This window comes from Lemur catta, chromosome 1 (genome assembly GCF_020740605.2).
Source record: "Lemur catta isolate mLemCat1 chromosome 1, mLemCat1.pri, whole genome shotgun sequence".
Classification (NCBI taxonomy): domain Eukaryota; kingdom Metazoa; phylum Chordata; class Mammalia; order Primates; family Lemuridae; genus Lemur; species Lemur catta.
Window position 1 is genome coordinate 24,870,393 of NC_059128.1, and position 71,304 is coordinate 24,941,696.

General features: G+C 49.4%; 1 protein-coding gene across 3 annotated transcripts; it reads right to left on the minus strand.

Annotated features, from left to right (window-relative positions):
* Positions 1-3,181: 3,181 nt before the first annotated feature.
* Positions 3,182-41,129, minus strand: JDP2 (Jun dimerization protein 2). 3 transcript variants are annotated; one of them, XM_045563594.1, is made up of 4 exons: positions 40,892-41,129; positions 31,543-31,766; positions 9,825-9,929; positions 3,182-4,315 (listed from the first exon to the last, which is right to left on the minus strand). In XM_045563594.1, the coding sequence occupies exons 2-4, from the start codon at positions 31,741-31,743 to the stop codon at positions 4,130-4,132; spliced, it is 492 nt and encodes a 163-aa protein (XP_045419550.1). In that variant the 5' UTR covers positions 31,744-31,766; positions 40,892-41,129; the 3' UTR covers positions 3,182-4,129. The 3 variants fall into 3 exon arrangements, with proteins under 3 accessions (XP_045419550.1, XP_045419541.1, XP_045419560.1); XM_045563585.1 differs by lacking the exon at positions 40,892-41,129 and adding an exon at positions 40,565-40,820; XM_045563604.1 differs by lacking the exon at positions 40,892-41,129 and adding an exon at positions 32,767-32,850.
* Between the last annotated feature and the right edge of the window lie 30,175 nt (positions 41,130-71,304).

The window sequence follows — 71,304 nt, forward strand, 5'->3', positions numbered from 1 at the left end:
TAGTTGAACTCCAGTGTTCTACTTACCCTCTCGGATGCTCTCCCTGTCCCTTCCTCTGCCAGAAGCACTCCCTATTACTGATTTTGATATTTCGAGCATTCCTGTGCATGCTCTTACACCTCTGTTACCCAGATGCATGAGTACCCATAAACAGCAAAGTAACAATTTACGTGTTTAGAAACATGACAGAAATGGTATCTTTCTGCAATTTGCTCCCCTACCCGCTGCCTCAACTGTGTGTGTTTGAGATCCATTCACATTGATACATGTAGCTCTGATTCATTCTTTTTAACCTGCTGAATAACATTTGATGTTATGAAAACACCAAAATTTGGTTATCTGTTCTCATGTTTATAGGAATTTAGTTTGTTTCTAATTTTTCTTTGATACAAACAAAGCATCAGTGAACATTTTTGTACATTTCCTCATGTCCTATGCCAGAGTTCCTCCCAAGTATATACTTAGGAGGGAAATTGCTAGGTCAAAGGATGTGTTTAGCTTTAGCATTACTGGTTACTTCCAAATTGCTTTACACACAGTAGTCACGCTGATTTCCTACTGACAGCATATGTAAGCTTACTTTAATCCGTATTCTGACCAACATGTATTAGTTTCTGCCCATCTGACTGCCAGCGGGTCTTGTCCTTCTCAACCTTGGTTGCATACAACAGCTCCACTGATTGTCACAGGAACCGCGGGCAGAGGTGACACTGGCCTTACTGATGGCCACCTGGCAGAAGGGCACACTGACACCCAGGGAGGGGATGGGGAGCCCAGCACAGCTGACTGTGGCCCATCAAGAGCCGCATGAACCCTTGGGTTCCAGGCATTCATCACACCATGGGGACCGGTGCATGGTCAGAACACAAGCTCTGCAGCCCACCTTTGGAGAACAAAAGATATTTAAACAATTTGTACTATGTGGTAAATGTCAACAGCTATGCACGCCAGCAGAGGGCACAATAATTACCATTTTTATGGAGGTTTATGTTTCACAAAACACTTTTATAGCCATTCCTTTTTTGATCCTGACAACAACTCCATAAAAAAGACTTGGATTATCACTGTTCCCACTTCACAGAAAAGCGCAATGAGGCTAATAGTCAATAGAAGATTCCATCTTGAACCTGTTTGCCTTTCAAGTATGTCTTCGGCACACACTTGGAGATGGCGTGTCTGGGAGCTGGGAATTCTTAATGTATACTGTGGGCACAGGTGGGTCTGTGCCACCTCTCCCGGCCTGCTGCACAAGTCCCCCTGGCAACTGAGGTCACACCACAAACACCTCCTCTCGTGGTGAGGCTCAGCCCCAGGTTCTACACAGCTGGAGTCAGACTGCAATAGCCTCCTGGCTCTGCCACCTGGCAGGTCTGTGACCTTGGGCGAGCTACTACCTCTCTGTGCCTCAGTTTTCTCATCTGAAACACGGGGGTGGTGGTACCTCCCTCCCAGCAAGGTTGTACGAAGCAGCGGAGGTAACGCATGTCCCGTGGCAGGTACACAGAGAACACGCGAACACTAGCTCTTATGAAGAAGACTGCACTTGTGACTTCTGACTACCCACAGGAAGGGGCGGTGGTCCTGGTGAGGAAGGAAACACCACGGGCAGGCTCAGCACAGCACGAGTCACCGGTTTGGTGCTTCAGAAGACAGGCCACCTGCGCAGGGTAAGGAGGGCTCTACCCTGGAGATGCTGGCTCGTGGCACCCGAGCGGGACCGGGGGAGCCATGGCCAGTGTCAGGCGGCCGTCCTGCAGGAACATCTGTCCGGTCACTGGAAGGGCCCTTGTAAGTCCAACATCTTCATTTTTCTCACGGCTTGAAAAATGTCGAAGGATCATAGCCGACGGCTCCCTGTGGGCTGCCGTGGCTGACCGTGAGCTCTTTCCAAGGTGGGACTCGGGGAGGCCAGGCCACGCATATTGGGTGGAGGAAACCTGAGATGAGTGAGCGGCCAAAGATGTGTTAATGACCTATTCTCGATTTCAGTCCATCTCAGAAGGCCTCATCCATGATTTGGGAAGTGACCCAAGGTCATTGTTGTTCTTGACACAAAGCTCATCATCAGCACCATGACAGAGGAGAAAGGACATTAGAAGGTAGGAGAGTTGGGGTCAGCTCCCAGTTCTGCGTGTGTTTAGCCAGGTAAACTTTAACCTTTGTAAGCCTTAGTATACAAAGGGGCTAAAACTCCCATCCCTCCCTCCTGCCCAGAGCACTGTAGTATCAAAGCAAACAACATGCACGAGAGTGCCCCGTGAACTGCAAGTGCAAGGTAAATGTGGCTACTGTGTGACTGGCACTGAGCTGTCCTGCTCTAGGCGGCAGGCATTCACCTGGGGTGGGGGGAGCCATCTGTACCCTCCCCTGGGTCAGCCGCACATTTTCCTGGGTAGCTGTTTGCCTCTGCGATCATGGGACAGCCTAGAACTCCACCCAGACTCCCCAGAAACAACATCTATGACTGTGGTGTCACAAGCTTCCTATTCTATTCAGGTGAGACATTCAACCACAGGGACAATCACGCAGTCAGCTGGTGACAGGAGGAGAGTCATGGGGGTTTAGAGGCAAAGTTCAGACACCAGCTCTGTCCCTTGGTAGCGGGGTGACTTTGGAGAAGTCACTTATCCTCTCTGAGCCTCAGTTAAGTCATTTGTCAAATGGGAGGAAGAGTATCTATTTTGTGCTCTTGTAAGATGTGAGACTACACATGCTTGTCACACAATAAGTCTTCTACAAATGGTGGCTACAAGTTTAATCTTCCTGGGCCTCTAATTCCCCATCTGTGAAATGGGGACAAGGGCTACTCCCTGGCCAGGCTGTGGTAGAGATGAAACGAGACAGTGCATGAAGCAGACACAAGATGGCCTCGTTGCTGTAGGCTCCGTGGGTGCAAGACCTGGGTTTGCTTCACCCTGTAGCGAATGCCCAGTGCCCTGTAGAATGCCTGGCACACGCCTGAGGCTCTTGGTAAACATTTGTGGAGTGAGTGAGTAAACTAAGTGCTACCAAAATGGCAACTGCAGATTGCTTTAACTTCTCTGAGTCTCAGCTTCCTCACCTGTAAGACGGGAGGGCTGTCGTGCAGACTACGGGCTTTCAGCTGGTGCTGCAAACACTCCCTGGCCCTGAGCAGTCCTGGCACCCCACTCCCTGGGCACACACCACGCGAGGCAGCTGCGTAAGTAAGAGCAATGTTTACTGAGCGATACAGGACTGAGTACTATGAAGGGTTTACAAGGATGGAAACGCCCCCACCCCCGCCCCGGCCACCCCGACACCCAGAGACTACAGTACTTAGGAGTTACACACAACGGCCATAACTGGTGGATATCTGTTCTTAACAAACAAACCATAGCATATTTATACTGTATCACATCGAGTGATTATAGAAATCCATATATATATTGCTTGTATAAAATCTTTTTTTTTTGTAAAAAATATTAAAAAAAAAAAAAAGTATAAAAAACATGTGCAGTTGAAAGCCCTGCTAGGACAGCCAGTCTGTAAACATTCAGTGAGTATGTGCTTTGGAAGGGCGCCCGCGCCTCAGTGCCCACAGCAAACTCCAGCAGGGCCGGCGAGGGTGCACCCAGCTGCCACGTCCCGGCCAGGGCCGCGCTGGACCGAGGCAGGCAGGTGTCAGGGCCCCAGCACGCCCCTCTCCAGCGTGGCATCAGGGGCGGGGCAGGCGGATTGCAGTTTCATTCTGAGTTCCATCCTCAGCCGCATTTTGGTTGCAACTCATGGCTTTTCCTGGCTGCTCGGAGGTCCCTCAGGTGGGTGTCCTGGCAGGGAGGCTGGAGATGTGCCCGAGGTTGGGCATCTCTCTGGCCCAGGCGCCTCTGTCCTGCCTCCCTCAAGCTGGGCCCCAGGCAGGACAGCCCTACCTGCGGGTCGACTTTGGTCTCAGCGCTTGGTCCCTCTGGGATTCTTCAGCCCGCTCTTCCCCTTGTGTGGCCGATCTGAGTTTCACAAAAAAGCCCGGCTGACGCTGGCTGTGCTGAACCTCATCACATAGTTTTTCATGCACCAAGGAAGGGGCCTCTGGGGCCCCCTCTTCTCCCCCCTCTTCGTCTCTTTTCTTCCTCCTCCTCCTCCTCGTCCTCTTCCTCCTCCCAGCCCATGGTCACTTCTTCTCGAGCTGCTCCAGCAGCGGGTTGCCTTCTGACTCGGGGGTCTTGACGCTGTCGGTCCGGACGATGCAGGTGGGGCGGTGCCGGTTCAGCATCAGGATGAGCTGCTGCCGCTCCTGCTTCAGCTCCTCGATCTGGGTCTTGAGCTCCGCGTTCATGAGTTCCAGCCGCTCGGATTCCTATGCACAAGGACAGAAACACGCTGTAAGCTTCCAGCACAGACCAGCTCTGGGGAGAGGCTCTGCCTGCAGGTAGGCACAGGGCACGCTGGCTGGCACTTGCGGGTTTTCTGCCTGCTGGTTCCCACTGAAGGAAGCACAGAGCCCGCTATTGAGCCCCTGGGCTAACTGACTTTCTGCAGGCAGTGCTCATCACACCTGTGACACTGGCCTGTGTCACAGTGGGATGAGTCCAGGTTATACTCTGGGGCCAGCCAGGCTCATGTCCCACTTCCCTTCTGTCCCCCAACCCATTCCAGCCACAGTGGCCTCTTCATTGTCACTCAAAAATGCTAAATACTCTCCCGCCTTAGGGCCTTTGCACAAGAAATAAAGGGTGGGAAAAGAATGGAGGCCAAGTGGCTCTCAAGCAGACCCATGGAGGGTCCATGAGGGTTCAAGGTGGTCCACAGATGGCAGTGCAATGGCAGAGGGCTTTGATGTGTGACAAATGCATGTTGGGGATATTTTGGCCTGTGGGATCAATGAGCCCAGTGTGATCATATCATTCCTCTTAAAACATGTGTTTTCTGGCTATTAGACTATAATTATTTAAACAATCTCTTCCTTATCCCCATAATCCGGACACTTTGTTCACAGAGAGGCAATCGACAGCCATCCTGCTGGGTCCAAAATGAGCTTTCAAACAGACCTCACGTGAGATTCCCAGTGAACGTCCAGCTTAGCGGGAAATGCTCCCGGGAAAGGAAGCATGTTGCTAATTTGATGGTGGGGGGGTCACATGTTCATAGCATGGATAGGGGGTGGGCATATCAATTCAAAGCTTGGGGGTGAAACAGTAAAACAGACATGTATCAGAATCGTTTTTCTGGGACTGTGTCTAAAAACTTATAACCAGTTTGACAACTGCAATTTATGCAGGGGCCAGCAAAGTTGTAGATCGGTTGTCCTCAGCTAGGAGTGACTTTGCCTCCCAGGAGACATTTGGCAATGTCTAGAGACATTTTCGGTTTGGTTGTCACAACTCAGAGGAAGGTGCTACTGGCATCTAGCGGGTAGAGGCCAGGGAAGCCCTAAAAATCCTACAAGGCACAGGATGGGCCTTACAACAAGAACTATCTGGTCCAAAATGTTGCTAGTGCAGAGACTGAGAAACCTGTCTCAGTCAAAGCAAGCCGTGGTTGCGGTTGCGTGCGTGATGCCTGGACAGCCTAGGAGCCACGGGCCCACCCACCATCTGGCAGGGCGCAGGGGGAGCAGCCTCCCTCTGGGGTCTCCGCGGCCCTCAATGGGGCCCACGCCCTCCCCCCACGATGCCGCCTTCCTCACACCAGCTGGTCTGACCAGATCATTCCATGTGCTCACCCCGAGGTGGCAGCATGGGCGCCCAGGGAACTCGGAACTGCTGAGATCTGCAGGCCTCGTGACCAGACGCGGAGAGAAAACAGCCTCACAAAAGGAAAAAAATGCTCAGGGGGAAAATATTGAAAACCAGCTATGGAGGTTTTTAGTTCAACAGGCTGAGACACGACTGCGAAGATGGCCTGGTCCTCTGTTCTCAGGATTCTGAAAGAAGTCCCTCTCAGAGGATAAGGATAGACCCCCCGTGAAACCGTGGAAGTCTGGGACCCCTCAGTCTGGGGCACTTACGTGCCAATTTTAGCCACCTGCTCTCTGGGTCTGACTCACCAGTGACCCTGGGAACCTCTCACAAACCTTCTGACTATCCAGGTTCCTCCAGCTCAAACTGAAGCTCCATCTTCAAATTCTCCTCTGCCTCTGCCTCTACGAATCTCAGAGCCACCCACCCACCCATGAGTATTTGCTGAGGACCTGCTGTACACAGTGAATGCTCTGGCAGTCCATACGCCATGAGCCCCCAACATGGCCTTGTGGAGCTTCCACCCTAAGGGGAAGAAGAAATTCATGTGGCCAGGCGGAGCTTACTGGGTGACTACCACCCAGGGTTCAGAAGACGGTCAGAGAGGGCTAAATAGCAGCATCGGACCTTGGGCTTGAAAGATGGGTTGACTCTGGTTGGTAGAGAAGGGTACAGAGGGACTTCCAGGTAGGGAGCCCAGAGTGAACCAGGACACAGACATGGGAAGGCTTAGGATGTGTTTAGAGGACAAAAATATTCCAGTGTGACCATAGCTCACTTTAGGACATAGCAGGGTATAAAGCCGCAATGGTGAGTTTAGAGCCAGCCTGCAGCTCTGGAACCCTTGTGGGTTTAGCACCAGAGTCTAGAGCCGGTTCCTTAACATCTCAGTTATCTTGTCTGTAAAAAGGCGAGGATTGTGGGGATTAAATGAGCCCATGGGGAAAAGCACTTTGTAAACCAAAGGGTTAGAGAGGCTTAAGGAATTTTTACTTTAACGTATGAGCAAGAGAACAGTATGAAGAAGAAAGAGAAGAAAAGAAGGAGGATGTTTCAAAGTAAAATCGGCAGGTCTTGGTGACTGCCTGGATTTGGAGAAGGAAGGAGACGGGGCAGAGAGCTGACTGTGAACCCGAGGAAGGGTCTGAGGAACAGAGCCTGGGACGGAGCTGTTCTGGAGAGCAGGGGAAAGGACAAGGAAGCAGTTTGGTGTGGGGCACAGTGAGTTGGAAGTTGAAACAGGACATGCAAAGGGAAGCATAGGACAGGCAGAATTCGATAGTGCCACCCACAGATCCACCTGCTGGGAACCACCGCGTGTCAAACCATCCCTATGTGTGTCACACAGAAAGACCAACGAGGTGTGGGGCAGACTGCCTCACACGTGCAGGTATCATAGGAGTGGCACTACATTCTGTTGGCTGGAAAATGTTAGAGATGGGATATCCTGAGTTCTGACTGTTTGGCTGTCAGAATGTCAATAGCTGCTTTTTAGTTTCTAGTTTTATTTCCTTCTGTATTCAAAGAGTTTTCGGTTGGTGCTGCATATTTACTTATTGTATAAGTTGAAGTTCAGAAGACTCTTTTTTAACCATGGTTGTAGATGTGGTTTGTGGCTTTATAATAGCAATTACCTGATTTGTTTTCCTAATTAATTAATGAATGAAGGAACTGGGCTATGTTAATTATGCAGTGAATAACTCTGTCTGCAGTGTTGCTTATTGTTTTGCCTTCTGGTAGATATTTATTGCCCTAGAGAAAATGAAACCATTTGTTGTTTTAGAATAGAATTAGTGCAAGTTAAGTTTCTGCCTCCTACACTGCAGTTGGCAAAGGCGGTAGGAAAATACCAGTGTGGGGCTGGGGGTCCTGGCTTTTCATCCTGGCTGTGTGACTTTGGCAAAGTGACGTTGCCTCTCTGGGGCTCAGTTTCCTCCCAGAAAATATGATGATTGGCCCAGGAGACTTTAGCATTAAGACTGTCTGAATGTATAAAAAGAAAAGTTATTCTAAAGCACATAAAATAGAATTTCACTTAGTTTTTGTAAGAGTTGGGAAGCCTGATGTGGCTTTCTGAGCCCCGAAACCCTGCCTAGATTGAAATCCTGACTCTGCTACCCATTAGCTGTGCCTCCGCAGACAAGTTTCCCGATGTCTCTGTCCACTGCGCAGCGGGAACTTGCTAAACACTTGCTGGCTGGAGGGGTGGATCAGCAAATGGGTGGATGAATCTGAGCCCACCGCTTGCTAGCACTGTGACCTTGGGCAGGCAACTTGACCTCTCTGAGCTACAGGTCAGTCCCTAAAATAGGGATAATTAATTAGTATTCACCTCACTGAAATGTTATAAGGATTAAATGAGATACGTGAAATGCCTGGCACATAGTAGGTGCTCAACAAGTGCTACCAGAATGTGATAAGCAGCGAGTGTTGTTTAGTTGACACGTTTATTGTGCTGGTGTGTTACTGGCGTGCTGTGCACTCGGCCTGCCTTGCCGCTAACTGGCTGGCCAGCCTTAAAGGCAGGGACATTATGTGAAGCTTCTCTGCTCCCTGCTGTACCTTGCCCAGATCTGCCATGGCAGGCACCTGGTGCTGGAAATGAGGTATGTAACACTCCATCCGTCTTGAAGCGTCTTAGAAACTTCCTGAAGACTTCCAGCCCAATGCTGCACCACTACCTCTTCCAAGGGGGCTCCGGGGGCCTATCTCCCGCCTGCAATAACCATTCCCCTGCCCTAGACCCTCGAAGCCTGGAGGTAAACACATGGCCCCACACCGTCCCCACCATGGCCTCAGGATAGCTCTCTGCTTGTTGCCAGCATGAGAAGAGATCCATAGACCACCCCCCCCAGTGTCCAAAAACACGAGGCCAACCCTGCCTTGTCTCCCCAGCAACCACAGGGGCCCATGTCTGCTCCTCCTGTGTGTCCCCCGGTGCACCCAGCACAGCGCAGGGCACTTAGCACATGCTCACAATACTTGCTGGATTGGCGAATAAACAAAAGAATGAATGAATGAATCAGAGCCAGTACAGCAAAGAACAGGCGCTTCGAGGTTGGCCACACGCTTGACTCTCAGTGCTCCCACTCGGTTGCTAAGAGGCAAGTTACTTAACCTCACTGTACCTCAGTTTCCTCTTCTGTAGAAAGGGAATAATGAAGCTACCCGCCTCATGGTTCTCATGCCAATGAAATGAGATAAGGCACACGCAGCACTCAGCACAGTGCCCAACTTTACAAATACTGGCAACGATTGTTAATTATTGCATACTTGTAGAATGGTGCCTGACCCGTTATGTTATTATCACACATGGTTATTATCATTATTCAGTGAGGAACCAGTGATCGGGGCTGGGGAGGCTGAGACTGCTGGTCTGGACCCATGAGCTTTCTGGCCACGCTCCCTCACTGCCACTGCCGTCCGGAGATGCAGGGAGGGTCTGAGAGACAGGACTCAGGGGAGAGAAAGAACAAACACCCTGCTTGGCACATTCCAGATGAAAGGGCAGATAGGGCCAGAAGGAAAAGCACCCCCTGCCCCGCCCATGGCTAACCTCTGCAGGCAGAGCTGACCTCTGACCCCTGGGGACAGCAGCAAAGAGCTCAGAGGTCATCTTCAGTGGGGCTGAGGGGCTGGCCAGACGGGATCCAGGGCTGGCTAAGCCACCTGCAGCTAAGGGAAGTAGCTTTTCTCTGCACAAAAGTAGCCGGCCCAGGTGCTGTGTTCTCTGCCACATGCAGGATGTTACCTCCTAGCTCCATTAGCACCCACCCTAGACACCCCTGGTAGCTACCAGGGGACCACAATGGGTAGTAGCAGTCCTGGGTCATCCTGGTCAGTTAGCACAAAGGGTCTAACCTCGTGGAGGGGAACTTGACCCCTCCTTCCTACCCTGAGCTTCCAGGGGGTGAATGCGGGCAGGAAACGCTGCAGGCTGCCCTGTCTTGGTTGGAGGGGCTGTTATTAGATGGGAGGCAGGGAAGACGAGAGGGGCCAAGGTTGCCTGGGCAGCTGCCAGCAGGTGCACATAGATTGCTCGGCATTTCACGGCCTCTGCTGGCCCTGAGTGCACGAGCCCACTCTGAGGAACACGCAGGCCCCCGCCTGGCCGGCTGCCCTGCTCACCCGCTGCAGAAACTCCGTGCGCTCCTTCTTCTTGTTCCGGCATCGGGCCGCTGCGACTTTGTTCTTCTCCCGGCGCCTTTTCCTCCGCTCCTCTTCCTCATCTAGCTGCGAGGGCACAGACCACCGATTAGACACGAGGCAGGCCTGGAGTGCAACTTCCCTCCCGACACACAGACAGGCAGGGGGATAATTCCTCCTTCCTAACCCCCTTCTTGGCAGGGAGGGAGCAGTCACTGTCTCCCAGCCAGTCCAGGGGTCCTCTCAGAGCATGTAGGCACCCCAGGGAGGAGTCAGTGTCCCAGAAGGGCAGGGACACTGCTGTGGTTTCAGTGTGTCCCCCAAGTTCCTGTGCTGGAAACTTAACCCCCAGTGCAACAGTGCTGAGCGGTGGGACCTTGGAGAGGTGGCAGGTCAGGAGCCCTCTGTCCTCATGAATGGATTAATGCTGACACAGAGACAGTGAGCTTGTTATAAGAGCAAGTTCGGCCTTCTTTTGCCCTCTTGCACTCTCTTGCCTTCCGCCTTCTGCCCTGGGATGACGCACCAGGAAGGCCCTCGCCAGGTGTCAGCACCTTGATATTGCACTTCCCGGCCTCCAGAACTGTGAGCCAATAAATTTCTGCTTATTATAAATTACTTCAGTCTGGGGTGTTCTGTTATAGAATAAAACACAAAATGGACCAAGACAGATACCTGGGTTCTGCCAGAGTTCAGGAGGCCAGGAGCCTGGCAAGTGCACTCACACAGAGGTGGCACCCAGCGGGTGGTGACAGCCTGTTCTCCTGCCCAGCCCAAGCCTTCTGGGCACGATTTACCAGGCCAGCGGTTCCCAGGCACTTCCTTTACAATGCCTCGGGCATGGACACAGGTCCCACGTTCCACTCCCACCCCATCTCCCCTCTGTGGCTGCCTTTGTCTCCCACCCCCTTACCCCCTGTTGGGATTTTCAACCTTCGCTGCTCCTCCATACCCAATATTCCTCTCTCTTGATCCGCCCAAATGCTGGGATCTATTTCTTTCTGCTACTAACCATCTCTTCACCTGGCTTTAACCCTTTTCCTTGCCTGTGCATGTTCCTGCCCAAGGATGCTCACCTGTGAGAGGGCTGGGGGCCCCAGGGGCACAAGCGATGGGCCCCCTGAGTCTCCAGGCTTGCTTCTCCCCCAGGACATGCTAGGAAGTTCACCGTGCATGAAACAGAGCCCATGAAATGGGAAGGAGGAAACTCGCTGCCCCCCAACTTTGAATCAAAGTTGTTGTTATTGTTCATTAGTAATAATAAGAGGTGGGATTCGTTGCCTACTTTGCTACATGCCTTAAACATATGTTATTTAATCTTCATAATCCAAGTCCTGTGAGGAAGTTGCTATTACTGTACCATTTTACAGACAGTGAGACCAAGGCTCAATAGTTCAATTTGCCCAGGGCCATACAACTAGCCATTCGACCAGGAAGCGGCAGAGCCAGGATTTGAGATCAGATTTCTCTGGCTTCAACCTTCCTGCTTGACCACTGGCCCTCGCAGCCCCAGTCCATCAGAAGCACTTTGACGTGGCACCTCTCGCCGTCCATTACCTACCAGGAAAATCTGAAGGACACACGGGACCAGCTGGGCTGGGGACAGCCCAGAGTCAGAGGCCACTAGAGGAGTCGCTGGATTGCCCTGGCCTTTCCAATTCTCTCACTTCTCCAGCTGCGGGGGGAGCAGGGGGTGGTGATTCTGGCAGCCCAAGGCCTGGAACAAGGTCTCAGCCCAAAGGGCCACAGGCCAGGAAAATAAACAGCCTCTCTCCGCACACTCCCGGCATGCCCTAGCAGCGCAGGACAGAGGGCCTGGGCCTGAGACCAGTACCACGGCCATCGGCACAGGCCCTGGCAGGGCAGCCCTCTTCCCCTGCCCCGCCACCCCCGAGCTTCCCCCTGCCCCATGCCCACCCCACCTGGGAGGCTGCTGGAGAGGCGCCTTGTCAACAGCACCACACCCAGCACCTCCCAGCCTGTGGCCTCCTTTGAAACCCAACCAGAAGTGACAGCTCCTCTGGCTGACCCGCATCTGGGAAAAGAGAAACCTGGCCCAAACTGATTCCGCCCAACCTCAACCTCACCCCCAAGGAGGCCGAGGTAACCGTGACGACAGGCAGGGGAAGGAACTGGAGGAAGTGGCAGGCAGTGCAATCTCCCCTCAGCCAAGAGGGTTTGCCCACAAACTGCCAAGGTGATGTGTGCAGGCCGGGCACGCAGGGCCTCCGGCCCTCCCCACCTCTGGCCTCCGAACCCCAGCTCCCTCCCCCATGTCGCAGGGGCCCTCCCTCCACAGAAAGTCGGAGCAGCAGCAGCTGGAGGGAAGTTTAAGAGATGGACTGGGCCAGGCTAATGCCCAGATTGGGGGCTGTTCCACCTCCCCTGTCCAGCCACATTAGTCCTCTCCCACCGTCACCCTCCCCCAAGCCAGCCTGTCCTTCTCCGTAAACCCTTACTCAGCCTGCAGGAGTAAATGTCACCTCCCATCACCTCCTCCAGGAAGTCTCTTTGACTGCCAGACAGAACTGACTGCTTTTTCTGTGCTGCTACAGCACTGTAGGAGTCTCCGTCACATCCCAACACAAGCCTTGGTTTGAGGAGGTCCCTGTTTTCCTCGCTGGTCTGGAGGACGGGGACAGAGAAGGGACCTGCACGTGCCCAGCACCTGGCGCAGTGCTGGCGCTCAGTAGGGGCTCAGACGAATGAAGGTAATAAAGGAGTCCAGAGAAAAATGCCACAGGCCTGGATTCTTTAGCTACAAAGTGACTTATTACCCCTGTGTGCATCTGCATAGCCTTTCCCCAGCGCTCACAGAGCCTTCTCTGCGGGGAAGGTCTCTGCTCTCTGTCCCAGCAAAGCTTGGGATTCGGTCTTGCCTTCCCAGAAGCACGTTGGCTGAAGGCAGAGTCTGCATTCATGGGGTGCAGGCCCCATTTGGCTGTGGCAAGTCTGCACGAATCCTAAGCAGGCCTGGAGGGAACGCAGGGTGTGCTTAGGCCCAAAGCCCCCAGTTCCACAGCCGCTACCAGCTTCCAAGCCTGTCCCCAGGCCTCTCCTGCGCCCAAGCCTCCCCTTGACTGACGTCTCCCAGTAAGGCAAGGTGTGGCCCAAAGCCCCATCCCCACACCTTCCCTGCCGACACTGTGCCCCGTCTCCCCTAAATCCTCCTACTGCTATTTAAGAGCTGCCCAGAGATGAAGAAAACAGCCGCTGAGGCCCAGCCAGAAACAAGCCCGGAGTTCAGCAGGCCCTGGCACCTTCTCCATCCCCCCAGCTAACTGGGACTGCGCTGAGATCCGCACCCCTCAACTGGGACCATCTGGAGACCCCCTGCCCTCTTCCAGGCTCTTCTTTCGTCCCCAGAGTCAAGGCTGCTGCCTCCTCCTTCCTGACGCCTCTTGAATTCTCTAAAGCATTTGGCCACGGTCGGGTGTAAGACAGCAGAGTGTTTTCACCACACACAACTCCGACATCTGAAACCGGAACCCCAAAATGGGAGCTGACTCCTTTTTCTGCAGATACAGCTGGAGGAACGAGGATGTCTGAGGAGGAGGCAGTGTGACACTCGATGCATTTAAAGAACCACGAGATGGGGCGAGGGGGTGGGAGGGAAACGTATCCCTCCCTGTTCTCGAACTTAGTTTCCCTCAATCCCCAGGCAGTCCCCAGGGCAAGGCTGTCTGTGTCCTGGCAGTGAGGGTGCTCCTGTGCCACGCTGCACATTGGGTGGAGGGACCAAGCAGGCCCTGGGTGGCCCAGCCCCTGGCCACAGCCGACTGCACGAGCTACGGGTAGCTGAGCCAAAGCTGGGCCATACTCCCTCTCCTGGGACTTAAAAGTGGACTCAGAGATGCTGCCTGCCGGACTGGGGAACATGCAGGGTGGCAGCCGACTTCAGCCGTGTGCCGGGAAGGCAAAAGGTCAGGCCACTGAAGTACAGAAATGAGCAGGGACCGGAGACCTTGTGGCAAGAGAGAAACAATCACTCAGCTCTACGAGGGCATCGGAGAGACAAAGAAATAGGGAGACAAAGAGACGGAACGGGTGACAGAGAGAAAAGCTGGGCCTGGACCAGGCTAAGGCAGGCGAGGTCTCCAGGGCACATGTTTGAGCGGGTGCAGGGTGGGTACCCGAGGGCGAGTGCCTCCTTCAATGGCATGCCCCGGGCACCTCACCCAGGCCCTGAGAAAGAGAGCTCCCGACAGAGAGGCAGAGACAGAGACAGAGAAACACACAGACCACAGAGAGACAAAGGCGGGTGGAGAGAGCCGGAGAGAGGCCGAGACACAGAGATAAACACACAGACAGGGACAGAGGCTGACGGCCTAGACAGGCAGAGGGACACACGGTGGACAGACAGAAGGTACACACAGAGAAAGAAACTGTCTTGGCCCTCTTGAACCCACCCCATGAGACCTGCCCATGCTCCCTGTCCTGAGGGTCCATGATGGACACCCCCAAATCTGCCCTGAAAATTCCTCCGTTGGCCTGGAGGGACTTTGAGAAGCTTCCTGACACTTGACACTGAAATGCCCGGGACACCAAGGTTCCACCTTTGTAAAGTCCAGTGGTGCCAGCGGATAATGAGGAGATGAAGATGGCCCCCAGTGATGCAGGGGAGAAATCCTACCCGGGGCCATGCTTCTAGAACCATGGTGGGGGGGAGTGCAAAGCCTGGATGCAGAAGGGCCCTTATGCGGCAGCCAACAAAATCAAACAGAGGTGAGCCGCCTCCGTAGGTGTCGGACTCCCTGGCTCGGGAGTCCTGGCAGGAAACAGATGGCTCACTCAAAGGGGTCCCTAAAGAGAGTTTAATGAGGGAACTATTTAGGGGTGTGGGGTTTAGGGAGCCCCTGACCAGCAGCGGTGAGGAGTCACGAGCACCCCAGGCCTAAAGGGGCCAGGGGCAGGGGTGATTATTGGAACCTGGGGACAGCTGTCGCTTGGCCGTGGGAGAGGGTCACCAGACAGGAGCGGTGGTCTTTGGTAGAGGAACACAAAGTGTGGTCCGCAGGCCGTGGTATCAGCCTCCCCTGGGCACTTGTTAGAAATGCAGGATCCTGAACCCCACCCCAGCCCGTCTGCGTCAGAATCTGCATGTTATGTGAGTCCGAGGGGATTGGTCGTGTGCACGGCGACGTTTGTGCTGGAGGCTGTGAAGGGCTCACACTGTCCGTTTAGCAACGGGCTGGGATGAGCCACTCACGTTTCTCCACCTCTGCCGCTGCCACTCTGGCCCAAGCCCTCGCCGCCTCGGCGCTGGACGACTGCAACAGCTCCTAGGGGCTCTCCCTTGCTAAAATGCAAGTCAGCTCCCCGGCTTAAATCCTTCCAACGGCTTCCATCACTTATGGAACAAACTCCGGGTTCCCTCACAGGGCCTGCAGGGCCGAGCAACTTGGCCCACCGGCCTCTCTGACCTTGACTGCTCTCCTCTACCTCCAACTCCAGTAACGGGCCCTCCTTCCTCTTCCTCAAAATGCCACATTCTTCCCTGTTTCCAGGCTTTACACTCACTGTTCCCTCTGATGGGACTTCTCGTGGACGCCTTCACTGGCAACCCCAATCTAAAATAAAGCCCCCCCTTATTTCTCCATTTATTTCCTTCAAGGTCCTTTCACTTGCCTTTGCCACGTGTGCGTCTGCCTCTCGTCAGTCTCCCCTGAGAACGTTAGTTCATCCACCCATAGTTAACCTATGTGTATCAGTATCTTAGTCTCTCTCCTTCACTGGTGTCACCGGGCCACTGGAGCTGGGCACGGCACAGAACAGGCCCTCGGTGCGTGTGGATTAATTACATCAACTATATTTATTCACCGTCTCAGTAGCCACCTAGGACAGCTCCATTGGCCTCCCCCACTTTTGCAGATGAGGAAACTAAGGCTACCGAGGCCACTAGGATGCTCAGTGACAGCTCAGAATTCGAACCCAGGTCTTTTGGCCCCAGGGCCTGAGTGCCTCTTGCTCTTCAAGGGGCAGGTGGTGTGCACGTGTACCCCACATGTGGTAGCAAGGCCCCCAGTCTTTTCAGCTACATCCTGGTGATGGGAACACAACAGAAGCTTCCAACTCTAAGGGCATCCACCATTTTGCTTTTCATTGCACAATGATCATGAACGTGTAGCATTCAAGCCGCACAGTTTATGGACGGGTCCCGCCTGCGGGCCACACAGCTTTCTCACACTGGTACTAGCAGCTCAGATCTGATTTTGAATTCTAACTTTTCACAAGCATTTTCAAAAATATGTCTTACAGGACTCATGAAGAGAAAGAATGAGAAAGAGAAATGACACTTTCAACCGAAGGCACTGAAAATAGAGAAACTCTCACGTGGACAAAGCAGTGAGGAAAAAGGGATAAAGCATGCGACGGCATAAATAGAGGAAAAACGCAAAACCCAGCACTAATCAGAGTAGCCAAAGTAAGAGGGGCTTCGTCTCACACCAAGAATAGTCACGTGGGCAGAGAGAAGCAGGCTAACCGAGTTCCCCAGAAGCTCTGCTACGGACCAGCTGTGTGCTCCTGGGCAAGTCACTTGGCCTCTCTGAGCCTCCACTCCTTACCTGTACAAGGAAGGCATGGAGCCCTGGTGCACAGGGCTGTAAGGAGCACTGCGTTCCAGCCCAGAGTGTGGAACACAAGAAGGTTCCGTAACCACCCTGCTGCCGCAGGCGGGAGGCAGCGCTGTGGATAGCAGCAGCACACCCAGCCTCCCTCCCCTCCCGGCAGGATGTGGCATGGGAAGGAGACCTGGAAGAGGGAGCAACTGGGTGAGGGTGCCTCAGGGCATGCTGAGTTGTCACTGAGCAGGCCTGAAGTAACAGCCCCAGAGCAGCCAGCCAGGCCCACCAGGGCCCCCCTTCGTGGAGGAGCCACATTTCAACACCAGGGGCCCAGAGCACCCTGGGAAGTAAACACCCAAATACCAAACATACCAGACATTCCCCCTCCTAAACAGGGCTACACTGAGCCAGGGGCTGCGGTCCCTCCCTATCCCCCAACCCCCATCAGTGAAGCAGGGCAGCCCAGGGGCAAGACCTCAGCCAGCTGGACCCACAACCTCCTCTGCCTCCTCCTGCTTCATGGGGGAGGAAGGAGGAAACCCCAGGGGCCCTCAGCCAACACCCTTGCTGCCCTCGAAGTCTGCAGGGGCCAGGCCTCCCGTCCAGCCTCTCCCCTGGGGCTGGGCTGCTGGAACCTCTGCCCTCCTGACTCTCCGGCCTCCTCACTCCATGGCCAAGGGCTGGACCTCGGCTGGGCCTTACTGAACTACGGGGCTGCTTCAGTGAACCGTGGGCAGGGACAAATGGTCAGTCACCTCCAGGGGGCCCAGCAAGCAACTAGCCATTAGAGGAGGAGGAGGGCTGGATGGGGCTGTGCCACCCCTGCCCACACAGGAGGGGATACCCCAACCACCCCCCATGTGATGCAGCCTCCCTGTTGCTGAATCTTCCAAGTTTTCAAGACGGGTTGAAAATGTGAAATTTTAAAGTAAAATCTCCCAAATTTTAACGTCAGCAACTAATTCCATTTTGAAAGGAACATCGGGGGAGCCAAACAAAACACATCTGCTCGTGCCCACGGGCTGCTGATTTATGACCTCTGGCGACAGACCCCAGCAGGGTTTGTCCTCAGAGGCCTGAGTTCCGGTCTGTGACCTTGATGACCTTGGGCGGGTCAGTTCACCCCTTGGCCCCTGTGGCTCATCTTTAATCAACACAACAGCTTCCACGCTCACTAACACATCTGCCAGGTGGCTCGCTGGGCCTCACTTTACAGGTGAGAAAACTGAGGCTCCACGAGGTGAAGTGCCTGCCGGAGGCTGCCAAGCTGGGAAAAGGCAGAGGTTTGACCCCATGACACCAGGCTGCCTCTCCAAAGTCCCTGCCGGCTCTGACTTCCCTGGTTTTCATTCATCCAGCCTTCAAGGGCAGTGTTGGCTTGATGGGGTGGGAGGGGAGAGATGTAGGAAGGACGCACCCCACCTCCTTTTAAGTCTCTGCTTTCACAGCTCTTAGTGCCAGAAAGGGGCTTTTGGAAAGCACCCAGGCCAATGCCTAGATTTTACAGGTGAGGAAACTGAGGCCCAGGGAAGGAAACGGCCTGCTGCAAGGCTCACACTTGAGGGCAGGGACTGGGTCCTCACGGACAAGTTGGAAAGACGCTGCTCAGTTCATGTTCCTGGGCCTCCTGGCTCTGCCTGCTTGTGCGTCACCCTCTTTCCTGAATTCTCTGCACCCTGGGCCCACTATCCCACACCTGTCTGTCCTCTGGCCTCGCCTTTGCAGTCTCTTGTCTCTGATCCTCTTCCCATCCCTTCTGGGCTGATGTCTTCCAGGTCCTACCTTGGCCTGCTACGCTTCTCACACTGCATGTACTCCCTACGGATCTTCATTGTTCTCTTTCCTATGGTTTCAGCCACTGTCTATACACTGGTGCCAACCAAATCTTGATTTTCAGGCCCAAGCAGCCAACCACCAGCTGGACACTCAATGTGGATGTTCCTCAGCCCCTCAAAGTCTTTACTCTCAATTGCTCACTTCATCTCCATTCTCCACCCCTTCCCTGGAGCTGGAGACTGAGGACATCCCCCACCCAGTCCCCCTCACTGTCTCCCAGTGTGATCACACAGGCGACCCAATTCTACACCCCAAGTCTCCCCGCTGTCCATGCCATGGCCACTCCCCAGGCCCTTCTTTCTCCTGGACCCCTGCCCCGGCCTCCCAGGAGGCCCCCGATCCTGCACAATCATCCCCCATCCCAGCCCCTGGAAGGACTTTTCCTAAAACACAGATTTGATCCAGTTACTGGACTCCTCACCCTCAGGATGAAGCCCAAGCTCCTTATGTCAAACAAGGCTGCTGTGACTTGGCCCCTCCTGCTGTGGCCCTACCTCCCTGCATCCCACCCTTCGCGCTGTGCTCCTGAAACACTGAGCTTCTATATAAACACTTCCCTGGCCTGCACGTCCTCATCCTGCTGCGCCCTTGGCTCACTTCTCATGTCTCCTCTACACTCAGCTGAGCGTCACCTCCTGCAGGAAGACCTCCCTGATTCTCATGCCCTCTAGGCTGAGGAGGTGTCCCTCCGCTCTGTGCTTCCATGGAACTCTGAGCTTTTCCTTGTCCCCACTGTGTTGTATTCTATCCTGAGTTTCTGACTCCTCCATTCAACCATAAGTCCCATGAGGGCACAGCCTGTGTCTTGTTGGCTTTTGTGTGCTCAGCACCTTGCAGGGTTTGTGGCAATCAGGAGAGTTCAAGAAACATTTGCTAAAGGGAGGAGGGGATGCCTGATGCACAGAGCTGGTGATCTGGATGAGAACCTGGGACTCCTGACTCCCTGTCCAGTGCTCTTTCCACTCTACTCCGGCTGCCCGCAATGCCAGGATGTAATTAAACACGTCCACCTATGGACAAACCCCACACACTGGACGCCACGCTCCCTCGAGGAAGCTCTGCCAACCACCAGGTGAAGGCTCTGAACAAGAGCTGGCAGAGGCACCTGCCAAGATGAGTCACCGGGCGCTCATGGCTGGGGGCGTGGGTGGATACGCAATTGCTCAGTGCGCTGAGCATCTGCAGGAAACTGCGCAGGGAGCAGGGCTGTTAACTGACAACCTGAGGTTCTGCACCCCAGAAGACCCCCAGAGACCCTAGATCCCCACTGCATCCTCAGGCTAGGAACTCAAGGTCATTGAAAGGGATGGAGTCTGCCAGAATCCCACTGCTTTCTGGGAAGAGAGGCAGGGACGCCTTCTTTATGAACTGGAAGCCTGACACCCTGCGGTCTTTGTGGGGCATCTGAGCCCACAGGTGGACCCATCCAAACTGACTTCTCTGGCTCCTCATATCTTGGTGAGATGAAGCATATCTCTGACCATGGCCCTTCCTACTGCCCTGGCTCATAGTAAAAACCTTCTTGTGCGTTAAAAGACCCACAAGCAATAGGCTGCTGGGGCGTGGGGCTGGTTTATACGAACAGGATAGGGAAGGGCCCTTCTCTAAAAAAGCAGTGAAGAATGGGTCCATTCCACTGCTGAGAAAAGACAGCATTGTGTTCAGAACAAAGCCTGAAAAATCCAGCTGGACAGGGTGACACCCATTTGCGGACAGTCCTGCAAAGGAAAGAGCAAACACTGTTACTAGAAAGGTGAGAAAGAGTCCGGAAGACACGGGAAAAATCACCTTGGCACAGGCAGAAAACCTAACATGGAAGAAAAAAACGACACGATGATTGCTGGGAAACCCTTTCGCCGGAGAAGAGCTATTTGGGGAATGATGGCCTTTGCTGAAATATGTCTATTTCAGAACCGTCTCATATTTATGGTTTAGTGGGATTTGGTTTCTCACTAGGCAATCAATCTGTTTTCTTGTCCAATTTACAGTCACTTCAAAAGATGAGAAAAGGGGAGAAAGAGTGGTCCTCACAAGACTCTTACCACCCCCCAAAGACTGGTAAGAAGCAGAATGCATCTGGCAGGGAAAAATCCATCTTCTTCTCAAAGAGTTAATAATACAGCTGAAACTGATTCTTCAACGACAACAAATGGCGTAATATGCCTTGATTACACTGGATCAAAAATGGAGACAAGAAAGAGCTCCTGCGAAATGACTCTATCTACAATTAAATGAAAATGCAGTAGTTGCACAGAATATTTATGAACAAGGCTGTTCTGAAAGTCCCGAGTTGGCCAAAGTCGAAGAACATTTCAAGAGCCATCTTATTAAAGCCTTTGGAAGTCATTTGTCTTTCATCATGAAGGTGAAAAACAAGGTCCTTGGTTTAATTATTCTCCACCAAGGCAGTTCCGTTTAATCTGTATGCAGGGTGTGTGGCTAAAACACGGATTTCAGCCAATTTCTTTCAGGCAGAAAGCACAGATAACAAGCAAATCGCCCCGCAGAACGGTGACCTCTATACAGAGGGTACTGCACGCCAGCTAATGTAAATCCCACCAAAGTGACAGGGCCAGAGCAGTTCCCAACCAGGGATACCTGGCCTGGAGGATGGAAGGGTGATTTCATTGTGATGTATGTAAGGAAAGGGATGTAATTACAGTCCAGAGAGGAGGTAAGGAGGGCTCCGCCACACCGTGGCAGGTGAAGTGGGGCAGAGTTCCCCTGGCCAGGGCTGCGGAGTGGCTCCCCTCTCTCAGACCGGAATTGCAGAGAACTCCGGGTCTGCAACAGCAAATGAGGGTTCCTTAGGCATCAGAGCAGCTTCTCTGATTCTGTCTTCTACAACAATAAAGGAGCCAGTGGACTGACAAGCTTCCCAGCTTAATTCATTGAGGAGTCCCTTAAGGCGTGAACACTAGTGACGCTGAGTATCTTAAGACATGGAAATAACTGGCAAGACATGGAAATAACTGGCTTGGAAACGCTAAGGTGTTTGCTGACTCAGAGAACAACCCCTGCCTTACACAGATTCAGGGACCACAGGCACTAATGAACACCCAAGGCAGGAGGACCTATCCCGGAAAAATGTGGTTGTAGATCCTTTAGCCATTCTCAAGATAGAATCATTGCCAGTCAGAGCTGGAAGGGGCGATCAGGTCATCCAAACATGAGTGGAGCAACAGAGTCCCCTGGAGGGCTTATTGCATCATGGATTTCTGGACCCCACCCTCTGGAGCGTGTGGTTCAGTAGGTTTAGGGCTAAACCCAAGAATATGCACTTCTAACAAGCTCCCAGATGCTGGTGTGCTGGTCTGCAGACACTGCTTTGTGTAGTGTTGACATAAACCAGTGGGTTTCAGGCTGGTTTCAGCAGCAGAAGCTTCTTGTTCAAATGATACCACAAAATACTAAATAGATAAAGGTGGTATGCATTTTATTCCAGGGCTTACAATTGCATCACACACTTATAGTCATTCAACCAGAACAGTAAGATGTGTTTTGGCTGATGAAAAACCTTTACTCAGAGCTTTTGTGGGACAGTAGAAGGTTTCTGACAGCCTCAGCATCCAAATTATTCCTGTCTTTTGTTTTCCTTGCATATGCAGATCAGTAGTTAGTTACAAAAGGTAGATAGGTAGGTAACAGATAGGTAGATAACGCTTGCCTTGCACTCTCAGGACACTCAGCAGTTAAAGAGAAGTAGCAGAAAGAGCTTTGTTCTGAAGTTCATGCAAAATAGATTAACCTGGCACCAGATGTCACCTTGGCAGTGCTCTCCAAGGTGTTAGATTTGATAAGTAATAGGTATGAACATGTGTGTGGATCTTGCTTTCTATAACAGAATAAATCAAATTATGCTTTAAAAATGAGACCTTGGCAAGTGACTGAATCTTATGAGCCTCAGTTTCCTAACAACTTATGGTACTAATAACACCTACCTCATAGGGTTGTTGGAACAAATCGGGTGAGGTGAAGCCTACAAAAGACATTTGCAAACCGTAAAGTACATTGCTCGTATAAGCCTCTGTCCTGAACTCAGATGTCCTCACTCCTTCAAATACCTGGGGTGGTGTCTGCTGTACCAAGGGTTTCAGCCAGTGGCTAAGGGTTAGAGCCACCTGCAACCACCACCACCCAGACCAATTAAATCAGAATTGGTATCTTTTCTTTTCTTTCTTTTTTTTTTTTCTTTGAGACAGAGTCTCAGTCTGTTGCCCAGGCTAGAGTGCAGTGGTGTCATCATAGCTCACTGCAACCTCAAACTCCTGGGCTCAAGTGATCCTCCTGCCACAGCCTCCCGAGTAGCTGGGACTACAGCTGCAAGCCACAACACCGGGCTAATTTTCCTTATTTTTTGTAGGGACAGAGTCTTGCTATTGCCCAGGCTGAGAATTGGTGTTTTTTGAAAAGCTTTCCAGGGAATTCTAATCAGTAGCCAGAGTCAGAAATCACTGTTCTATGACATGTTTCCTCCCAAGTTCTGTATGAAGTCCTGTCAGATGGCTCTCTCTGCTTCTGGATGGCAACTAGCAATAAAAAGGAAAGAGGAGAAAGTGCCCCTAACCAGATGCCGGCTTCTTCACTGCTGCTGCCCTGAAATGGGGTTTTAACAACCCTGGCTCCTAATTCTGGAGCGCTGCTACACGCCGAGTGATCTGCGTACAGGATCCCTTGGCATCCTCCCCGTACCTCTGTGAGGCAGATACTATTCTTCCCCATTTTTAAAACAGCTTCATCGAGATATAATTCACACGTAGAATTTGCCCACTGAAGTATACAATTCACCAGCTTTTAGTATATTCACAGAGTTGTGCAACTATCATCACAGTCCGTTTTGGAACATTTTCATCACCCCCAAAAGAAATCCTGTACCCCTTAGATATCATTCCCTACATTTCCCATCTCCCCACCCCTAGGCAATCAGGGTACGGGTTCTGCCTCCTGCCTCTGTAGATCTACCTCTTCTGGATATTTCAGATAAATGGAATCATGCAACATGTGGTCCTTCATGATGGCTTCTTTCACCCAGCATAATGTGTTCAAGGTTTGTCCATATTATAGCATGCATAATATCACTGCTTCATTCCATTTTATCGCTAAAGAATATTCCCATTGTATGGATATAACACATTTTATTTATCCATTCACCAATTGATGGACATTTGGATTATTTCACTTTAGGGCTATTATGAGTGATGCTGCTATAAACATTCATGTACAAGTTTTTGTGTGGACATGTTTTCCTTTCTGTTGGGTGTATATGTAGGAGTAAAATTGCTGGGTCATATGGTAAATCTATGTTTAACCTTTGAGGAACTGCCAAACTGTCTTCCAAAGTGGCTGCACCATTTTACATTCCTACCAGCAATTTGTGATTACTACTTCTCCATGTCCCCACCAATACGTTATTATCTTTTTTTTTTTTGAGACAGAGTCCCACTCTGTCACCCTGGGTAAAGTGCAGTGGCATCATAGCTCACTACAACCTCAAACTGCTGGGCTCAAGTGATCCTCTGCCTCGGGCTCCCAGAGTGCAAGGATTACAGGCGTGAGCCACCATGCCTGGCCTATCTCTCTTTTTAAATTATAGTCATCCTAGTGGCTGTAAAGTGGTATCTCATTGTGGTTTCAATTTGCATTTCCTTAATGGCTAATGATGTTGAGCATTTTTTCATGCACTTTTTAGCCATTTATATATTTACTTTGGAGAAATGTGCATTGAGATCCTTTGTCCACTTTTCAACTGGGTTATTTGTCTTTTTATTATTAATGGTTGTAATAGTTCTTTATATATCCTAGCTACAAGTCCCTCACCCAATCTATGACTTGCAAAAATGTTCTGTCATTCTGCAGGTTGTCTTTTTATTTTGTGTCCTTGGAAGCACAAAAGTTTTAAATTTCAATGACGTTCAATTTATCTGTTTTTTATTTTGTTGCTTGTTTTTTGTATCATATCTAAGAAATAACTGCCTATCCAAGGTCACAAAGATTTATCACTGTTTTCTTCTAAGTGTTTTATAGTTTCAGTTATGAAATTTAGGTCTTTGATCCATTTGAGTTAATTTTTATATATGGTGTGAGGTAGGGGTCTATTTCTCCTACTTTTACAAGGGAGGAAACTAAAGCTCAAACATCTAGCGATCTCTCCAGAGACAAACTATTCCTATGCAGCGGTTTTGCTTTGCTACATGGCTTCCAAAAAGCCAAGGGTTTTATTGGTGGAAGTTGAGGATTTGACAGGGGATAGGGAGAAGGGCTACAGAGGCAAACTGTGGAGGTGTTTGTCATCCAGAGCATACACATGCACTACTACGCTCAGTAAAAGGGGACCGTGCAGCCATGGAGCAGAGCACAGGCAATGAGCCCCAGCACATGGAACATTGTGCACAACCTCAAGGGGTGGCTAAACCCAGGGTAGGCCTGGACCTCCCTCCCAGCACCTTCATAGCATGCCTGAATCTGTCCACATGTCCTTCTAGGTCTCTGTGCTCCAACCTCAGACCAAGTTACCTTGTGCCTTTGGGCACAGTAGAGGGAAGAGAGACTTCAATGGCTCCACAGTTGTTCAGCCAGATGAGTCTCGCCCATGAGAGGACTTAGTTTCCCAACTCTGAGTTTATGTTGCCAGTGGATCTGGGGTCATCAAAGTAAGAAGCCCAGCATTGACTGAAGAGGCTACTTTTTGGGGCTGCAAAAAATACCTGATGGCTGATGGGAATGTAGCAATGACCTTAACACCATAGGAAGCAAGATAAGGGTGGAGGGGGTTCCTAGAAGGCAGCTCAGGGGAAAACAGAGGGTTGAAGAGCCTTCTCATTTATAATTTTTGATGATAACTAAAACTCCAGCTGCATCTAAACTGCATAAACAACCAGAAACAGGAAGGTCTGCTTGCTTCCCTGAAACCCAGGCCAAAGTTTCAACACATTGGAAAGGCCAGCGCTGTCAGAATAGATGATGCACTACAAATGGACTCAGGCCCTAATAAAGGTAATTTACACACATATTGCACTGCAGTCAAGGTCATCTTTCACACAGTGCCTCACTTAATCTTCAAGATAAGACTCAGCTGACTTAACCAAAGTCAACTGGGAATGAGCGGGACAGCAAGACTTTGAACCCAGAAGCTTGAACCTAAGTGCAGAGCTCTTCCCAGAAAGCAGCCACTCTGGTTAGGAAGCCAGGATGGTGCCCTGTTCCCATGACACCCAGGCACCTCCAAACACTGAGGCTACCCACCATTTCCAAAGGCAAAGTACCCTCAAGGAAACGAAAGCCCAAGAAACAAGTTTCTGATTCAATTATAAAAACTAATGTGTATGATCGACATATCTGAAAAGTGAATCGCAGCCCTACCCTACATATGTGCGTCTTATTAAGTTGCCAGGCATCATGTAAAACCTTTACCTGCATTAGTTCATTTAATTATCATAGAAACACTAAGGTAGGTGCCATTATTATCCCCATCCATGCTAAGATAGAAAATAGAAGAAGCAGCCATTGGGACTTCCTGAACCTTTCAGAGGTGTCTGGTTCCTGCTAAGAACATACAGATCCAGCCACATCCCTACCACCACCTCTCCAGGGGGCCCTGTGCTGGGACCACACTGGGTGTGACCAACCTCTGATTTTAAATAAAGGCTTCAGAACCCTTGTGAATGCTCAGGCTACGGTATCCAATAAGGCTCAATACCACAGGCCCAATGTTAAATTAAACACACTCATAGCTGTCTTTAACTATCACTCATTCGCCCTCAAATTTAATCATTTAAAAAAAAAAAAACCTAACAGCTTTTTAAAATGTGCTAACAAAGTAACGGAACTAAAGTGGAAATTAAGGATTTCAAAGATGAGTTAGGAGATTCTGTTCCAAGAAAGGACAGATTGGATCTCTCTGCCAAACAAGTATGAGACCAAAAAAGCATCTGAGTCAGGGGGAAGAAGGCCAATGCTATTCCAAAGAGCCACAAATTAAAAACCAATTATGCAAGGCTTGCTAAAAAATGTCAGTGGGCTGCCTTTGTGTTTCAAATCACTAAAAACACAAGCATGCTTAGGCCAACATTTATCCAGCACATCAGCTGCTTTGGGGCAACTTTTTATGCTCAGGCTAAACATGGATGAACGTCTTGGTCTGTTATGAACAAACTCTGGGAAGACCACCTGTGGCTGAGAGGGAATATGCCTTCCAAGTCCACCCTGTGGTCCGCAGATTCCAATTCGCACTTCACCCAAAGGTGAAAACCCTCTAATGTTCTCCAAGTGTCCTGGAGAAGGTAGAACATTACCAATGTGAAATCCACAGTTAAGTGTCCTCTCCTGAGCTGAAAATAACAAGGACATGGATCCGGTGACCAGGTGGAATATGTGCAGGAAACTGCACCACCTTGGAAAGGACGGTCCATGGTGGCATGCGATATTCACTGACTCCTCAAAGTGAAACCCTTGGAATGCTCCCTGACAAGGATCGGAAGAGCCTGAGGAGAGGTATAAACAGTTTAGAGTCACGTTCCCAAATGCAGCTGGGGAATCTCTGAGCCTAATAACTACACAGACTGCCTGGACTCTACCCTCGGAGATTCCGATTCCGTGAGCCTGGGGTAGGGTCCGAAAATCTAAATTTTTAAGAAGTTTCCCAAGCTGTCTTAATGATCAGCCAAGTCTGGGAATGGTTGGTTTGATTTTCATTGTGTTCTCTTTTTTTCTGCCTGAAGCCACTTAAATTCAGGAATAGAAAGCTAATGAACAACGGCTGGAGGTAGGAATTGAGAGATACAGCAATCGAGAGACAGAAAGTTTACGTGACTTGCCGAGTTGACACCATTAATAATGTTCAAACCGACTAGCAAGTATTAGACACGTACAATCCATATGAGGCACTGAACAGAGTCTGGTAGAAGTAAAAAGAAATGTATAATGTAGTCCATGCCCATGGGACCTAAACATGGGACACAAACTCACACACAGGCTGGTGACACAGACACTGTGAAGTGGGCTGGGTATAAGGCTGGGTATAAGGCTGAGTATAAGCAGTGGAGACTTTGGCCAACCAAAGACAGCATGCTAGTACAGATAGCATCTGCTCCTCAGCCTCAGCCTCTTGTTGCATATAAATGTGTGGCCTAGAGTGACTAGATATTCTGGTTTTTTGAAAGAAGTAAGAAAGTCTACAGCCTGAGCAAGAGTGACACCCCATCTCTACAAAAACTAGAAAAAGTAGCCAGGTGTGGTTGTGTGCACCTGTAGTCCTAGGTACTTGGGAGGCTGAGGCAGGAGGATCCCTTGAGCCCAGGAGTCTGACGTTGCAGTGAGCTATGATGACGTCACTGCACTCTAGCTGGGCAACAAAGAGAGACCCTGTCTCAAAAACAAACAAAAAAAATAAATAAATAAGAAAGAAAGTCTACATTTCACAGCTTTTAAATATAGCGATTCATTCAATTTAACAAAAACAAGAAAGGAAGAAAAAGAAAACCACACTCTGAGGGCCAAACAAGACTCATCTGTAGGCTGACTCCTTTCTTAACAGGTCATTCAGTCCAGCCTCCCTTGAATTCTTGAGTCCCCTCTAGGGCTTTGCAGAGTGGCCCAGAGGATGAGGGGTCCCATCTGGCAGGTTATTTGTTAAGTGAGAGTTCGGTGGGTGTCTGTGTGTGCAAGGGTGGGGCCCCTGGCCTCCCTCCCCTCCCAACTGAAAATGCATTCCAGGCCCACAGGCAGGGTGTGGCCACCATAGCCACAGCAGCCTGCCTGCGAGCCGGGAAGGGCCAAGATCTTCAGGCCAATAGGGACAGCAGGATGAAAAATGGAGGAAGGAAAGCTCTCGAGAAAGTTGGAGGACAAAGCTGTCTTGAAAAGGAATACTGGAAAGGAAAGAAGAAGAAAGAGGGAAGAAAGAAGCAACAGCTCTAACGTGACCCAGGAAATGATGTCCCCAGAGCCCCTGGCTGACCATCAAACTGAGCAGTCCTGCCACTGTCCACCCCCCCTTGCTCCACTTAATTTTTCTTCATGGTTCTGACACTACTTGCCCTTTTCTATCGCATATTAACTTGCTTATCTCTGGATGCCCTCACTACAACATATGGCTCCAAGAGATGTGGGACTTTGTCCACTTTGTCTGTAGTTCAGTTCCCAGTGCCTGGCACAGTGCTCAGCACATAGTAGGTGCTTAACAAATATCAGGAGAACAAATGGACTGCAGGCAAGCAGTTGGCACCAAACAGTTTAGCAATATGAGTCAGCTATATAATAACAATGACAGCAACACAAAGCACTTTATAGTTCACAAAACCTGTTGTTTAACTTAATTTCTCTAGTTTTCTTTTACTGAACTGCTTCGTGCCTTTGGACCCGGCCCAGGAGACTGCTGGCCTCTGCAGGGTGGACAGCCCCGAGCCAGCCCTGACACAGCTGCCTGCACAGTGGCTTGGCCCGCGCGCTCTCTGGGGCACGGGAGACGACGAGGCTGTAGAACTGCAGGGCTCAGCAAGGACTGGGCCATGTCGTCAAAATGATCAAGCGTCTGGGGCCAGGTTCAGGTCCATCTGGCCTCCCCAGCCCAACAGAACTCTGTCTAGATGCCTGGAAGGGGTCTAGTGGGGGAAGGAGACAGCACAGCACACGGTTAAAGCTTTGGCTCCGAAGTCAGACTGCCTGGGCTCATTTCCCAGCTGTGACCTTGGACCTCTCTAAGCCTTGTGGACCTCATCTGTAACGTGGGTATAACGACAAAAACAATTACTTCACAGGGTTCAAGTGAGGACCTTCACAAAGAGTGCCTCGTACCGTGCCTGGTGCTTAGCTCAGCACAAGTCGGAAACGGCTGTAAGAGCAGCGGCACCGTCATCGCCACCCAGGCCCCAGTCCTGCCACTGTCCAGCAGCGTGACCCTGAGTGCCTGAACCTCCTCCCTAGACCTTGAATTCCTCTTCTCTAATACGGGGGTAACCTGGTCACCAGGATTGAGTAAGGAATAAACAAGACCACGCATATTAAGCACTTAGCGCACGGCCTGGTACATATTAAATGTTTAATAAATGTGAGCTAGTATCTTATTATTTAAGAAACTGCTACTAGTCTAAAATGCTGACATGAAAATCCATTAAAGCAGTTTGCCCTATGCAAATACGTCTTTGCAACACAGGTTCTTCAGCTGCAAGTTTCTCTCCCCACCCCCTTGAGTTTTTAGACGCTCCAAAAATCAGGTCCCCCCTGCCCCTGGGTCTGACTTAGGAAGCATTTGGAGGTGGGTTCCCAGAGCAGGGCGGGCCTCCCGCTCCACCAGCCCGATCCTCCTCGTTCCTCGCCTCTCCATCTGCCTCTCCGCCCCCACAGCAACTGCAGTCTGACAGCGAGGGAGAGGACATGCAAATACGCCCTAAAAACGGCTTGTTATTTTCACGGCCGGGATGGTGCCCGTCTGTGGGTGCCTGTGAGGACAGCGCGTCACTGGCAGGTACAGGGCAGATGCCACCAATTTGGGGGTGGCTGTAAAATGTAAAAATACCCAACCCAAATAAAGGCCTTTTCCAAAGAAAAGGAAAGTTCCTTCAGTGTCTTTTGCAGAGAGCGGTGGTAACTCAGCGCCCCGGGCAAACCCCCGCCCAAGGCAGCTGGCTGTTTACACCCGGTGAAACTGCTTAGCTGCTGGCTCTCAATGGCAATTAACAGACGCTTTCAAGTCATGGACCTAGGAAGGTGACTTGCAGAGGACCAAAAGACCAGGGTCCTCCACAAAGAAAACACAACACTAAATAAGCCAGGAAATGCTATCAACCGCACGTTGATTTACAAGATCAATTCAGGAGAATATAATCACAGTCAACTCTCATCTTGTAATCAACAGTCCTTAGTGGGCACCTACGCTGTACCTAGCGCAGGTGTCTTGAGTACAGGTGGGCACAGCAGGGACCAGGCAGGGGAGGTAAAGGAAGGCAGCTGGTGGTAACAAAAGCAAAACCAACGGTGTAAGCAGGATTGAGACGACAGGGAGGTGTAGGCGCCTGTGGCAAACTGGAGACAAGAAAAAGTGAAGTGGCTCTGTCGTTCCATTTCGCCGCTGCCATGCCGGAACAGGCCAGTGTGGGACCAGATCTTCCAATTTTTTAATCAAAATTTTCAAGTGAAATGTGGGTTTGAGTTTCTTTTAAAACACGGTGCTGGCCAAACAAAACACATCTGAGAGCCAGATCCAGGCTGCAAACGGCCAGTATGCCACCCCGGCCAAGCCCCCAGCAGTCCTTCTCTGCAGCTTTTATGGTGCTTGTGGGGAGAAGGGGAGCTGAGAAGTAGTTGCATAATATCCCCAACTCTCCCCTCTCCCGTCGGTACCCAGACACCCTTCTCCATTCAAGAATCCCTCTCTCCAGCCCTCTGAGGTCCACCGAGGCACACCTTTGTGAATGCTCCCCCCAGGCAGGGCCACTAAGCACCTGATGCTCAGCTGCTTCCCACGCCCTGCCCACCCCAGCCTCCTCTCCGCCTCCCGCCACAGGATCCTTCTCCCTTCCTTCCTTCCAGGTGGCAGCTACTCCAGCAGGCCTGGCAGGCCTCCCTGGGGCAAGCCTTTGGACAAATGGCCAGCCCTGGGCAGGTGGCTGGGGACATGCCCTGCACTGATCCTCTGCCATGCTGGGGACTTCTGCTGCTCAGCAGTGCCCCAAGAAAAGGGCTTCAGGTGCAGGGGACTTGAGCAGGGGCTGCCCCACCTGTGGGTCCTTTGCAAACCACCATCTAAGGCAGATGATGCTGGCAGCTGCGTAGGAAGGGAAGCCACGCCACTCTTCTTCCAAGCTCCCTTGTTCAGCTGCAGACAGGGGCCAAGAGGGGTGGAGGCCGTGATGTGACCAATGACGACAATTTTTAAAGATAACCCAATATTGGCATTCCCTTGCATACTTTTCGAGACACGTGCGCATTTCCATTATCTGGCCTGATCTTCCGCCACCCCAGAGAAATTGCCAACACATTATCGTTCATTACTGTTATCATCATCACTCTTCCCTGCCCCTGGAAGACACAGGTTAAGCATCCTACCCGAGCCCCGTGCTTCTCAAACTGCGTCCATGAGTCCCTCGGGATCTTTTAAAATGCAGATTCTTATTCAGAAGGTTTAGGGTGAGGCCAAGATTGCCCGTTTCTAACAAGCCTTGGGATGGCACTGATGCTACCAGTCCTCAGACCACGCTTTGAACAGCAAGGCCAAGGTACCACGGCGGGTTTAGGGCCAGAGCTGGGACTCTAACCCAGGTCTCCTACCCCAGGACTCTGCTGGGGTAAGACGCTCTGCTCACCTCACTTTTCACGGGCTGGGGCCTCTTGCCCAGTTTCACCTCCAGGAAGTGCAAGGGTGCGATCATGGCCCCGAGGTTGCGGATGTCGGCGTATTTCAGCTCCTCTGCGGTCAGGGCAGAGCTGGGGAGTCCGGTCAAGGGGCCGAGCCCTGGCAGAGAGCCCGCTGTCACAGAAGGGTCTGGGATCTGCCCAGGCATCATAGCAGGAGGAGCAGCAGGCCAGCCTGGAGTGGGCGAAAGAAGAGGAGGACAGGAACAGTCAGCCAGGTAGGGGCTCCAGGAGGGCTTAACCCCCCGACCCTTGCCAGGACCTGGGGCTTCCTTCACCAACGTTCCCCTGAATCCCCTCCCCACCCAGTTGCTCTTCCTGCCCTTAAGTCCTTCCTATTACAGAGGAAAACTTGATCAATTCATCCACACCAAGGTCATCCTTGCTACTGCCAAAAGTGTTTTCCTTTTTTTTTTTAAACACAATACTTTGCAATCATAGGCAACATTGAATCAGCATTTGCTATGTACTGGGCACCAGGTAATCCTTCCACCTGCCCCATTAGACCAGACCAGAGGCCATTACACAGAGGTAGAAGCCACGGCTTAGAAAGATAACTCCCTCAAGGTTAAATGCGGTTAAAACTGGGGGAGCTGGGATTTATTTGGCAACAGACAGCCCCTAAAGAGAGAGAATGATAATGGTGGAATCTCAAGCACCTTTGCACCTGTTTGAGAGAGAGCTATTTTTGGTCTGGCATGGTGCCTCCCCTCAAATCAGACATCCTATTCTGCATACTTGTTAAGACACCCTGAATAGCAGATGAAGCAAATCTAAGTTAAAGAAAGAGAGAGTGTGTGTGCGTGCTCCCGTGCCTGGTATCTATGAGGAACAGGCTGAGGCAAAGGAGGTGAAATTAATTAGTGTGTGCTTTCCCAGTGGAACCCAGTACCAGAAAATTTCTTCATGGTCTCTTCATCCTCAGAGCAAACACATATTCTAGCTCTGCCAGACCTGAAAGGTCTACAAGGTAAGATGTCCATGAAAGGACATCAATTAGGTCAACACAGAGGGAGTTCTTATTTCTTCCTTCCCTTTACTGGGGGAAGCTCATGGGTGAAGAAATGGTCACCTCAAGGCTCAGATGGCAGTGAAGAGTGCTGGGCTGCCAATAAAGCCATCTAGTCCCTTAAAGGGCTCCTACCTATCCATCTCCCTTGTCACTGACCACCTACTATGAGCCAGCAGGTCCTAGGAACACAGAGGTCAGATGTGCACAGTCTTAGCTTCTAAGCAGCATTTAAGTAGCATTTTGGTACAAAACTCCTCCTGGATTCGAGTCCTGTAAAGAAAATCATTTCTCCCTCTTCTCACCTTTCTTCCCAGGACCATAAAATCAAAAGCCCCAGGGTCTTAGAAATCCTGAGAAAAAATCTTCAGCCTACTCTCTGCCCATGGAGGGAGATGCATTTGGCAAGATGGGAGATTGATCTGCTGTCCGTCAGACCACGCGTCTCTGTTGGGCCACGCTGTTCTTGGGCTATCTGCCTCCTGCAGGAGTGGCCCTGGAGGGTGACCCACAGCCACCTTCCCCCATTCAGGTTCTCAGGTCTAGATCATTCAAGAGAGGGGCATTTGTGAGCCCATGTTGGCCACAAGCGCAAGCCATGTTCTCCATCTCCATTCACTTTTGACAGTGAAATTCAGTTCCCTGTCTGAGTCCGGTGTCTACTTCTCAATAGGTTCTGCACTCCCAGGGGGAAAGCATGCAAGTAATTTGCACCCGCAGACCACAAAGGCTTCCACTGGACATCACTTTGTTTAAAGAAAGGTACATGGTAATGGGCGGTGGACCTGCCGTTTCATCCTCAGAACACCTGCTGCCTCTGCCCAGGAAGCCATCTGCCCACAGCTCCCGGCCTTGCACCCAAGTTCGTATTTGGTGTCCCCAGGCTCCTTTTTTTTTTTTTTTTAAGACAGGATCTTGCTCTGTCACTCCAGCTAGAGTGCAGTGGCATCATCATAGCTCACTGCAACCTCAAACTTCTGGGCTCAAGCGATCCTCCTGCCTCAGCCTCCTGAGGAGCTGGGACTACAGGCCCACGCCACCATGCTCGGCTAATTTTTCTATTTTTTGTAGAGACTGGGTCTCACTCTTGCTCAAGGCCTCAAGCGATCCTCCTGCCTCGGCCTCCCAGAGTGTCAGGATTACAGGCGTGAGCCACCTCGCCCGGCCCCCCGAGCTCTTTCATGTGTGTTCCACCTACTACATCTCTCACACCTGGTCCCCTCAGCTGCTCCTTCCCACCCCACATCCCTTCTCCCCCTCCTTAGCATCCAGTGTCCCCTGGGCCCTGTCAGAAAACGACCTGAGACTCAATCACATAGAGTTATAGTCTTAGAGCTAAAGGAGACCCTGTGCTCACCCAAACCATTTCCTTGTTTTGACATAAGAAAACTGAAGCTCAGAGAGGTTAAATGACCCACTCAACATCACACAGATAAAGAGGGACAGAGCCAGGGTGAGACTCCTGGTCCCCAGATGTTGGGACCAAAGCTTTATCACTGCCCTTTTTGCTTCCCCTCCTGGGTGGAAGCGGTGTTGATGCCTTTGGCAGAAGGAATAACCTTCCATGGTGGACTTTCAGACACGAGCCCACAGTAGAGGGTCATTCTCCTGCACAGAGGACCCTCTACCTCCCACAGAGATCCAGGTTTAAGAAGTTCCCTGAATAACCCATGGCAGCTTGAGCGGGAGCCCAGACATAGAAATGGCCCCTGAGACCTCTCACATATGAGTGATCCACGTGCTGTGATCCTCCCAGACCCTGAGCTAGACCGGAGTCCAGGGGCAGCAAGAGAGCCCCTCTCCACACCCTGGAACTGAGCCTGCAAGGCAGAGAGGGCTGCAGGCTGCCACGCTAGGAGGCTGCTCCAGAGCACCATGAAGGAGCTGCACGTTCCCCTCACCCTCCTCTAGGGAGAACAGGAAAGGGGGCAGTGCAAGAACCCATTCCTATGTGGCAAAACTGTGCCTGGGCCTAACTAACTGTGTGGCCGCCTGGCAAGCGAAGGGGTGACTTCCAGTGGCCAGCAGCAGTCATGGCTGGGTGCTGCCCAGGTGCCCCCAGTGCTTAGTACCATTTCTGGCTCAGAAAGCGTCATCAATAAATACTTGTTGAATCAATAAGTGAATGAATGAATGAACAAATGATAAATTCACGGCAGAGCAAAATCCCGCAAGTGGCATAAAAATCTGTCTCTGGAAGCTTAGATGTTCGTTGCCAGGCCATCATTCCACCTCCAGGGTATTCGTTCCCACAATAGACCCCAAGAAAAATACTCCCAAGGCTTCTGTGTGTTTCCCTGCCTAAGCCATCTCCAGGAGATGGAAGCCAGACCCCACTCCGTTCCAGGAATGATGGTGTCTGCGTGCAGCTTCTGTTTATCTTCACACAGATGGTATAAATGAGACACTAACAAATGATCCCCAAATATAATGAATTATCTGCTACTGTGGGACCCCCTGGAGGGGTGCCACCCCTGGGAGCAGTGGCCCCACAAATTCTTGCCATTCCTGCTCCCCCGTGAATCCATCCCAGTGACAAGCCTCACCCAGGGGACCAGGCGCCAGGCTTTCATTTGGAGAAGCAGAGATCTTCCTTTCTTTCCTTCTTCTGCAAGGGAGCCCCTAACAGCTCAGATACAAACCACAAAGTCCTTAACCCTGCCTTCCCTGGGAGACAACCCTACAACCACAGCAGCTGACACTCGCCTGCGAGAAGTCATCCTAAACATCTCTGGGGATGGGGTCAGGAGACCGAGGAGTCAGGGGGCGGGGGAGTGCCTTTCATAATTGGATCCTCATTAACGGCAAAGAGCTGGCTGACTATCTAAGGCTGAAAAGCAACTTTGGTGATTTGAAAAATAAAACAATTTGATGTGATTTAGGGATCTATTAAAAAAAGGGGTGGTGGTGGTGGTGGCAGTGGTGGCGGGGAACACATCAGAGCCAGGAGGAATTTACCCACTTCAAGAGAGACTTAGGAGAGATGACAAGAGGTGAAATCATCTCCCAGACTGGCTGTTCCATACGGAAACAATTTAGTAGGGAAAGGAGAACGATTCACTAAAAGCTTTAGGAGAAGAACCCGGAGTTTTTTCCCTTCAAAGCCCAGGAGGTCTGAAAGGCAGATAAACACCCTCCATGTCTCTGTTAGTGACCGCGGTGCGTAAATAGCAAGCTAGCGCCATAGGTTGGCAGAACATCCAAATTGGGAAACGGGGCTTGTGCCTCAAAACACAGGCCTGGAGTCCAAAAAGAATTTGGCAATTGGGGACACTGACTAGGAATCAGTTGGAAGCTAACCAACAAAGAGAAGCTGGGTCGTGTACAAGTCCGAGATGGGGACTGGCTAGCAAGGCATGAATGGGACAGAACGGGTTCAGAAGGTCACAGTCCACCCTAAGCCGTTGTTGAGCCTGAGATTACGGGTGATCTGATGCCGCTCACTAAAAGCCAGCTTGAGGAAAGCAGGGGCCAGATGGATCCACAGGGAAAGAACTTGAAGAAAGGATCTGCTATCTGTATCTCCCTACTCTGACTTCCTCGGGGATTTGTAGGTGCACAGTCTGGGCAAGGCAAAGCAGAAGAAAAGCCACAAAACAACTCAAGTCCAGAAAATGGGCTCTCCTGGGAGATATTCACATGAAGAGTCATTTCAGCTAAAAGAAAAAAGGTAGTGGTCACTTCCCTCTTAGCTTCTTCTCTTGTTTGCTGTACGTACATCTGCAGGATACCTTAAATCTTTTTTTCATGGGAGTGTCTATAAATAAATAATGGTCTTGCTTTGATGGGTCAAACTTATAAAGGGATAGTCTTATTAGAAAGTGGCCAGTAGTTGGTATCTTCATCCAGAATGGCAAAGACAGGTGAAGGAAAAAAATAAAAATAAAAAGGCAGGTTAAGAGAAACTTAGGATCGGCATGATGGACTTCATGTCCATAGAAACAACAGTTTAAGGGAGGCTATACAATCCCTGGGCCTCTTTGAGAAGGTTAGTTCCCCTCCAGGTAAGTAGTTGGCTTGGACTGGCATCAGGAACCAGGAATAAGTGTGCATGTGGGTGCAGATGAGGCTCAAGGCCTGGAGCTAAGAGAAAGTGTCAAGTCAAGGAGTGGGGAGGGTTACAGGCCAAGCCTCAGGAGCAACGGAGGGGCTGGAAGTCAAGGGCAGGGTGTGGCAACTGAGAGTCGGCAACAAGAGTGGGAGGTCTTGGGAGCTGGCACCCAGGAAGATTCCCAGGAGACAAGAGGATGCAGAGGCCAGGAGAGGAGGAGAATGGAGCTGGGCGAGTAATAATAGAGTGTAGTACCCACTATCACAAATCTTGGAGAATTAAACGCCAAACTTCTTCTTGGAGCTGCAGAGTCATCCAGGATGACCTCTCTCTTGGAAACTGAATGATGTAGGTCAACCAGCTTCCAAAAGACAAGGAGATCCAGGAGGCGAGGAGCAAGAGGATGGAGAAAGCCCTGAGACTGAGAATGTTGGCTGTCCCCAGCTCTGCAGGGAGGGGAGGGAGGTAGGGTAAAAGAGGGAGCTTTGGAGTCCAGTTGCCTGCGTGTGAGTCCGAGCTCTGCCCCTTACCAGCTGTGTGAGCTTGGGCCAGTTCCCTAATCTCTCTGAGCCTCACTCTCCTCAGCCATAAAGTGGGAATAACCGTGTTATTTGCCCTGGATGGCTGCTGAGAGGATTAAATGAGTTAATGCCTGGAAAGTACCTGGAACAGCGCCTGCACACAGTGAGTGTGAAGTCAGCGTAGCCACAGGGCCCTTCTTTCCTGGAGAGGCGCTGGTGCTGCATGGCCCCTCAAGGTCCCTTCTGGAGTATTCCCACTAACAGTGGTCTCCCTTTCCTACAGCCACTAGGAGGAGTCTCCTCAGAGGATTCTCTGTTCTCTCACTTTCCAGCTCTAAATCCCAAGCGGGTAGGGCCATCCTGCATCCTGACAGTTAACTGCAGAATAGAAACAAGGGGTGCCAGGTCAGGGCTGTGCACAAAGGTACAGAAATGGGGCCCAGCACCTGCCCTTTGTCTCAGTTTATTCTAAGATCTCCTCTACCCTGCAGGCCAGAACACAGCTGCATAGACCACTGGCAACAAGGCACCACCAACAGGCTGGGTTTCCGTTCCAGCCCCAGAAGCAGAGGACCAGCGCCTGCTGTGTCCTTCAATCTACTCCATCCCTGTGCTGCTTGGAAGGGGTCACTCCTCGGGTCTTCATAAGAAGACGATGAGGGATGGCTGGGCTCAGGAGAAGCCACTGCACACAGCAGGCATGACCCCTGCATAGCCATCCCAGCCAAAGAAGAACCTGCAACCTTCCCCTTGGGGACTCCTGCTCTTCCCTGGAGACCAGAGAAATGCTTCCAACAAGATCCTACCTATAGACACAGCTTTGTCCTTTGCCTAACGTAGGTGCTCAGTAAATACACATGAAGTCATTTCTGCCAGGAAAGTACTGCCACTGGACAAGCTTTCTATCCTCTCTTACTGCCTCAGCCCAGTTCTTGTCCTTGGTGACAGGGGTAAATAGTACCACACATGGCACAGACGTCCACACAGAGCGTGATAACTGCTTTGGTCCTTTGTAAACATGCCATTGGCCAGCTAAAGCTTTGGGAATGGAGTTCTACAACTGAATCCCACGGGCTGCAGCAAGAAAAGAGACTGAAACAACAAAAACAACAACTAAGTATGGTGGGCTCTGGCTGGGCCTCCCACAGCCAGCAGTAAGTGTAAAGAAACACATGCTGAAATTTCCGAGACTGGGTCGCTAAGGCATTTGTCTCTGCTGAGTTTTCAAAGGCCAAACCACGTACACACACACACACACAAGCGCGTGCACACACATGCACACACACACATACACACAGGCACACGGAGCTTGGCAGCCCCTAAGTTCCAGAGCTGGTAACACAAGCCACCAAACCGACTGCCAAGACAAGCAACAGAACGAGCCAGGCCCGGTTTCATTGGCCACCATACGCTGCATATGGCCCGGGACGCAGCCAAAACAGTGTTCTCACCCTCCTCAAAGGCATAGGAGACCCTCTGTTTTCAAACACACCTCCACAGAGCCTTAATTAAAGGAAAATGGAAAAATAATGTGCCTGCTGCTCTCGCCCTGCCTATGTAGGTATGCGCGCACACATACCCATACACACTCACTCCATTTTTCTCTTCCTTCCATTTCGGTTTCAAACATAATTCATTCGCATGGAAAAAAAGCAAACTGCATCCTGCAGCAGAAAAGCAGAAAAGAATGTAGCTTGCCCTCAACCCTGGCTCTGATTGCTCAAGTTGAGCTGGGCCTGAATGAATACAGAGCAGGCCAGCCTGGAGTCTGCAATTGGACCCTTCCTTTCCAGAGTGGAGCTAGAAACAGACACTAAGAGAGAGGCAGCCCATTGCAACACTAGTAACCCCCAGACAAACAGGGCCGGAGAGCCTAGCCCTGCCAAGGATCCTGCAGGTTGGAAAAGATGCCCACACATCGTGCAAACAGGTGGGAAAACAATAGCAGACGCACAGAGACAAAAGAGTTTTCCCTGACGGCTACAAAAGCTAGGCAGTGGGTGCAGGGGGAGACCCTTATTCAAACCCTTCCTAGGGGACACTGCTAGCACTTAGGGACACATTTCCTTGGAGGTGGCTGCAACCAAGCTAGGAGAAAAGTCAGAGGCCTACACACCCATGCTTTCCTGCAGCCCTTCAAATCATATAGCACCCAGCTCTTCAGGAAGATTCTGGAGCTGCCTGCAGCTCTGAACCAAAGCCAAAGTAGAAGGGGAACAGAAGAGTCTTTGAGAAATCCATCCTCCCTGTTTTAAACAAGGCAAAACCTTAACCGCCCAGAGGCATGAGAATAGATCTTGCTTCTCTTCCCTGGTCCTCAGGTTTATATAAAATCGGAGCCATGCTCACACCTGATACCTGGTTAAACTCTCGCCTAGAAACCTGCAGAGGAAGATAAGACATCCATCCAAGCTGCAACTAGATTTGCTGGAAAGGTAAAAGCAATGGGAGGTGTTTTTTAAAACCCTCAGGGAAGGGAGATTAGGGGGAAGGGAAATGATATGTGAACACAGCTCCTAGCAAGGACTTAAAGGACATTTTAGTACAAAGGTACCCAAACATGGTTCAAAGCTTCACAGTTCCTGATGCTCCTCAGACTAAGACCCTGGGGAGAGCCCACCAAGATTGAAACCTGGGTATACAAACCCACACAGTCTGCAAGCCCTTTCTGAGACACAGATGTGAGCACATCTGCCCTGAGCACATGTGCTGGGGCCATAGCCCCATGCTCTGGATGCCATTAGGGAGGGCAGCACATGGGCAAGGGTCAGGCAATCTTGCAACTGGAGATGCCCCAAAGGGCTGGTTGATTTCCCCTTCCACCAGCCTCTCCATCTCTAGCCTCACCAATGGCCCATCCATCCCTGCAAAAGAGCCAGGGCCTCCCCGTTTTCCCCGCTCCTCCCACTGACTCAGGCAAAGCCTGGCTCTGCCACCCCAGGGTCCAGGGGTCCAGGGGTCCAGGGGGAAGGGCCAATCCCCCCAGCCTCCTTTGAGGGGAAGGGCAGAAGAGAGCCTTCTAAACTGGGATGGGCAGGGGAGAGGCTGGATACCTAGAAGAGCCGGAATGCCTCCTTATGTAACCTGGCGTGGGAGACAGGGAAGACCAAAGGGGACCCTGAGCACCCCTAGGCCCCCTCCCAGCCCAGAATCCCAGAGCAATAGCCCTGAGAGAAGCTCCTTTCATTGGATCAAAACCCGGAGCCTTTCTCAGTACCCTCCTCCCGGCCCGGGTCCTCCAGGGGCCGTGCTTCCTCCCTGCGAGGAAGGCAGAGGGGGCACGAGTTGCCAGCAGGTCATCCCTCCACCACCGTCCCCCGCATCTCCCTGGCCTTTCACCCTCCATCTCTACCCCCCGGCCCGTCTCCCCGGGCAGTTGTCTCCCCACTCACCCCGCCTTCCCCGTCGCCCGAGGAGAGCACCTCCCTGCACACGGACGGGGGAGGCGAGCGCGGGAGGGAGAAGGGAGCGCCCGGCTGCCTAAGGAGCGGACGGAGCCTCCCGTCCCGGGGCGGGAACCAAAGGGAAGCCACCGGCCGCCCCGCGGGAGGGGCCCAGGCTGCGGCGCCCGGTGCAGAGAAAGCGCAGGGTCCCGGGGCTGCGGGAGCTCCCAGCGGGGCCGGGCTCCGGGGCTCGGCGGGGGCGGCTGTCCCAGGTGCCCACGGCCGGCGCGCCCCGCCCCGCCCCGCCCGGCGCCCCCCGCGCGCCCTGGCACCCACCGTGCAGAAGCCGCGGGCGGAGGCGGCGCCCCCGGGGCCGGGGCCCGGCTGCAGGCGCCGTGCCCACTCCGCGCCGCTGCCGCCCGGCCGCGGAGCTCCGCCCGGTGCCCAGGCCCGTCCCGGCCTGGGAGCCGCCGCGGCGCCAGCCCCGCCGCCGCTGCAGCGACCGCCGCCGCCAGCGCCCCCCGTCGCGGCCGCCGAGCGTCCCTCCCGCAGGCTGTGGCGGGCGGCGGGACCGGTTGCATCAGCCCCGGCTATATAGCGGCCCCTGGGCGGCGGGGAGGGGTCGGGAATGCGGAACCGGCCGAGCTGCCAGCTCCAGACGTCAGAGGGGGACGGAGAGGAAGGGAAGGAGGGGACAGGGAGGAGGGGGTGTGGATCCGGCGCTTCACACCCACTGACCTTCACCTCCCCCGCCGCCTTCGGCGCCCTCCTCCCGCCGCCGCGCGTGCTCCTCTCCCCGCAGGGGCGGCCCCGGCCCCGCAGCGCCCGCGCGGGCTCCATCCAGTCCCCCGGCTGTGCCGCCCCGCGGCTCAGGAGCGCGCGAGGAAGCGGGACGCGGCGAGCGGTTATGTAAGAGCACCCCCCGCGCACGGCCGCCCGGCTCGCACCCGCCAGGCACAGCCGCAGCCCTGGGAGACAGATGCGAGGGGGAGGCTGTGGGACAGTCCAAAGCCCCTTAGCGCATGGCCTGTGGTGACCACCTTCCTCAGTCCGGGGCGCTTTTCCCCAGACAGAGAGAGAATTTCAGCACAATTTCGTCCTTGGACTCTACAGGACCGAGTGGGTGAGGGGCCGATCTCGCCAGCTTGTGTTATTTTTCCGTGGAGAAAAGGATGGGCAGAGGATTAAGGCATTTGGGGACCTCTGCCCCTACCTATAGGCCGGCCACCGCAAGCGCCCGTGAGCCCCGAGGCGCAGCCGCACCAGCCTCCCTGCTTCTAGGGCTGCAGCCTGAGACCACAGCTTTCTCTGCGGCTGCCACAGTTTGACCCCTGGGCCTGTGCCCTGCCCCAGCAGGCTTCTCCTTTCCACCCAGGACACACCATCGAGCATACCAAGTCCTCAGCAGACCCCAGATGGCCTTCTTCCCCACTGCGACTGCCATCCTCCCAGAGAGGCGATAGTGAAGGGGACTCCAGAGGAAATGTGACATCCACGATGCCCTCCAGTATGTAAAGGCACAGAGTGACAGAGCCCTCAGGCAGCGGTGTGGCTCAGGGTTAGCATCTCCTACCTTCACTTGGGTGCCCAGCCAACCCCCTACGTTTTGCCTAAGCCAGATAGAGGTGGTGATGTTTACACTCTGTGAGCTTTGGCCTCCTTCTTAGAGTGATGTCAGGTCATCACCCATAGAAGAAAGGAAGTGAAAGAAAAAGTTCATGCCTTCTTGGAGTGCAGATGCTCAGAGTGAAAGAAACAACAAGACTTGAGACAGAAGGGAGCGAATGAGCAAACCCCAACATGCATGTCTCCCCCTGCACTCTGTGAGTGCAGAGGCTTTATCATCTGTGTTTCCCCAGTGCTGCGAAATCTTCCCGCCTGAAAAGGAGACACAGACCAAGTCCCGAGACGTTGCCTGACCATTTTCACCTTCACCATCAGCAGCCTCCCTCTCACAATCGGTGTTGGCAAGTAAGAAAAAAGGAAGACCCCGAAAGAATATACATTCAAAAACGAGTAGTAATTTGATAGTCTTGTGGAAGAACATGACTCTCAGCCCCAGAAAGGCCAACTACACCTTTACCACAGCATAAAGATCAAAGTTGAGCACCGTGAAACTGCCTGATGACATTTCTCCCACGAGACTAGGGTCTGGATGTTTATATGGAACAAAACACTGAACAGGGGCAATGTTCCTTTATGCGTCTTCGGCTGGGACTTTGAATAAACTAAACTGATCTTTGTACAGGGACCAATAATTAGCGTGTGTGGTTAGAGCGGGTCCTCTCCAGGGCCTACTATGGACTGTGGCTGAGCCACCAGCAGTCTTACTGGGCCTTTGCTTCCCCCACAGATTAAATGTGCTACAGGGGTGGCACCAAGAGGTGACTTGGGGGGTCTTTAGCCCACTTCACCTCTCTATAATATTCATTAGCCTTCCCTGTTATTTGAAATGAATGTTTTTCAATTTTATGTAGGATGCTATGGGAACATGGCTTCAAGACCTCCCTTCCAGCCACATTACCCCCTACCAGGCCCCTTTACGTAGTCACTGCCTTTGGAAGTGGCTGGAAGGAGAGGCCATAAACTGGCTCCTTTATGCGGACGTTGGCCTGCTTCTCCCTGCAGTTGCTGGATGGGGCTGATCTACCAGTGGCTCTTAGGGACAGACAAGTGATCAGTCTAAGGCAGTTTAAATGTAGGTTTCCCATTACTTGCAATTCGAAAATTCCTGATTAATACATTTGGTTTTGCATCTCTAATTTATTTGGACTATTTTGTTTTAAAGCTTAATGGACATCAATGAATTCCAAGTGCTTTGCAAAGAGGAAAAAGGGAAATGGTGAGGTAAAATAATTTGCTCCCCAGAACTGTTCCTCCAACAACAAAGCAGAAAGTGATAGTTCTGAGTAATCAATCAACTAGTCTTTATACTAGTATTTACTGACAGTCTATTATGTGCCTTGGTACACAAAGTTTAAGACATGATTTATTACCTGTCCCCACTTCCCATCTAGTTAGAGAGAATGACTTACAAACTAATGAACAGCAAGACTGTTAAGAGTAGCTAAGAGCTAATTAAGTGACCCAGACTGTACACACTATAGGGGTTCAGATAGGATTACTGCTCCACTCTCTACTCAAACTGTGTAGACCAAAATTGCAAACCAGTAGCTGGCAGGCTGAGTTAGGCTTTTCTGGCTCAATATTACATTGTTATTTTTTTAAGATATCTAAGATTTTACATAATGATCTAGATTTACAACTTCTCTTAAAAAAAATCAAAGTCAGGCAACATTGGGCGTATGTGATAGTCAAGATTGGCTAGGTTTTGCTGCAGTAGCAAGTATCCCCAAAAACTCAGTGGCTTGACTCGAGAAAGGCTTACTTCTCACCCACACAAGACAGTTGTGGATCTAGTTGATTCCCAGGGCAGCTGTCCTATAGGTAATGGCTCAGTATTGCATCTCCATATCAACAAGTGCATTCATGGTCACTATGGCAGAGAAAGAGAGAGAAGTAGAGAGGGCCAAGCACTAGCAGTTAAATCTTTCCTCCTGGAGTGACACACATCACTTTAGGTTACATTTCATTGGCCAAGGCAAGTCACGTGGCCGTTCTTAATTTCAAAGAGGCAAGGAAGCTCAGTCCTCCCATGCACCATGGAGAAGAAGGGAGCTAGAAATTAGTGAACAATTAATATCTACCACAGCATGCATTCCCTATGGCAACAGTGGGATGGAGCCCTCTATAAGGTGCCCCTTGAGATGGGACTTAAACACCTCATTTTGACACAGTCTCCACCCAGCCTACATGACCCCTGGGGGCATTTGATTTTGCAAGTCCGTGCCTCTCAATATCTGTCAACAAAAACATATGCCATGCAGATTTCTTAGGATGAAGGGCAGGATGGTATCATGAAGTCAAACAAGAAATTGAGACTAGCTATTGTATAGTCTGGAAATTACAGAGACCTGTTTATGGTGATTTCTTCCTGCTGCTCTTCCTTTGATCAATCAAACACCCACCAGGAGAGACCAGCAGAAACCAGCCTCCCACACTCTTCCCTAGGGTAGAAGGGGAAGTTACATGGTAGTGATTTGGGGGGGGGGGGGAGTGAAAGGGTTAGGTGTGTGGTTTAAAGTTTTAAAAAATTCATATATATGTGAATATATATACATATAGATGTGTATATACATATATTCAAGGCTGAAATATTTGAGAAGAAAATCTGTGAGCTAGGAATGGGCAGCTTCTGTTCCAATAACCACTAACAAGAATTTTATAAAACATGTCTAAAGGTTTAAGAATAAATCAGCACCCATAGAAATACAGCCATCTCTGGGAAAGCCCAGCATCTTCTCTTTTAATTTCCCAACACAAGAAGGCTTGGAGGGAGAAGGAATGGTAACTTCTCTCGTTAAAATTCTGAGGCAGGTGCAGTTAGGGAGCAGAGGAGTATAGTGGATGTATGCTGTTCTCCTCAGCACTCTTTTCTTTAGAGAACCACTCCTCTCCCTCCTTCCTGTAGCCCTGGGGGAGGGGGGGTGTCAGTCCTAGTGCCTTATCATCCCCACATAGGTGTGGATGTGAGCCCTGTGTTGGCTAATTAGAGTAGTCCATGTCCAAAGCCACAGTGATTGGTTCAGGGATGAGCACATGATCCAAACAGGGCCAATCAGAGTCTTCTCTGAGATTTGATATGTAAATGCCAAGGAAGAGGAGAGTTCCTTTCCTTTAAAACATCAGTTCCAAGATGTAGTTTGGGCTGTCAATGGCCATTTTTCCTGTCATGTGACAAGAGCCCAGCTGAGAAAGAAACCAACACAGAGAAAAAGACAGCCGAGACACGTAAAAAGAGAAATAGCCAGGAAATCATTTGAGTCCCTGAATCTAACAAGCCATGAGAACATGCTGAATTGGTGTTTGGACTTAACAGTGTTTGAGTCAATACATCCCCTTTCTCTTTCTTGCTTAAATAGTTTCAGTGAGGTTTTCTGACACTTCCCACCAAAAGAATGCTGACAAATATGTGAACAAAATGAGCCAAAGTCAAGCTTATAAAGGACTGCTGAATTAACACCATGGAATTTTACCTGTTTGCTATTCTTGCTTCATCCATCAAATGCCACTCAATCTCTGAGAGACTAAATACAGAACTGCACTGAGCTGCCTTCTCACCTCTCAGGGTTCAGTTAGGCATTTGAATAATTTCGTCAGACAGCCTTGTTTGAAGTTTGCTATGAGTCATGCACCATGTACCACCCTATTTGAGGAGGCAAAGCAAAGAGAAGATATCATCCCTTCCCATAAGGAATGATAGACTAGAGGCCCAGGAAGATGAATGATATTCATAAGAATGGGGAAATGAGGACATGAGTGATTTAGGGAAAAGCTGATGCATTCTTCTCCTAGAATATTATATTTCAAAATATGTCCTGAAAACACATGGCAAGAGGATAAAACACCCATGTAGGAAATGTCATTGTGCAAGTCATCCATATATAGGTGGTTCCTGAAGTTGACGCCAGAATTGTAAATCCTGATCAAACTCCTTTAAATCAAAGATGATGTTTTAGTCATATGAAATTTTAAATCATAGGTGATTAGCACAGGAGTGTTGAATTAATAAATGAATGAGCGAACAGAAGCTGGTCTAGGAGTCAGTCTTAGGAGATGCTGATAATGAATGAACTAGGGACATAAAAGGAAGCAGAGAAGTTAGGAGACAAAGGGCACCCCAGAAGATGGAAGAAAGGAAGGCACAGTCACAAAATCTCAAGGCTCCTCAAATCCTCACCCCCTTAACTCAGGCTTCCCCATTGTCATGGAAGTCAAACTGGGTTGCCAGTACAGTCAAGTATAACACAGAAGTGAGGTCTGAGGTGAGTGTGTTGTATTGGCTCAGATCTGGAAGGTACATTATAATTTTAGAGATGTATAGTCCAGGGGCCTCAAGTTATTTTTAAAAGAGGGAGTTGAATCTGAAAATGTAGACATTAGCCATTATATTAATACTGCAAAGATGTTTCCACCTAGCATTCACACAATGCTGCTTCTAGAGGGATTGAAGACCCTTCTCTACTTTTTCCTTTCTTTTTAATTCCTGTCCCTCCACTCCCAGAACGTGTGATTATAGATTGATCAGATTCCTCCATAAAACACTTGTACCTCAGTTTCCTCACTAGTTGAATGGGGACAATAATGGTGCCTACCCTAGGGGGTTAATGTAAGGATTAAATATGATACTTCTGAAGTGCCATATTAACCTGCCACATGCTAAAAAGCCCAATAAATTTGGCTATATTCATCACCATCATCATCATCATAACCATCAACATTGTGTTTCAGCCAACCCAAGCCCCACTGCTGTGTCACCTAATTAGATCTGTCAAACCCATAGTGATTTCTCCCTCTTTTGATCTTCCCTTCTGACATCTAATTATATGCCATTTTAAATTGTTCTCCTTATTTTACATGTGTATTGTCATTCCAAAGGACTTGAAGTTACCTTATAAGTGGGGATGATATCTTAAATTTTTAAAACTCTTATAGCACCTACCATGTGCTTGGCACTCAATGGACACTAATAAATAAATCATGGGCAGGGGCCAGAAATAATTTCTTTTGTACCCCTGATAATTTTCTTTAAGTGCTGTTGGCACTTAAAGAATATATGTTGAACAGATGCTGAGTAGAGATGTAATTATCGCTCACATCTTCTGCAGCACAAACTTGTAGAAGATGAAAGTGAGCAAGGAGCCGTGTTTTATAGATGAGGAAATTGAGGCCCACATTGATGACACAGATCTAGCTGAACAAAAGTTATGGTGGGAATAATTCTCAGGACTCTTTCTCTGCTATGTGTTTTAAAACAACCACCAATAAAAAGTTATTTCAGCAAATGTTTATTGAAGGGGAAAAAAAAGTCCCCTAGGTTTTCTGTGGGAGGTGGCGTTTCCTCTTACACTCAACAATCTTGGTGGTGTGGCAGAGAGAGCTGTGGAAAGGAGCCAAGGGGGCCGATGCGACTGGACATTTGTGTGGGTGGGGGTGGGGGTGGGGGTGGGGGGTTCAGGGGGCAGAGGAGGAAGGGGCGGGACTGTCACTTCTAGGAAGGCTCTTCCAGCTCCAGGAGATCCACGCCAGGTTTTGACGCCTGCATTTCTGAGCACACTGCCCTAAGTCAGCCAAAGTGTGCCTTCCTGAGAGCACCTCTCCCAGCCTGGTAGTTGGGTTCATGCAAACTCACCCACAGACACCCCCAGAGAATAGGTCCCCACGCTCGGAACCGGGAGAATCTGCTGTCCTCCAAAAGTGAGGCTAGAATGTTTACAATTAGAACACACTCCTGTAAGAGGGGACATCTGGAGGCTGGCCTCAGGGGTGGGATGGCGGCTGGGAGGGGGTGCTGAGGGAGGCCACAGGCCCTCCTGCGGGAGGCATCGGGACAAGGGCTCTTTGGTAGCCCTGGCCGGGTTCACAGCCTCCCTTTCAGGTTTTGTGCCCACAATTCCCCTACCCTCCGCCTCCAGCCAGTGTTTCTTTCTCTCTTAAATACACCTCCCTAATCCTCTCCTTCCTCCTTTTTAAAGCCTGCCTTTCCTTTCAAATACTTCCTCAAATGCCAACTTGTTATGTTTGTGCTCTCCCCTTTGAGGTCCTTCCCCAAGAGCTCTGGGTATATTTCAGACCACAGGGTTTGATTTTTATTCATCCCTTCATTCAATCATTGATTGATTCAACAAATATTTTATTATCTCTATGTGCAGGGCTCATATCACAAAATGATGAACAATGCTGGCCTAGTTGTTAGGTGAATGAAAAATTAGCTAATTAACTAAATAATTACAAGTGTGCAAAGGAGTATTAAGAGACATGTAGAAAAACCATTGGAACCAACCTTCTTCTATTTGTCAAAAACTCATCCAAATCAGCTTTGTGCCCCAGGGCTATCCACTCACGGGTACAGGGGCAGGTAGCCTTTAAAAAGCCTCCCTTGGGACTTGTTTTGGGGCGGAGAAACTCCTTCCACATTTCCTTCCTCCCACAGGTCAAAGTTTCAGTGCTACAGGGCTTCTCTTCAGACTCCAGCGCCCAGCCATAATTCTTCCAAACCCTCTGGTGTCTCGGGTTGTCATCCATGGCCATATACGCAGTTTTCACTGGGTCACCTGGTCTTTAAGCTTAATGCATCATACAGGGCAGTAGAGCACAGTGGTAGAGTGTGGTCTCTGGAACCAGACTGCCTCTGTTTGCATTCTGTCTCTGATGCATACTAGCTGTGTGGCCTTGGGCAAGTTACTGAACCTCTCTGTGCTCAATTTCATCATCATTAAAATGGGGTATGTGTGATAATATCCAACCCATAGAGTGTTATAAAGATTTAATGAGTTACTGCCCACTTGGAACAGTACTTACCGCATAGTAAGGGCTCAGGGAGGCAGCTGTTAGACGCTATGGTTTAGATCTCGCCCCGCAAGATGTCCAGCCTGGGTCAGAGTCTCAGGCTGCTGCTTGCCTGGGAGGAGAGGCTGGAATTTTTTTACAGGGACGAGCTGCTCGCAGCAATAAAGACTGCCTGGATGCTAAATAGACAAAGGCGCCGAAACCAATTGGATGTGCTGTGTTAATCTGTGATTCTCTAGTACCAGAAGCCACTCCAATTGTCCCTTGCTCAAACAGTGAGAAGGGGCCCAGGGATCTGATTTTAAGCAGGGCTCACCTACCTTGACTTCAATTCCATTTTTTAATGGTAAAGGATAATATTCATAGAATCATGAAGTTTGACCCAAAATTGACCTTAGACCTATTACAACTCTTTAATTTTCCATCTAGGAAACTGAGACCCAGAAAAGTCATGCGACACAGGCAGCCTGGAGTGGTGGAAACAGTGCTGGATTCAAATCCCAGGGTCACAAAGATAGTAATGCCTACTGCATAGGGTCATCATGAGGACTAAGTGGGACCACAAATGGATGCACCTAATCCCAGGCCTGCATGTGATTGGGTAGGTGCAGAATCAAGGCATTTCCCAGTGTCGCTTGGCAGGTTGGTAATCCTTCCCTTACCTTCCTCGCTGGGTTGCCAAAAGAATAAAGCGAAACAAAGAAGAAAGGCTTTGAAAATAGAAATGCTATGTAATCGTCCTGTGCTGTTGATGTTAACCATTCAATTAAGCCTTAACCCATTTGGGAAGCTGGCCACAGTACTAGGAGCTAAGGGGTTAATGTCCAGGTGTAAAAACTTGGTTTCTGGTCACTGTAGGTTACTCCTTGGGACTGGACCTCTCAAAGAAGAAAGGGTTTTTGCAAGCCCCAGTGCCTGATAAGCTCCCTTACAGAGGTTTCATCTGCCGATCACCCTTCCTCCCACTGTTACTGAAGCATCAAAGCACACGGGTGGCCCAGGGCTTGGCTCTCAGCCTTGTCTGAGAGCAGCTGGGGGTCTGAGTCCACATACTGGGCCACCACTGGGCCAGCCACTCAGGCACATCCAGCCGGGACAGCTGCACCCTCTCCCTGGGCGGAGGCTCCCTGCCTCGGGCCGGTGTGACCTGTAGACAAGGGCCATCAAACCACAGATCCAGCCTTGGTGCCATCCAGACATGAGCCAAGGCCCACAGGCCCAGAGTCAAGGAAGCTGGCCAGGGTGCTCTTCTAAGGACTGCCATGAGCAGTAATGTAGCCTCAACACAACATGAGCCCAGTGGAAATTCAGAATAACTGTCCACAAAAGAAGACAGTGTCTTCTTTACTCAGTTTTAAGATCAGGAGAACCTCTTCCTTAGACCTCCCCTCCTCTCCTATCACACGCCCAACTCTAGACCAATCTTTGTCCAGGGCGCTGGGATGATCATGACCGGTTTAAATGTGAGTCACTTGGAGAGGACATGGGGACCTGAACTAAATAAATCGAGGCTCTGCCACCAGGGAGTGGGAAGGGGCCGCAAGAGATGTAACCAGTGATACCTACTGCAGCAACGCGCTCACATCCAGCAAAGGGAGAAAGCGTTAAGACTTAATAGAGCAGACATGGCTTTGAGGCCAAAGAGCTGGATCCAAATTGTGCTTCTTGCCGACTGAAAAACCTTGAGTGGGACTGCTATGGTTTGAATGTGAGCCCTTCCTAATTTACAAATGAGGAAACCGAGGCAAAGAATGTTTAGCTTACTTGTTGACTGTCACAGCTAGTTAGGAGTCAGAGCCAGGACTCAAGCACAAAGAGTCTGGCTCCAAAGCCTGTGCTCTTAACCACACATGATACAGCATTTTTGTTGTTTGTTTTGTTTTAAGCAGACTTTGTTTTTTAGAGCAATTTTAGGTTCGCAGCAAAATTGAGTGGAAGGTACAGAGATTTCTCACATCCCCCCTGCCTTCCCCACTGTCAACATCCCCCACCACAGTGGTACATTTGTTACGATGGACGACCCTACGTAGACACATCATTATCGCTCAAAGTCCGTAATTTCCCTGAAGGTTCATTCTTGGGGTTACATTCTATGGATCTGGACAAATATATTATGACATGTTCCACCATTGCAGCATCACGCAGAATAGTTTCACTGCCCTGAAAATCCTCTGTCCTCTGCCCATTCGTTCCCTCCTGCCTCCTAATTGTGGCAAATGCTGATTCTTTTACTGTCTCTGTAATTTTGCCTTTTCTAGAATGTCATACAGTTGGAATCATATAGTATATAGCCATTTCAGATTGGCTTTTGTCACTTGGTAGTATGAATAAGTTTCATGGCTTGATAGCTCCTTTCTTTTTAGTGCTGAATAATAGTCCATTGTCTGGATGTACCACAGTTTATTTCCTCGTTTACTGAAGGGCATCCTAGTTGCTTGCGAGTTTTGGCAATTATAAACAAAACTGCTATAAACATCCATGTGCAGGTTTTTGTGTGGATATAAATTTTCAACTCCTTTGGGTAAATACCAAGGAGCATGATTGCCAGATCATATGTTTGGTTTTGCAAAAGACTCCAAACTATCTTCCAGAGTATCTGTACCACTTTGCATTCCCACCAGCAATGCATGAGAATTCCTGTTGCTCCACATCCTCACCAGCATTTGGTGTTGTCAGCGTTCTGTGTGTTGTTCGTTCTAATAGGAGTATATTGGTATCTCATTGTTTTAATTTTCATTTTCATAGGAGGTATAATGTTGAGCATCTTCTCATATGTTTCTTTGCCATTTGTATGTCTTCTTTGGTGAGATGTCTATTCAGGCCTTTTGCCCATTTTTTAATTGGGTTGTTTGTTTTCTAATTGTTGAATTTTACAGGACAGTGTTTTTAGGGGCACACTTATGGATTCAAAGAATGTCGGGGATGGGAGGACTTCAGAAATCATCCAGGTGATCCCCCTCATTTTACATATGTGAAAAATAAGCCCCAGAGACACAGGGACAAGGCTGAAACCAAAGCCCAGGAGTTCTGTGCCCCTTCACAACAGTGCATGTCATCGGGCCATTCCTTTGTGAGCAGTTAGCTCCCAAGGATAGGAGTCACATTCTGACCTCAGCTGTAATTTGTGAGAGAGGGAGAGAAGAGAATTAACCTTCTAGATCTTCCATGGTGCAGTAGTGGGAGCGGAGGCCAGGTCAGAGTGTAATTCTTGACCTTGGCTGTACATCAGCATCACCTCTGGACCTTGTTAAGAACTGCATGCCTCATGCCCAGGCATTCTGATTTCATACGTTATTTTTATGTTTGCTGTGTACCAGGCTCTGGGCTAAGTCCTTTACATATGTTCTCCTATTTAGTCACTCTGCATGAAGTTCTATGATGTGGGCTTTGTTATCATCTTCACTCTGCAAACGAGGAAACAGATTCAGAAAGATTAAGGAACTCTCCCAGGATCACGCAGCTAGGATGTGCTGGAGCCAAGATACAAATAAAAACAACCTAACTGCTGTCAGACTTGTTGGCTGGCCTCTGCCTTGCACACGTGCACACACACACACACACACACACACACACACACACACGGTCTTTACATTCAACGCTGTGCACACCACTACATTATGACCCCTGGGTGCTAAATGTCAGGGAGCACCAGACCCCCTGGGAAAGCCCTTCACAGGGGTGTGGCTGCAGGGGCAGCCCCTGTAGGGGCCCTGATAGCTCTGCCTGAGAGCCAGGATCAGGGACCATTGGCTCCACCAAAAAACAGTGATCAGGAACACCAGCACCCTAATTTGCACACCATTCAGAGAGAGCGCTCATTCTTCCATTTTTAAAAAATATTTAAGTGAATTGTTATTGAACTATAACATACAAACAAAAAAGCATACAAATCTTAAGTGTACAGCTCAATGAATTTTCGAAAAGTGAATACACCTGGTGTCTTAGTCTGTTCGGGCTGCAGTGACAGAATCCATTGGTAGGGCCCTCGTGAACCAATCACCTGCCAAAGACCCCACCTCCTAGTATCATCACACCGGGGCTTAGGACTTCAACCTGGGAATCTGGGGGGCGGTGCAGATAGCCGATAGCACCAGGTGACCTGCCCCACTTACTTTTGGTAGTGATGTTATCACTGTGATTGTGAAACATCTTTAAGCATCTCCACTTATCTTACGAGGTTCTGTTGAAGACTTCGAACATTTTTTAAATTAAATGTAATATCACAGATAAATGTTCTTTTACAGAAGGGATATTACAAAGCCAAAAGAAAGAACAAACAGCAATAACAACAAAAAGCAACAGAGCATCACAAGCCTAAAAAGACTGCATATCATTGCATTGCAGTTTTAAATAAAATGTACTTTCTAGAAGGCAGGTTGCTATTTATTCCAGATAATTAAATCGTGGAAGGGTAGATATATTCACATGTAGACGTATTCGTTTTCTCCCCGGGGCACTCAGTGCAGAAGTGGCAGTGAAGGGAACGGCCCTCCATCTTGGGCCATGCTTGTATTTCCTCTGGCTACGTTTACACATGTCACCATATTGGCTCTACTGAAGGTCAGACTGAAAGGCAGTGTGCTAATGGCTCGATGACCAGGCAACCTGGGCTAAGATCCAGGTCCTACCACACAGCCCAGCTCGGTGACCCCGGGCAAGCCACTGACTTCCACGAACGCCGGTGCCCTCATGTGCACGGGAAATCCTCGCCTGTACCTCACGCGACTGTGGTGAGAGCAAATGAGGCGTGTAAAGTGTTTATCACAATGCCCGGTGGGGGGATGGACTACTCCTTAGATGTTACTATCATTTCTGCTCCTGTGTCCTGGAAGACATGCAGGAAAGGGGAGCAGTCGACGTGGATCCCGCACCGAGGCAGGGTGGGAGAGAGACGGTGGCAGGGAGTCCATGGAATAGTCCTGTGTACAGGGGATGTTTGTCACCTGTCTTCAGGCCCTGACTCAGGCATCACTGATGCTCAGAGAATATCGAGTTTATTCCTGCAGGTCAGCAAAGAGACCTCTGTGCTAAGTCAGAAAGAAAAATATCAGTTCTTGAAGTTGAAGCCTGGAAAGCTAAGGTGTCAAAGCCAGAAATGTGGTGGCCCCTTCACAGTAGTCCCCAACCTTTTTGGCACCAGGGACCAGTTTCATGAAAGCTAGTTTTTCCACAGAATGGGGGTGGGGGGGTGGGGAGTCGTGGGGAGGTGGGTGCAGAGCTCGGGCAGTGATGCATGCAGCCTGTTTCCTAACAGGCCACAGACCCGTTCTGGGCTGTAGCTCAAGGGCTGGGGACCACAGGTATTCTAGAGGGTCCCTCAATCCAGTCTAAATCAACGCTGTCAGCCAGGAACTTACAGCTCGTCTCCAGAAACACCCAGAGCAACATAAGATTGGCTCAAGGAGAGGTTGCCATGACAACCAGGGGCCAGTTCAGCTGGTAGAATTTGAACCCCTCCCCTGACCACCCACCCACACCCCCACACCCCCCACACTCAGACCCATCTTGCAAGGAGCCCAGCCCTCTGAGCTGCAGAAGTCAGGGTCCTGCGGGGAGGAAAGGGCATGTGGCCCTGCCCGCTCGGCATCTCCAGGCAGCACGAGCAGCTGCTGGATCCGGGAGGCTTACTAGACAGCTCTCCAGGGAGATGAAGGCACCCTCAGGATAATTGCGCTCCCAAAATAGCTCGCTGGAAATTACCAGCCTTAAGGCCCCCGGGAATCAGGTGAGAAGCTAACAATGGGCTGATCAAAGCACCAGGGAAAGGGGTCCTCAGAGAATTAGTCATTTCATTCTGTCCCTCTCTCTCCTGCCCCCAGGTCCTCCCCAAGGGTGTCCTTAGAGCTGGTCTGCTAAATCCTCCTTACTCTAGGGTTATAAAACAAAGGTTTAGGGGATTATATGTCCCGGGGGGTTTGCATTCTAATGGAGACTCCTGAAAATTGAAATTCTTTCAGGCTGGAGGAATCAATCTCTTAATAGGGAGTGGTGATGGAGGGAGACGATTCAGGGACACAGTGAGAAACACCCTTACTAAGTGACTACCATTCAGTTTGAAAGTCCAAAAGCCTGGGTTTGAGTGCTTCCTGTGTGACCCTAACTAGAGGCCTCAATGCCCCTGTCTGTAAAATGGGGACATAATGCTTAACTCATATGGCTGTTAGCACAAAGTCTGGCACAGTGTCTCGAGGCCTCAAAGTAGGACTAGCTGAAAAGACTGCTGTGGACCCTTAGCCAAGGCCCAGCATTGGTTCTGATGGTCTGAGCCTAGGTTGGAGTGTTTGTCTGTAGAACTATGTCCAGCAGCCAGGGGCTGACAATGGTGGAGGGAGAGGCCCGAAAGAAGGAACAAATGAAACAGCCAAGGCTTTGATGCAATTGTGTTTATATGTCAGTGTTTTGTTTTGTTTTGTTTTGTTTTGTTTTGTTTTTTTCCTCCTAATAGAGGAGACTGAGAAAACATGACAGCATTGAGTACTTAAGAGTAGAAAGAAAGAGAGACAGGGGCCGGGCGTGGTGGCTCACACCTGCAATCCTAGCGCTCTGGGAGGCCAAAGCAGGAGGATCACCTGAGGTCAGGAGTTCGAGACCAGCCTGAGCAAGAGTGAGACCCCATCTGTACTAAAAATATAAAAATCAGCTAGGCATCATGGCACATGCCTAGAGTCCCAGCAGTGGAACAACCATGCCTTTGACCACATGCCCCTAAAATGCTTTCTTGCTTTTTAACCACTTATTGCTGCAAATCTACATTCTTCTACCTGACCCAAATCACCCTTTTTTTTTTTTAATTAATTAATTTATTTTTGCAGAGTCTCACTCTGTTGCCCAGGCTAGACTGAGTGCTGTGGCGAAGGCCTAGCTCACAGCAACCTCAAACTCCTGGGCTTAAGCGATCCTACTGCCTCAGCCTCCCAAGTAGCTGGGACTACAGACATGCGCCACCATGCCCGGCTAATTTTTTGTATATATATTTTTAGTTGGCCAGATAATTTATTTCTATTTTTAGTAGAGACGGGGTCTCACTCTTGCTCAGGCTGGTCTCGAACTCCTGACCTCAAGCGATCCACCCGCCTCGGCCTCCCAGAGTGCTAGGATTACAGGCGTGAGCCACCGCGCCCGGCCCCAAATCACCCTTAAGGTCACAAATAACTGATACCCTTCTAGAGGATCAACTGAAACTGCGACCTCCATGCTGCAACCAAATATTCAAATGCTTTCCAACAAAAAGCAGACAGGACAAAGTCATTAAAAGGTTAATTTTAAAATTAACAAACAGTTTTAATTTTTTGAAATTATTAAGTACACAGTAGTTAGATTTTTACAAAACAATGTACCTTTTTAGGTATATCTAATTGAAGTTTCTTGAATGCAGCCTTATTTGATTATAGCTAAATTAATGTGGGCTTCCAGCATGAAAACTTTCCCCATCCCTGCCCTAAACAATGTATTAATAATTAGTTTTGCCTGCCCTTGAATTTTATGTAAATTAAATCCTATGTATATATTTTTTGAGAATAGTTCCTTTTGCTGAACATTGTGTTTTTAGATTCATCTGTGTTGCCACATGTAGATTTCATATGTTCATTTTTCTCTGCTGTATAATATTCCATTGTAGATGCTACCACAATGCATTCATTCATCTGATGGATATTTGAGGAATTTTGAATACTGTTATAAACCGCACTTCCATGAATTTTCTGGTACATGTTTCCTATAACCAGTGCAAGAATTTCTCTCTGCACATGCTTAGGGATGGAACTCCTGGATCCAGGACTCTGCACAGGCTTAGCTCTCCAAGGTGCTGCCAAACTAGTTTTCTAAGTGATTATTCTCCCACCAGCGATGGAGGGGCTCCCCATTGTGTTCGCCAACACCAGATACTGTCCCACTGTTTAATTTTTCCTAACTTTTCATGAGGCCTGGGGTTTTCAGGACACCCTCCCCCATTCCTGTACTGCGCTGTGACACGGAGTGGTTACTGTTACACTAAACGGGCTCCCATGCTGGGCTTCTCCATCTGCTTGTTATTCTGGTTTTGTCTCTGACTTTAACACAAACTCACACCCGTCTTCTTGTTTCTGGCAGAGTGGCAGTGTCTCCCCTCCTAGGGTGCTGCAGAACGGGACATTCCTCATCCAAATTGTTCCCTGTATTGCGTCTGTCTATACGAAGAGTCAATGGGCTCTGAAGGAGGGTCAGGATGGCTTGCCTGTGAGTAAATACATAAACTCCAGGGGATGAATTCTGTGATATTCATTTCGGCTGTGAACAGACTTTTTTGCTTTGTTTTGCTTTGAGGGTTATTGTTTGTTCATTCACTTGTTTTTTGGGTTTTGTTGGTTTTTGCTGCTTTTCTGGTTGCTTGCAGTGTTCCAATGGCTGAGCTTGCTGTATAAATCACCTCTGAACAAGTGAAGAGCTGCTACCCTTTGAATACACTTCTATTTTAACTTTGAATTAATTTAATTAAATTTGTATTTAATTTTGGATCCTGTTTCCTCCCCCCCCCACCAAAAAATATCATGTCTTCAACGAGCAGATGGCACATCCCTATGACGAGAGACACCAAATCATCCAAAGAACTCAATTCTGCCCCACTAAAAGCGTCTGCAGAGACAAAGGCGTTAGAATAGTCTGAGTTTTAAATGGAATTCATGTGTCACATTGAGTTAACAGATTATTCAGAGGACTAATTTGATGGCTAAGCCAACCATCTTGGTGAAATCTTATTGTTAAAAAAGTATTTTGACAGGGGCCAAGGCTAGGTTACCGACCAACTCTGGCAGATGTAAACAGAAGGGGAATTTAGTAACAGGATATAGGATAATTCATAGAATCATCAGGTGGACTGGAGGCCCAGGGTTGAGGCCATGCAGCCAAAAATAGTACCCAAAATCATGTGGCAGAAGTGGGCCAGGGAGGACCCATAGCTGGCACCAAGTGCTGGGCATTTTGTCTCACCTCCCCCACACTCCTAGCTCTGGACACTGGATGCAACCACTGCTGCCCCAGGAGCTCGAGCTTCCTGCCGAGGCTGCCTGGACCAGAGAGCGTACCTTTCGTAACAAGTGGCTGAGCCCTAGCTGCAAGAGAGGCTGGGAAGACAAATGTGTTATTAAAGCTTGGGTTCCACTCTGCGTGATAGAAAACAAAACAATTGTGGCTTACACAAAATAGAAATTTATTTTTTTTCTATGTAAAAATATCGAAGGCAAACAGTGCAAGGCTGCTCTGAAGCTCCTTTAATTCCGCCTTTGCTTGCTGCCTTGTGGACCAATGGAGCTGCTTGAGAGCCTGCCATTGAGTTCACATTCCAGCCACCAGGAAAGAGAAAGGGGTAAGGAGGATGACCCCTCTGTTAGAACCAATTCCTGGAATTGCACACAGTATTTACATCTCAATGGTTGCAACTTGGTCAATTGGCCACTTCTAGCAGACAAGAGTCTGGGAAATGAAATCTTCGACTCAGGTAGCCTTGTGCCCAGCCAAAGATTAGGGGTTTTCTTACTAAAGAAGAAGGGGAGGATGGACATCAAGGGAGACCACAGGTGGTGTCTGCCACAGCAAGTTCTTAATATTTCTATCTTTGGAACTGAGATATGAGCCCTGTTCCTTACCATGGTTCAGAAAACTGTGTGGGGTGGGGCTGGGATGCTCCCCAAACACAAAAAGGGGGTTGGAAACTAGACAACCAAAAAGAATAGAGTGAACACAAAATGGCCAGTGCATCATTTTTTCTGCCCTTGCTGTAACTATGGTAGGCTTATTAACCAACACATAATATTAGAGAATTTGAATGAAGGCATTTGGCAGAAAAGATTGGGATATGGAGCAAAAAGAAACTTGGAGGCACAGCTAGACGTAAAGGCATCCATGCCACGCAGATCTGCATTTTGTCACAGGCTTGTGGGAACAGGGCACGAATTCAAATGAAAATTCACATACCATGTCTCTAAATATTTAAAAGCTATAAGTCAAACTAACAAACTGGTAAATAAAGTACGTACCATCCTCCTACCTTCACAAATGTACCTTCCTAACATTCTGGAAGGCCAAGCATGACTTTAGAATTCCCAGACTCCCCAGACCAGGATGTAGCAACCCAGGGAGAAGCAGTCCCCACTCAGGGCCTGTCCCCCTTTAGTTCCTGCCACCAGCCAGGGGCCTTGCCCACATGCACGTGCCTGACACCAGCCTGCACCTCCACGTGCTGCCCTTGCTGCCCAGCCCCAAGCAGCCATTCCTCCGCTGCCAGTGGAACAGGCCGCCTTGGGAGGGTGGACCACGGGAGCAGGCCCACAGGTGCCCTGGGAGTGGGCTGGGGCCACTCAGGTGGAGGTTCTGGGGTCTCGAGTATGAGGAGCATGGGCTAGAGGGGGAGGTGTGGGCATGGCCCCTGCTCGGGCATCCCCCTTGGTCCTGAGGACCTCTCACCCCGGGGGCCAAGGCTGAAAAGCTTGTTCATAGAGCGAATTAGAGTGAATTAACTGGAAGCTATTTTGAGAGTTTTCCTTATTAGATCTGGGATCTGCAGCTTGCCTCTGGGTTACTGACTGTGGGAGAGGGATTTCTGTAGCTGTGCCTCTGCACTGGGGGAGGATTCAGCACTAACTGCATTTCTCTTCACCTCTGGAAACAAACATCATACTTAAAAAACAAAACCAAAGTAGAACAAAGCAAACAGAAATGCCTCTTCCTTTCCTTGACACACTCAGCCCATTTCTGTCCCGGTTTCCTCCTGCTCTGATGCCCTCCAATCCGGCTCTCTCCCGTCGTCACTCTGCATTTCTCTGCTCCCTCTCTCCCCTCCGCCCTCCTTCCCTGGCTCCCGTCTTAATCCCTGCCATAGCGACAGGGAAAAAAACAACATAACATTGGGGCAGATGAGAGCTGAGTTTCGGAGCCCATCTGAGAAGCCCAGGATAGAAGGGGACCAGGAATTTCCATAACGAAACAGACCAGAGGAAAACCTTGAAATCCTGGCATGGTGATGAGGAAAGCCCTGGGGTTGGAGGAGGAAGGGGCATTGTTAAAGCTGGGGGCAGGCCGATGTAAAAAAAAAAAAAAAAAAAAATGGAGGGAGTGTTCTGGAAAGGTGCTACAAGGTGCATCTAGTTGTCCCCAGTGCCGCACAGCCCTTGGCCGCCCCAAAACAGTCACCACCCTATGGGATGAATTAGCAGAAGCAGAAATTCCAGGGTGGTGGCAGCAGACGTCAGGAAAACTGAGACGCCTCTTCTGAAGGGACATAAAAGGTTAATAATTTTGTGAAATGATTAATCCAAGCATTTCAGACCCGGTGGGCGGGTAAGCGGTTAAAAGTCCCAGGGAGCAAACCTGAGGTAGTTAGGAGGGTGTGGCCCCCAAACTGATAGACTTCAGAGGCACGAAAGCTGATGAGTGTGCTTCTGGCCACAAGGCAGGACAGGTGAGAAGCCAGACAGGACGGAGATCTGGTTTGCGTTTCCTGGAGAGGGATGTCGTTACAGCTCTCCTGGGCAGCACGCACGCCTCTCATAAATGTATACGAGCCCCACTCACTTGGCTCCCTCCCCGCCCTAGCGTGCTCCCTGGCTCCCCGGCCTGCTGGCACTCGGGGCGGCCAACACCTGCCAACAACAAGGAAGCTGGGTATTGGGGCTGCAGCTTTTGGAAGCTGCTTATGAAACGGATGACTAAGCCCTGGGGGCAGGAGGAGGGTGCAGCTAATGCCTAGCTCAGCAAGAACTCAATCCAAGTCAGCCTTGACCCCGTGCCAACTGTGGGCCAGGCTAGTCCTCCGGGATGTGAAGATGACGAGGCGTGGTCCCCGCTCCAGAGGACCAGGCATGCCCATGAAGAACTGTAATCAGAGGCATGAATCCACAGCAGAGGAGAATGAAGAGTTTGGCAGTGGAAATGACCTCACGGGGGGGACAGTGACGGGGCCAGAAGGAGGAAGGAGAGCTTCTCCACTTGGGCAGTCAGGCTGAGAGTTTTAGACTCTTCCCAAAGCACGTCCTCTTCCTCATGCCCTCTTATCCAGTTAGGCTGCCTTCTGTCACCCAACGGACCCTCAAACCCACCCCCTCTTCTGTCTCAGCTCAGGTCCCCATTTCTGGTCTTGGTCCACTGCATGCAACTTCCACGACTCAGGTCGCCAGCACACTCCCCTCCTTGAAAACCTTCTGTGGTTTCCTCCTGCCCCAGAATAAAGGCTGAGCCCCAAGTTCCCTCACACTGTGGCCCAAAGCTGCCTAAGGCCTGGGGGTAGGACAGGCTTCAGTGTAGGTTTGACTTAATGGCTCAGCAATGTCTTCAAAGCCCCTGCTTCTTTCTGGCTGTTGTCCTTTCTGCCCTCCATGGTGTCGTTTTCATGCTCAGGCAGTTTTTTCTCAAGGTGATGAAATGGCTGCAGCAATTCCTGGCTTCACACCCATACTCCTTGCCACATAGAAGAAAGAGAGAGAGCATCTGAGCTAGTCCATTTTGCGTTGCTATAAAGGAACTACCTGAGGCTGGGTAAGTTTTAAAGAAAAGAGGTTTATTTGGTTCTGCAGGCTGTACAAGATGCATGATGCCGGCACCTGCTTCTGCCAGCACCTGCTTCCTGCTTCAGGAAACTTTTACTCCTGGTGGGAAGCTAAGGAGGCACAGGTGTGTCACATGAGAGAAGGAGCAAGAGAGAGGGGAGAGGTACCAGGCTCTTTTAAACCACCAGCTCTCCCAGGAACTAATGGAGGGCGAACTTGCTCATTGCCTCGGGGAGGGCATCAAGCCATTCATAAGGGATCCGCCCCCATGACCAAAACACCTCCCACTAGGCCCCACCTCCAACACTGGGGATCGATTTGAACACAAAATTTGTTTTTTGTTTGTTTGTTTGTTTTATTTTGTTGTTCTCTTACCAAGGCTACAGTGCCGTGGCATCAGCCTAGCTCACTGCAACCTCAAACTCCTGGGCTCAAGCGAGCCTCCTGCCTCAGCCTCCTGAGGAACAGGGACTACAGGCACACACCACAATGCCCAGCTAATTTTTTTCTATTTTTAGTAGGGACGGGGGTCTCACTCTAGCTCAGGCTGGCCTCGAATTCCTGAGCTCAAGCTATTCTCTGGCCTCGGCCTCCCTGAGTGCTAGGATTACAGGCGTGAGCCACCACACCCGGCCTGAACATGAAATTTGGAAGAGACAAATATCAAAACTACATCAGCTTCTTTTCCTAGAGCTGCCGGTAAATCTTTTCCAGTCTCTGGGGTCAGAATTAGGTCACTTTGCCTATCTTCAGGCCAGAAGGGATTGTGCTGATTAGTGTATACTGGGGCTCTTTGCCCCACCCCTAGGGTCTGGGTGGAGTCAACTTCCCCCAAAGTATATGGGAAGTGTGGGGAGGGTGGATACCCAAAGGAAAATGGGGTAGTTGACAAGAGATAATGGTAATTGAGAAGATCACTCTTTCAGTGTCTCCTCCCAAGCCCACCCAGCTACTTCCCACTCCCAAGTGTGCTGTGTTCTTTGATGTCTCTTAAACCTTTGCACATGCTTCCCCTTCGCCTGGGATGGCTTTTCATTCCTTCTGCTCAGTGAATGCCTGCTCCTCTTTCAAGCTCTCGCCCACCATCCCCTTCTCTATTCTTTAGGTAGTGCAGTCACCTTAAAGACAGAAACCAAGTGCCTATTCACTAATACCTGGCACATAGTAGCTGCTCAATAGATGCTTGTCAAGTGAATTAATGCTACTGATGAGACAACAGTATTTCCAGAGTCTACAACACAGAACTAGTGTGTCTTCAAAATCTCTTCCCAAAGTCTAAAATGTAACAAATATGAGCAGAGTTGGAATGTGTAAAGCTATGATGAGGAGTTCAGGCACGTTGAAGGGCAGGAGTTTGTCCAAGTGTGTCTCGTGTCATCCCAGAAAGAGGGCTCCCTCCCAGGCTGGCAGGAATGTTCCAGTTCCCTTGGAAGGTATATATACTTTGAAACAGAAAGGGATCTATTGGGCCATCATAGCCTGATCTATTAACCTTCTAACCATTTAGATGATCCTACTGGGAAGAGATTAAACAGCCGACTCAGGCATTCCCACCTGGCTGGCAATTATAGTCCCATTATTCCTGAATAAATTGGCTTTCCGGTTTACCAGAAAAATCTACGTTTTGTTAGCATGGCTTCATCTCTGAGACCAAGGGTATCAGTTGATTCCTCATATCTGTTCTCTTCTTGTTTAGTCACTGAACCCCTGAATTTTAGCTGGTTACATGGTCACCTAGAATACAGACTATATTTCTCAGCCTCTCTTGCAGCTAGATGGGGCCTTGTGATTGTATTCTGGCCACGGGATGCAAATAAAAGTAATATGTGTATAACTTCTAGGAAGTGCCATCAAAAGGAGGTAGTGTGTTCTTCTCCCTCCCTTTTCCTTTCTTGCTGGCTGGAATGTAGATGCACTGGCTGGAGCTAAAGCAATCATCTTGGACTGTTGAGGAATTTGGAAACGAAGCCCATGCATGGTGAAGCAACAAAAGAGAAGGAGCCTAGGTTAAATATTGCCACAAAGTGCCATATCAGGAGTCTTTAAGGTCTACCTAAATATTTACATGAGAGAAATATATTTCTACGTTATTAAAGCCACTACTGACTCTAGCAGTCAAACCTAATTCTAGCCCAGTACAACCCCCTGGAGCTGTACCATCCTGTGTATGTGACTATTGAGAACTTAAAATGTAGCTAGTACAAATTGAGAATGGCTGTAAGTATAAAATCTATACCTAATTTTGACTTAGTATGAAAAAAAGAACGTAAAGGATTTCATTAATAATTTTTATATTGATTACATGTTGAAATTATAACAGTTTAGATATATTGGATTAACCTGTTCTTTTTATTTTTTTAAATGTTACTACTGACAAATTTTAAGTTACATTTATGACTCACACTGTATTTTCATTGGCCAGTGCTTCCCTGGGCCTTGTCACCTCTATCTGAATTGATAATATCAGATCATTGCAACTGAGCCCATCCTCACTCACCATGGTCCAGACTCTGCCTCTGCCTTTGCCTCTGTCTCTATCTGTCTTCTGCTCACTGGAATCCCTCAACTCGTTTGCTAAATTATCTTATCTGCAACCAGAATAGGTGTAGAGCGTAGCACAGAGCATAGCTAAACCCAGAAGGAGTGAGAAAACAGGAGGTGATCAGGAAGTTTGAAAAGCACACCTGAGATCCAGACTGCAGTACCTAGCTAAGGCACCAGACCATCTATGCATGTAAGAGTCACTTTTATCAGTGGCAGAGAACCAAATTTTAGCCATGCCTAGCCTTCTTGGAAGGCCTCAGAGAGGGGTTTTATATTAGGACCTCCAGGAGAAATACAACAATACATACACTTTCGATCTGTCTGTTGATCTGATGGAGAAAAAGGAGTGTGTCCACCAGCGTGGGGCACAGGTAAGTCTACGTGAAGATTTCAGGCAGAACCATATAGTAACCCATGTCTTTGACAAAAGAAGCCACCTTGAACTTGCTTAGGCAAGTTCCTGGAAGGATCCTGGGGTGTCCATGGAAGCCAGGACATGGAGCATCAGGGCTTCTCAAGGAACAGAAGCTCAAGAACTGAAAGCCCTGGGATGCAGGCAGTGCGTCTCCCCACATCTTCAGTCTGCGCCTCTGTGTCATTCTCCTCTCTTCAAACCGACCTGCTCCACTTCCCAGTGCCAGTCTATTTCCCGGGCCCTCGGGAATGGGGGGGACACTCCAGCTGTAGGCAGTTGCTGGGTGACACCAGCCAGGTCAGCCATGCTTGCCCCTTTCCAGGCTCTTCCGCACCCAGCAACTGGAGTGGATATTTCCAGAAGACAAGCCTGATCACATCTCTTGCCTATTCATAAGTCGTTTTAACCTGTCATTACCTTAAGGCCAAGTCCAGATGCCTTTGTGCAGCCCACAAGGTCCTACAGGCCCCGGACCTCTCCCTGCCCTCCACGCCCACCACTCAGCCTCACTCGCAGCCCTCAGCCACGCATACATGACGTCTGCTCTCTGATGTCCCTTCCATCTTCCCTTATGCTATTCCTTCTGCCCAGAACCCTCTTCCTCCCACTCCCCCTCCATCTGACTGGCTCCTTCAGGCCTCAGCTAAAATGTCACAGCCTCAGGGAGGCCTTGGTGACACCCAAGCTCCAGCCAGGCCTCCATTTTGTGATCTCGTCACTCTCTAGGTCACTTGTCACCATTCGTGATCAAGCACATTTTGTGTGCTGTTTCGCATCTGTCTCCCGCCCAGACTATAAGCCCCAGAAGAGCGAAGCCCAGGTCTGGCCAGGCTCCTGCCTTATCCCAGCAACTGAACAGAGAGAGTCGATAAATATTTGTTGAATGAATTAATGGAATGGAAAATGACTGGGAAACCACCAATATGAAATGGAACAGAACAACCCAGAAGCAAAGGGAGAAAGAGACATAAATGTGCAATGACAACCAGTAACAGACGGAACTCGGGTTGCTCGGGAACACAGGTAGAGGACCCTGGGACCAGAAATCCTCCTGGCCTTTCTACTATAGATGTTGGCAGCTCCACTGGTCTCCTTGGAGAAGGTGCTGACCAGAGATTCGGGCGGAGTATAGCACTCAGCAGGACCAACTTCACACTCCCGTGCGGGAGCCCTGTTCCCAGTCTTGCTTTGAAAGAAGATGCTACTCAAAGAGCCATTCTGTTGGTTTCACAGAGACTCCTGTCTGGTATAGCTCTAGTCTCAGCAAAATTTGGCCTTTATTGATGGGTCTCAGCTTCTCTGGCTATAAAATTATATCTGAGCCAATCATATTCTTGCTGAAAATTAACATTCTAATCCCCCAGGTGCAGGCTCACCATGTAGGAAGTTGTAAGAGTCCAACACAGTGTGGCGGAAAGAGCACTGAGCAAGAAGACAGAAGGCCTGGGCTTTCCGTTCTCTGCTGTGGAAATCAGAGAGTTGGACTCATGATTCTGAAATCCCCTCTAAAGTCTATAATTAGAAACTGAAGTTGCATTTTAGGGCCCTGAAGTAATTTTCTAAACGGTCAACAACAATAGTAAGCCATAGTAACTAACTCTTATAAAGTGATTCTTATGTCCCAAGCCCTGTGACAGGCTTTTTTCCCCATATTACCCAATTTACATAGGTGGAGCCAAGACCCAGAGATGGTAAGTAATTTACCCAGCGTCACACAGCTGGTAAGTAGTGGAGTTGGAATTTGAGCCCAAGCAGAACACACACTTCTAATGATCATCCTCTTCTGCCTAACCCAGAAGCCTGAACAGCTGGGAGTTGGTTTAGACACTCAGGTATCTGAGTCAACGTTATGAGTCAAAATTGACCTGCTGTGCTGAGGGATAGTGAACAATGAGCTGCTCGATCTTCCCATGGTAGAATTTAGTATGAAACAGGCAAGAGGTGTCAGAAAATCAAATAAGCAACAACAGGGAATCCCAGGTACATAAAGCTGCAGTGCCCTGGAGGGATTTTGATTCTGCCAACAGCATCTAGTTGTCACAGCACGGTGGGGGAAAGGATGGGGTGGGACGGTTGTGCTTAGCACTCAACCATGGAACATCGGAATCTGATGTTCTCCTGTGCTCTGTCTAAACACTGTCCGGGGGCAGCAAGGTCAGAGTGAGCGGACCCCAGAGGTCAGGCCACACTGTCACCGGCTCCAGGGAAACCCTCCACTCCCTCCCTGAGCCTCCCACCTGCAGCACCTGCTGGGCTATAAGCCCTTCAGTGCAGAGATCACGAACTCAGGTGCTGCGAGAGGCAGGCAGATAACAGACCTGGACAGACCGGGAGGGTGGAGCCTGCAGCTGACTGTTGCCTCGCCCTAGTACGAGACATTCAGATAACTCAGACTTTATCCCAACTTTGATGTGAAATGTGTTGATTTTTAAATATTGGAAACTAATTTTTAAACATTTCCTAAAACCATGGCCAGGCAAGCAATATGCACGAGTGGGCCAGACACAGTTGGGGATCCCTTTGCGTCCTGTTTTCCATGTCACCGAAGGGAGGCTTTTCCTTAGTGGACTAGAGATCAGAGTGCCATGATAGCTCCCTCCTCTACCACTGCAGCCTCTGCTCCTTTGGAGGATGCCAAATAGTGAATACTCCAAATAGTTCTTCATCCTTTTGCTGTGCCCAGGCCATTTCAGGACCATTTGGTATCTGTGTGAGACAACAGCAGGGCTCTTACAGCCTGCTGCACCGGGACAGAGGGAGGGACCCTGGAGGTGAGCTCCGGAAAGGGGGTCCACCAGGGATTTTGAGGATCCTGGACCCCTTGGAAGGGTGAGGGGTTCTAGTCCTATCCACTCCTATGGGGACCCTGATCAGAGCATCAGATTCCAGTTGAGTGAGCAGAGCAGAAGGGAGGAGATGTTCCCCCCTTCCCCACACCCTCCCTACCAGAAGCTTCAAGGTCAGCTGACTGGCTTGGACCCCTCCAGGAAAGGGCAAACGGCTAGGGCAAGCCCCAAGTCAGGAGGAAGTGGCTCTCTCCAGGCCTAAGACAGGGCTGAGCGAGGCTCTTCTCTCTGCTTCAGGGAGAGCCCTGGAGGTGCCAGTGCCTCACAGAGTGAAGGGGAGTCACACCCCTTCCCTCACTGTCCTGAGTAGCTCTCCAATCTCTCTGTTCCTAAGGCCAAAACCAAAACAGAACAAACCCCAAACCCAAACAACTGCAGGCAGGTATTCAAAAGAATCTGACTTTGTTTCAAGCTCTTCGGTTCTTTTAAAAGCAAATGGCTGTAGCTCACCTGTGTGGAACTCAGCCACCGGGCAGTTTGACAGGTCTCCAGGCCCTGAGCTGGTCAGTTCTTTCTCAATGTCACTTCATTCATCTATCAAACGAGGATGAAAATTCCTGCCCTGCCTACTAGACAGAATTGCCGTGAGGTTCAAATGAAATAATGTATGAGAAGTACTTTCCAAACCAAGAAGTGCTTCATAAAAGTATATTGTGATTATTTTAAATTTTTACATAGCTAAGAATAAAGATAAATCCCCCAAAGTCCCATGAAAGCCAAATGTTGTCATAAATGCCATGTGTTAATGTCTATCATTTATAGAAGAGCACTTCAGGCCCTAACTTTGGGCCTATTTATTCTTGCTTTACACAACATTTGAACAAACTTGATTTCTGAGTAAGCAGATCACAAAGGGGAGAGAGGCTTCTGAGTCACCCAGACAGCAGTCTGAAATAAAAGTTACCTGCTATCTATGTATGTTAACTATTATTAATAACTATTAACTATATAAGTATTATGCAACCTCTGTGGAAAGCAATATGGAGATACCTTAAACAGATACAAGTAGACCTACCATTTGATCCAGCAATCCCATTTTTAGGCATCTACCCAAAAGAACAAAAGACATTCTATAAAAAAGACATCAGCACTCAAATGTTTATAGCAGCACAATTCACAATTGCAGAGATGTGGAAACAACCCAAGTGCCCATCAATACATGAGTGGATTAATAAAACATGGTATATGTATACCATGGAGTATTACTCAGCTATAAGAAACAATGGTGATATAGCACCTCTTGTATTTTCCTGGATAGAGCTGGAACCCATTCTACTAAGTGAAGTATCCCAAGAATGGAAAAATAAGCACCACATGTACTCACCATCTAATTGGTTTCACTGATCATCACCTAAGAGCACATTTAGGAATAACATCTATCGGGTGTCGGGCAGATGTGGGGAGGGAGGGGATGGGTGTATACATACATAATGAGTGCGATGCACACCATCTAGGGGATGGACACGCTTGAAGCTCTGACTTTGGGGGGGAGGGTCAAGGGCAATATACGTAACCTAAACTTTTATACCCCCATAATATGCTGAAATAAAAAAAACTATATAACTATTAACTAATATAACTATGTACATAACTATATATGTCTATAGTTATATGTATATGTAAGTATGTGAATGTATATGTATATACATAGTCATAGAACTATATACATGTTTATAGTTTTATATATATATGAAAATTAACTAAAATCTATACTTTATTCAGATTTCCTTAGTTTTTACCTAATATCCTTTTTCAGTTCTAGGATCCTGTCTCAGATGCCACATTACATGTAATTGCCACGTCTCCTTAGGCTCCCTCTTTCCATACTGTACTTTTTAGAAGGAAGTCACTACGCACAGCCTGTACTTAAGGAGTGAGAGTTTTGCATCTTGAGCATCTACATAAATTATTTGGAATTCTTCTGCATGGGAGATTTCTCTCTTCTCCACTTACTTATTTACTTAATCATTTGCTTATATCAATATGGACTCGTGGATATTTATTTTATACTTTGGGTTATAATCTAATAATATTTAATTTACTTTGTTGTTCAAATTATACCAGTTTTGGTCATCGGGCTCTTTCTGTTGGTTTCTGTGTCCTTTTGACAGACTTCCATCAATGTGGAGGGTTTTTTTTTTAAAGTATTTTCCTACTTTCTGGCAGTACAAAATTCTCCAGGCTCACCTCACGTATTTCCTACCCCAGTCCTAGAATCGCTCATTTCTCCAAGGGGCTCTGATTCTTTTTCTTAGAGAATGGTATTAGAAACCAAGATCTGGGTGCTAGGGGTGCTCATTGCTATTGGGGTGTCATTGTTTCTAAGGCCTCTCAGCTGACAGAGCAAGGAAATATATATGTGTATACTAACCTGTGTACATACAGATATCTATAAACATTTCTATGTGTAATGATCTGCATCTATATTAACCTAAACAAGAGTTTATCCAGATGTCTCCAATTCTAATCTGCTACCACATGGATCATTCCAGCCTCTTTCCTTGCTTATCTGTAAACTTTCATCCAACACTGAGAAACATGGCTCCCACCATCTGCCATCCTTATATTAATTATTCAATTCATATATATATATATATATATATATATATGTATACACACACACATACATACAGAGAGAGAGAGAGAAAGAGTAGTGTCAGAATTGTTAACCAGTATCTCCTTGGGAAACAACTTTATCAACTATAGAACAGTACTTATGTGCAGTTCCCTTTACTTTTAGTCTTACTTAAAGTTCACTCATTGCCAAAGTTACTTAGGTCAGCACCTTTTACTCCCATTCCCTTTGTTTATGAGGTTGTTCTAGAAATTTGTAACACAGTTAGATTCTTTTGTCACAGTCTGCCTTCCATCCTGGGATGTCCAACCTCCTAAATGATTTTTTTTAAGTTTGCATACATTAAAGTTCACTCTTCATGCTGTAAAGTTCTAAGGGGTTTAACAAATGCATAATGTCATATATCTACCATATAGTATACAGCATGGCTCCACATCTCTGAAAATTCACTTGTGCTTCACCTATTCAACCTTCTCCCCTTGACCCAAACCCTTGGCAGCCACTGATCTTTTTACCATCTCTACAGTTTTTCCTCTCCCAGAATGTCATGTAATTGGAATCGTACCCTATGTAGCCTTTTCACACTGGCTTCTTTCACTTAGCAATATTCATTTAAGGTTCCTTCACATCTTTTCATGACTTGATAGCTTATTTCTTTTTATCACTGGATAAAATCCCTTTGTATGGATGTACCACAGTTTGTTTACCCATTCACCTATTAAAGGACATCTTGGTTGCTTGGTGGTTATGAATAAAGCTGCTATAAACATTTGCATGCAGGCTTTTGTGTGGACACAAGTTTTCAATTCATTCAGGTAAATTGCTGGATCATATAGTAAGAGTATGTAAACATAGCTTTGTGAGAAACTGCTAAACTGTCTCTCAAAGTGGAAAGACACTTTGCATTCCCACCAGCAATGAATGAGAGTTCCTGTTGCTCCACATCTTCACTAGCATTTGGTATTGTCAGTTTTTGTGGTTTTCTGTTTTTGTTTTTGTTTTTTGCCATTCTAATAAGTACTAGTGGTATCTCATTGTTATTTTAATTCTCAATTCTCTAAAGAAAAATAATGTGCAGCTTTAAAACTTTTTTTTTGTAGAGACAGGATCTTGTCACCCAGGCTGGTCTCAAACTCCTGGCCTCAAGTGATCCTCCCACCTCCAGCCTCCCAAAATGCTGGAATTACAGGCTACTGTGCCTGGCCATGCACATCTTTTCATATGCTTATTTGCCACCTGTATATCTTCTTTGATGAAATGTCTGTTTAGATCTTTAGCCCACTTATTGGCTGGGTGTGGTGGCTCATGCCTGTAATCCTGGCAGATGTTCTTTATTAAGTTGAGGAAGTCCTCTCTACTCCTAGTTTACTGGGAGTTTTTTTAAACATGAAATGGATAGTAGATTTTGTCAAATGCTTTTTTTAATCAATTGATATAATCATAAT

What these genes read in the sequence shown, in the direction of transcription:
- JDP2 (XM_045563594.1), bottom strand. Translation starts at nt 31,743, where the DNA reads ATGATGCCTGGGCAGATCCCAGACCCTTCTGTGACAGCGGGCTCTCTG. An exon ending in CCCAGCCCGTGAAAAGTGAG is followed by an intron (nt 9,930 to 31,542) that starts GTGAGCAGAGCG and finishes GTGCCCTCGCAG; the next exon opens with CTAGATGAGGAAGAGGAGCG. An exon ending in GCACGGAGTTTCTGCAGCGG is followed by an intron (nt 4,316 to 9,824) that starts GTGAGCAGGGCA and finishes CCTTGTGCATAG; the next exon opens with GAATCCGAGCGGCTGGAACT.